Consider the following 69,979-nt stretch of genomic DNA (forward strand, 5'->3'; position numbering starts at 1 on the left):
GGTCGCTGCGCTCGTGTAAACAAGGCTGGCGCGCTGCAGCCGCCACACTCCACTTCCTCCTGACAGCACAGCAGCGCTTAGCCGGGGTTCTGCCGGACACGGTAAGGCTGCTTTTACATTCTCTCTTCGCGATCCAGAACCAGCCTTGATGAGGCTCGGGACGTGGTCTCCTCGTGGGGAAAACGCTGCTGCGCTCCTTGGGCTTTTTCTTAGGAGTTGGCTCATGCTGGGAGGAGATTTGTGGCACAAGAGCCGCGGCAGCCCTCCTCGGCCGCCAATCCCCTGTGTGGACACACGGCGGAGGTGAAACGGCGGCGGCTTGAACTTGCTGTCTGCTGGGGAAAGCAAACTGTCACAGCCTGGGCAACTCGTGGTTCTCCAGCTGCTCTCCGGTGTCACCAGCAGGCACAGCGGCTTTCTTTTGCCTGATTTCTCGGGGGTTATCTTTTCCTTTAAACTCCTACTTGAGCAACTTGCAAATCTGCTTTTTCTAACCACAAAAATGACAAAAAGCAACACCCAAATGTTCTCTACCCACTGCCTAACTTTGTGCCCTCCAGGGCAATTTGAGTTGCAACAGTAGGAAATGAATACTAGTCAGGAGGACAAAAAGAGTAAGGTTGCTTGGACTTGTTAATGAGAATCCTAAGGCAGCCTGAAGTCCTAATTCAGACTGCAGGCAGTGGTCTGGATTAAAACTCGACTTACTTCACAGACTGAAGCTTTAAAACTGCACTTTGTCCAAGGTGGGTTGCTGATGGGCAGCTGGGCTCAGGTGGGAGCCCAGCAGAGCAGCACAGATGCAGTGTGGTGCTCAGAGGCAGGATTTATAGTGGCTGAATCTGCCATCTCTTGTAGTGAATCAAAAGGGAACAGCAGCAGAGCTGAGGCAGTGTGTCAGATCTGCCTTGCTGCAGACTTCTGCAGGAGAGGGCTTCAGCAGCAGGAGGTGGGCAGTAGGAGGGTGGGTTTTGTTCCAGGGCTTGGTTGCCGGTGCCAAGTGAAAGCCTTGGGACCTTGGCTCCGGTGTCAACATCACCATGCCATGGGAATGGCATCCATGCTGGCAGTCCACCTCACAAGTGCTGCAGTGAGGCTGCTGGTGTCTTCCCACACATGCTGATCTGCTGCTTCAGCTGTCTGAGCCACAGAAGCAAAAACCAGGCTGGTGTTGCAAAATGAAAGCATAAAGCATCTTATCACAGCACATCAGGCTACACAGACCTGGTTTTGGTGTTGGGTTTGTGTATGTGTGTGTGTAAGAGGAAAAGCAGAAGCAGCACCCTTAACTGTAGAACTTTCCACTTCTGACTACAGAGGTTTCATCCCCAGGGCAAGTACAATAATGTGAGACACTGGAGGCCATGCCAGCAGGGCAGAGTGTAGAGGCACTCAGGCCTTAATCAGATCATAGGCTCATCGCCTGCATGGAGAAGACCTTAAGGTCATCAAGTCCAACCATGACCTAACATCTCCCTGTACACAACTGTCAGACCAGCTCCTCACCCAAATGTCTTTTAAACCAATGAGCCTGGCTGCTGGTGGGCATGCCAGAAAGAGCCAGGAGTCTGCAGTGAGATGCTGTGTGCCTTCAGGCCTAGCAAGACGGACATCTTTTTCCTAGGACCCAAATGTCCAGCTGCAAATGCACACCTCATGATGTCATTGCAACAGCCTCAGCAATACAAACTCTAATGAAATAGTGGGGGGGAAAAAAGTAGTTAGATAATGCTGGGTTTCTTTACTACCCATTTTGGGGCATTCCACATTCTGAAAGCAATGCTGCAGCGGGAGCTGGCTCCCTGCAATGTGAGCATCAGTTGTTCTACCTGTAAATACCAACAATGAGGGTTACTGGAAGCATTCCCCCCCTAGCATCAGTTATTCAACAGCACTTTCAGTTGAGATCACCCCGGAAGATAGCAAGATGAATTCATGAGAATGTAGTCACACCACTGCCTCTTCCATCCACCACTCAGCCTGAGACTCTTGGGCTTAGAAAAATACCTTAATGGGGAGGGCAAAGAAATCTTGATTAACTCTGACACCTTGTGGACAATTAGCAGATGAAGATGAGGGCCAAAGGGGAACCTCTTTGTGCTGTGGATTTCATCATAGGTTCAGGGTTGGAAGGGACCTTTAAAGGTCATCCAGTCCAACCACCTGTAGTGAGCAGGGACATCTTCAACTAGAGCACGTGGCTCAGAGGCCTGTTCAGCCTGGAATGTTTCCAGGGATAGGACATCTACCACCTCTCTGCACAATGTGTTCCAATGTCTCACCACTCTCAATGTAAACAGTGTCTTCCTTGTCTCTCCCATGGTCTCAGGCATGCTGCAGCCCTTGCAGCCCAGCCCTGCACTCATCTGTGTGCCTGGGCACAGACTGCTGCAACCAGAAAGTGCAGGCTGAATGCTGGTACCAAGCATGTGCATCCAGCATCACCTTCAGGTTACAGCAGACACCTCCTGGGCCCGTTGGTTTGCCCTGACTGGCTCCATTCAGAGGCTGGTTTGAGTCAGCAGCCTGAATTTGATGCTTCTGATTGCTGACAGTGTGGTCTGGTCCTCAACTGTCACATGAAATGTAAATGAGGGCTAACTGTATCTAGGGACTTCAAGAAGCAAACTGACTGCTATGACTCATTTGAAGTCAAGATCATGTGTCTGTGGGCCAGCATGGCAAAACAGGTTCAAATAGGACAATTTGCCAGTGCCCCTAGTCTTCCATGGTTCCAATGGCCATCTAGTGCTTGTGTTTTGGAGGAGCACCAGGCAGTCATGCTAACCTTGGCACCCAAAGGAAACCAGGCAGCAAGGACCTTTAAAAGCAGCTCTTCAGTGGCTTCTTGGCAAAGTGAGAGGTCACCAGAAGGGACAGAAATTGAGTGCAGTGAGCAGTGCTCTTACTGGAGACAAGGGCAGCAGGCAGCATGGCCAGGCAGAGCTGCAGACAAACCAGGTGGAAAGGGAACACAGACCTCCAGAGCAGCAGAAATCCACAGCACTTGGAAGAACCCAAATTTACCTCTCTGAGAAGCAATTTACTGCTCTGAGAAGCCACCCCCTGAGCAGACATCCCAGTGCTCAGCTCCATGTCCTGTCCACTATCTGTCTCAGTATTCTGAAGAGCACCAGAAAGCAGAGAGGCCTCCAACACTGCTTTTCATAGCAGTGGAGATAAGGCCATAGCCAGGAGCATCCTTCCTGCTTGTCTCAAGCAGAGTAATGATTAACAAGCTGAAAAACACCCAAACAGCTCTTTGTGTTCTTTGTCATCTTTGGGAACATGAAAGAAAAAAAAGAGAATCTCAGTACCAGGGTCTGAGTTACTAATATCTACCTACAGAGACACTTCTTCTGCCAAATGCCCCTTGCCAGTGGTGCAGGAAATGAGTCAGAAGGAATGAATCAGCTCCCTCAGTGCCACATGAACTGGGGAGCTGATAGTCAACATTAACTGATCTATTGGGAACCACTGAGATGAGAACTAGAGCCCTATGGGGAAATACCCAACAAACCCAGACTCTCCTGACGCTGTGCTCTTACTGAAGCCAAGTCCCAGCTACAAAAGCTGACCAAAGAGGGCCCAACAGTTCAAGGTGGGACATTTTGCCATCCCTACTCAGCTGAATCAAAGAGAGACAGAAACTGGAAGTAACTCACAATAAAATTATCTGATGGAGACAAGCATTAAACTGAGGCTGGTGAGAAGTGGAAGTTGGTGATCTCCATCATGAGAGTGGTGAGGCACTGGAACTGGTTGCCCAGAGAGGTGGTAGATGTCTCATCCCTGGAGGTGTTCAAGGTCAGGCTGGATGGGGCTCTGGGTAGACTGAACTAGTGGAAGGTGTCCTTTAAGGTCTCTTCTAACCCAAGCCAATCTGTGAGTCTAACTTCCAAACAGCCTCAGGTGGGTCCATGAGGTCCACTGATGGGGTCACCCCTGCAATGCCTAACATACAACTTAGTGGCAGGACCAATTCAGTGGCTGGCCTTTGCTCACATGCAGAAGCTGGGCTGTGTCTCACCTTGCTTCTATGTGTTCCTCCCCTGCTGCCCAGAGGCCAAACCACAGCTGACCTTGAACTGCCAAAAGGACAGGCAGCTTCTCCTGCTCCTTTGTTAGCAGTATGGCACAGCTTCATCTGTGCTTATGGCACTTGAGCAGACCAGCAAGGGGGCTGACACAGCATGAACGATCCCCACCTCTGGGGGGGGTAGTGAGTAGTGGGAGGCCTGTGAAAGGGCAGCTTTGAAGAAGACAGCAGGGTGTTTTATACAGAAGACATTCCCAACCCTCTACTTTGTGCTCAGCAGTCAGACAGGAGACAGAAATGTGGATACCAACAACTCTTGCAGTGCCACTGCCTTTACAACCCCTTTTTGTTCTCTGCAGGGATGACCACCCTGCCCCACACCATGACAAACGCCTCCAGCAACCCAGTCATGGCTCAGAGCAACCAGACATGCTCCAGTTACAACCTGACGTTCAAAAACAGCCTCTATGCAACCATGTACACCCTGATCTTCATCCCTGGCCTGCTGGCCAACAGCACCGCCCTGTGGGTCCTGTGCCGCTTCCTCAGCAAGAAGAACAAAGCCATCATCTTCATGATCAACCTGGCCGTGGCCGACCTGGCTCACGTCCTCTCGCTGCCCCTGCGGATATACTACTACATCAGCTCCACCTGGCCCTTTGGGAGATCCCTTTGCTTGCTGTGCTTCTACCTGAAGTACCTCAACATGTACGCCAGCATCTGCTTCCTCACCTGCATCAGCCTCCAGCGGTACTTCTTCCTGTACCACCCCTTCCGCGCCAAGGACTGGAAGCGGCGGTACGACGCGGCCATCAGCGCCGCCGTCTGGCTCTTCGTGGGCTTGGCCTGCCTGCCCTTCCCCATCATGCGCAGCGAGGGCCTGGCAAAAGGCGCCCACGTCTGCTTTGCAGACCTGCAGGTCTCTCAGATCAGCAGCAAGGTGGCCACGGTGGTAATGCTGGGCACGGCCGAGCTCTTCGCCTTCGTCGGCCCGCTCGTCATCATCTTGTTCTGTACTTGGAAAACCAAAGCCTCCCTGCGGGGCTTCCAGATTCCCCTGCAGAGCAGCAGCGAGCAGCGCAAGGCTTTGAGGATGGTTTCCATGTGTGCCGTCGTCTTCTGTGTCTGCTTTGCACCATACCACATCAACTTCTTCTTCTACATGCTGGTGAAAGAAAATGTCATCACGGATTGCTTCGTGACGACCGTCACGCTCTACACCCAGCCCTTCTGCCTCAGCCTCGCCAGCCTGGACTGCTGCTTGGATCCCATCTTGTATTTCTTTATGACTTCAGAGTTTCAGGACCAGATAACAAGGCACAGCAGCTTGGCCATCAGGAGCCGGCTCATGAGCAAAGAGAGTGGCTCATCAATGAAGGAGTGAGGAGAAACCCAGTTTAAAGACTGAGGATGTGATATCTGGGACTCTTGTGTGACTCTTGATCCCCCAGCTCCACTGGGGAAGACCTTGCAAGTTTATGCAGTGAAATCCTTTGACACACAGAACATAAACCTCTGTTGAAGAGCAATGTGTTGGAAGCTGACGAGCCACAACTGCAGTGCCCACACCTACTGCAGTGCCCGCACCTACAGCTGTGCCATCCATGCCTCACCTAGCTGGACTACAAAATACAGAGGAGGGAGGGACAAACCTTTTGCTAGGAAATGGTGGAAATGGCCCAGGAGCTTTTCTTCTATTTTCCCAACTCCATGGCTCCATGATGAAGCCAAAGACAATCCCACATCCACACACTGACATCTGATGAAGTGTCTTCTCTGCCAAAACCCCCACCACACACACAAGAACCTGCAGAAGGCTGCAGGCACATGAAGGTTGGAAGCTCGCTTCAGCACAGCAGCCCCAGCTTGCCACTCCTGGCTTTGAGTGCATCCCACCGGTCACCACATTTGCCTCTGCCTCACCTTTCCCACACTCCTCCCCTGCTCTCATTATTTCCTCCTCACCCAGTTCTCAGTTTGCTCCTTAACTGCTGACAAATCCCATAACAACTTTGCATCTACAGCTGGTGCAAGACCCTCTGCAAGAGAATAGCTTCTCAAACACTCCAGAGTGGGACCTTCCCTTGCTCCAAGCAACCTTTTTTCCCTTTGAGCTGCCATCATTGGCAAAGGGGACCTCAGGATGGCACCTTTGGACCCTGAGGGCAGGACCACCATTGTTGAGGGCTCAGCTTTGGTGCCAGTCAAGCTGAACATGCTGGTGGTACCATGCAGGTCCTCACTCTTCTCTACTTTGGCTTCTTGGGCCCAGAGGTACCTGCAGGGGATCTGCCTCATGAAACCTTGGCTCAACAGTTTGATTGACACATCTGTTAGGAAAGAGAGGTGTCCTTGCCAAGCTGATTTCACTCACAGTGATGTTCTCTTCCAGTTGCTCCCATGGTCTCACCATGAACAGTTTCATTATCAGCTCTGAGGACATGAAAAGCGGTGACAAGAGAAGATGTCCTTTACCCCTCACTTGAAATTGGTGACAGCTCTTTGGCCAAGTTCAGACACTGTGTGTAACTTCAAGGCTACCCTCATGACACCTGGGGCTGAACACAGGCACTGAACTCTTGCTGTTGGAAACCAGTGGTTTGCCAAAGGAACTTCTACAATTCCCAGAGCACCAGTGACATCAAAACTAGAAGTAGTACCAGAAACACAAAGCAGATTTTCACTCAAACTACTCAGTTCCACTTAATTACCTTTTAACTCAGCCCAAAAGTTTCTGTGTGTTGTGTTTCCCCACTTGGCTATTTTACAACAAAATGGGAGAAGGCAATGGGTTGAAGCTGGAGCAGGGTCCATTAGGAGGAAGCTCTTTACATTGAGGGCAGTGAAATACTGGAACAGGTTGCCTACAGAGGTGATGGAGGCCCCATCCCTGGAGACATTCACGGTCAAACTTGATGGCCCCCTGAGCAATCTGATCTAGTTAAGGTCCCTGCTGACTGCAGGGGGGTTGGACAAGGTGACCTTTGAGGGTCCCATCCAACCCAATGCATCCAATACCAGAAGGGATCCTACAGGAAGGCTGCAGAGGGACTTCTCATAAGGGTGTCTAGGGGACAGGGAGGAATGGTTTGAAGCCAAAGGAGAGCAGGGTTAGACTGGAGCTTAGGGTGAAGTTCCTCAGTACAAGGGTGGTGAGACTCTGCAATAGGCTGCCCAGAGAGGTTATGGAAGCCAACTCACTGGGGGTGTTTAAGGCCAGGTTGGATGAAGCCTTGAGCAGCCAAGTCTAGTTGAGAGGTGTCCTTGCCCATGGCAGGGGAGGTTGAAGTAGATCATCTCAGAGGTCTCTTCCAGCCTAAGCCATTCTGTGATTCTATGAAAAAACACCCAGGCTTAAGTAACCATGGCACTGCAGTTCCTCCAAAAGGCAGTGAAGACAGCAGAATTCAATACAAGCTCCTGTTGTTCTCCTCTCCTGATGATGACTGTGAGCTACAGCATGATGAACTTAATTTTCCATGCAGATAATACCAAAACTGTGTCAATCTGAAGAGCACAACTGTCACAGGGAGGGTTACTGAAGGTTCCTCTGGTGAGGGAGCTGCAGAGAAGGCAAACAGCCCATCACCCACCGAAGCCAGTGGCAATGTTATGCCACTGACACACCTTCACGTTCACACACTGCAGGTAGTGCCTGCCACACGCCAGCAGAGGTTGATGCACACAGTCAAACACACAGAGTGGAACTGCTGAGCATCTAGCAGCTTTCTCATAAGCCAGACACGCTGTAGCAATGCCAGCCAAGGAGGCCTTGGGGGCTGTGGTTGGTTTGGGGATGGTTATGGAGTCCAAAGGTTTCCCTGAAGACTTTCAGACTCCACCTGGATGTGATCTTGGGCAGCCTGCTCTGGATGGCCCTGCTTTAGCAGCAGGGCTGGACTAGATGATCCCCAGATGTCCTTTCCACATCCCTCCCCCATGCTTGGATCCTGGGCTTCTATGTTTTTTATGGACCTTGATCAGCTCACAGCTGACCAGGAGCTGTTTCCTGTGATCTCCCTTTCACACAATTCTGTGTTTCTCAGGTGAGCACAAGTTGAAGACACTGTTATGGTGACTGTGCAGCTCAGCCTACATCTTTCCTTCCAGAAACTGATGCTTAAACCAAAATAAATGCATTTTTCCAACAAAAGCTGAGTTTTGTAGTTATGGCTGAAAAAAAACCCACAAACCAAAACCAAACCAAAGTGGGATCAGCAGCTCCTCCTTGCATCAGAGTCCTAATGATGGGAGTGCAACTTTTAGTATTCTTAATCCCATTGCTTGTTTTGTCTACAGAAAGGTTTCCATCCCCCTCTAACCTGACTGCTGTTTATTTTAGACAACACTTACATTGGATTTAGAGGTATTTGGGGGAAATAAAGGTCCTCCCTGAGGGAAGTGTGGTGTGTGATGGGTGAGGCATGGTTGCTGCTGTCCTTACCTGCAGGCAGGACCACAGAAACCATCTCTCCCCATCACCTGCAATGATCATTTTGCAGCTCTAGATCTGTAAGACTCAGACCATTTAGGCCAAGGTTGGTAAAGCAGAAATTGGTAACTGCAGTCCCCTAACTACTGAAGTTAAAATGTCAGCCTGGTGGGGGAACACCTGCTCCAGCACCCCTGTGTCCCGACAGTGATGATGGCTCTCCCACCCTGAAACTTCAAAATTAATTTGGTGGCTTCTTGAGGGGTAACCTTCCCCATCACCTCGACAGCATTCCCAAGAACCTTGGCTGCTCACACTCATGTCTCTATCTTCCTGCCTCATGCCCTCTGAATTCCCTTACACCCTCCAAAACTGTCCTTTAACTTCTTGCAGCCCCAGCCCACGAGGCAAAGTCACACACTCAACACTTTCTTCTGTCAAGTCAAATCACTTCTATGTGCAGGAGGTTAGAAAACTTGGTCTGATGGTCTCTGCTGGTGTGTGAGAAAGCAGACTGGTTTTATCTGGATCGAGCTAAATCAAGTATGGAGCTTAGCTGCTGGATGGGACAGAGAGTTAGCCAAGGTAGTCAATGATGGTGAGCTAGCCTGGAGAGCAACATCACAGAGCAAAAAGAGATCAAGAAAAGCCTGAAAGCAGGTAGAGAGTCAAAGGACCATCAAATTGGCCTCCACAGACCCTTCCATGAAACTCAAAGCCTTTAGTTCGAGCCCTCCCAAAGCTGAGGAGAAGAGCAGATGAATCCAGCATGACTGCCAGGGAGGACAGTATTTCAGCTGACACAAGAGCTGGGGCTGCAGCTGCTGGCTGTGCCTGCCAGTGCTGTGCTGCTCTCAGAGCAGGCCGTGCCCAGCTCCGCTTCCTGTAATTCACTCCGTTTCCTCTGACCGTAAAGCATGTTTATTCTTTTGACAAGAGGAAATAGAATTTCATGATGTTGCTCCTGGATTATCTCTTCTGCTGGTCCCACTGCCCAGGCTCACTAGTTATGAAGAGAAGGCTTCTTCATTCTACTTGGGCAGACACCCAAAAAGGGATTTCCACAGAGGTGCCCCAGAAAGGCTGAAGTTAACCGAGTCGAGAGGTTGGGCAGAGCTATGCAGGCTTGTGAAGGATGCATCTGAAGGTGCTCCCACTGGTCCTTGCTGCTGGAGCAACACTGTGTAAAGCCTCACCCTGAAGGGAGCTGCTCAAGGTGGAAGCACATTGAGGACTCCAAGCCACCTACAGTGATGGCAGTGACGTCCTCTGACAGCACAGCCCTGGGCAAAGCCACCCCAGGACATATTCTCCTCTAGGACATCAGCCATTCAGTGGGTAGCAAAACAAAATGTGTCTTTGCAGTGCCAGCAAATGGCCACCTCATCTTAGAGAGCACCAGGGGTCTGGTAGTGTCTCTCCAGCATGAGAAAGTGCCCTCCTGTGCCAGACATAGATGTGTTTGGGAAGGAACCCCACACCATTGAATGCCTTCCTGCAGCCTCGGGTCCTGTGCTGCAGGATCATGTGAGTGCCTCAGCTTCATTTTCTTCCCTTGAATGAAATTCCCAGCTCTGCGTGCAGAGCAAGCCCCAGACAAGCTGTAAGTGCTGGATAACAACCAGGAGCCAGCTCAGAAAGATGAAACTCCTTCACTGCACTTCACAGATTCTAGGGCTATAACTGCTGGGTCTGGGGATTACACAAGGGCTTAGTCCAAGGAGGTAGGGAGTGACTGGCAACAATTTACTGTAAAAATAACCCAAAACTTCCTGAAAAGGTTGCCTCTGTAGAGCTCCCCATGGGGTGCTGAGAGGGACAGATGTGCCACAGGGCACCAGGGACCCGCCCAGCCCCATGGGCCACGTGCTGATGGCTCCAGTCAAGCCGCAGCAAATCTCTGCACCGGGGTGAGTTGCTTTGTGTGGCTGAGACCTCCTCCTCTTGAATGGCTCAGTGTTTTTCATACATCCTTCAGGTGCATCCTGTCAGATATTTCCAAATGCTGAGTGCTTAAAGAGATGCTGATCCTATGCATTTGGCCTTCTGCCCACAGGATACCAGGCTAAAGGCGAAGACAGCCTTTATCTGGAGGCCTTAGATAAAGTCTCACAGTTGTTTCAAAGTTCCTTTGTGTCTTCTGCCTTTGAAAGCAGAACATTGCACAGCGTAACAGGCACGTTTAGGATCGGTCCTGAGCCAGAGGAGCAGAAATGCTGCACAAAAAACCGCAGTTGAAAGGAGGACAGAGAGGTTGATTAGTGCCTGTTGAAGGACGAGGCCTGAGGCTTGTCAATCCATCAACCTTTCACGACCATGAAAGGCTGCAACAGTACTCCAAACAGCCACTGAGCAGAGGAAGGACTCAGTGTGATTATGAGCCCTGAGGTGTGAGTGTGGCTCTCGCTGTGGTCTGACACCCACTGACCTCTCCTTCCCCAGCAGCACTGCAGTAAACACATTACCTAAATATAGGGCTCCGAGGCAGCTGCGTAGGGTGCTGGATGTGGGCTGCGGCCACAGAAGTAGGATGTCCTAGGCAGGATATCCTGATAAAACAGCCACTTACTTTGGGATAAACCTTTAACCTCCCTCTGCAGAGGGATGGGGACCAGTGCCAGCCTCTCTTCTGAAAATCTTTGAAGGTTTTGCAACTACACCAGCACTGCTCTTTCTTCCAGCAGTCAGCATCAGCTGCTGAAAATGGTGCACAGAAATAAAACCTGGAATGCTAAGCAGCTCTGGCATCTTCCAAATCACTTTGCTCTCAGCTAAGATGCCAGGCAGGAGGCTTCACAGGTACTTACTACATTTATGTTAGGGAAGTGCTGTAGTCCCCACCCCTGGAGGGATTTAAAAGCAGTGCAGATGTGGTGCTGAGGGAGATGGTTTAGTGGTGACCTGGTTGGTGCTAAGTTAACAGCTGGACCTGATGATCTTAAAGGTCTCTTCCAAACAAAATGATTCCATGATTCCACGGATCAGCAAGTGGTAGAGAAGCTCACAGATATGTCTACAAAGGGTGCTGTAGAAACTGATCTTGCCTTTGCCTTCATGAGGATGTTGCCCAACAGGTTGAGGTACCTGCATCTCCACTGACCGTAGGACGCTTTAGGTCAAGGATCCTCTTTGCTGTTCTCTGTGCTACATGAAATGAAGCACTCAATGGGAGTGCACTGAGAGCCCCATAGGCAGCACTGCTGCCAGCACAGAGAAACCCTGGCAACTGCTGAGCCAGTGGGCTGTGATGCTGTGGGGAAAGATGCATGTTTCATCATATACTCACCTAATCCCAGCATGATGTGGCTTGGAAGGGACCTCCAGAGATCATCTAGTCCAATTCCCTTGCTAAAGCAGGGTCACCCACAGCAGATTGCCAAGGATCATGTCCAGGCAGGTGTGGAATCATTCCAGAGGAGAGTTCACAACCTCTCTGGGCAGCCTGGACCAAGGCTCTGGCAACCTAACAGTAAATAAGTTTCTCCTCATGTTCAACTGGGACCTCCTGGGTTCCAGTTTGAGCCTGCTGCCCCTTGTGCTTTCACTAAGCACCACTGAGAAGAGACTGGCCCCATCCTCTTGAACGCTGCTCCCTTCAGCTATTGATCAACACTGAGCAGATCCCTTCTCAGTCTGCTCTTCTTCAGGCTCAGCAGCCCCAGGGGTCTCAGCCTTTGCTGCTCAGAGAGATGCTCCAGGCCCCTCAGCATCTTTGTAGCTCTTAATGCAGTTAAAGGAGGCAAAAAGGCAAGAAAGAACTGGGGAATGATGCACTTTATGGCTGTTTTTAAACCACAGTATTTGGGGAAAGTCTCCACCTTAAACCATCACATTATGTAAGCAACCAAGTCCCAACCCTCAGCCTATAGCCTCCATTATCTGAGGCTAACCAAGCATCCAAGGCAAGGCAGGAAAATTCCTGCCTTCCACTAACGTACGCTGGACCGCTTTCAGTTTTCCTTCAGCAAGCATTTACTGGAAGGGTTTTGCTTCTGTACTTTGCAGTTTTAGCAAGGAAAGGCTGAGTGGCTGTGGATAAAAGCAGAAGCAGCTCAACCGAGGAGCACCACCACCTCACACACAACTGCTGTGCAGAACAGGAGGGAAGAGATCCGCGCCCGAGGTCTCACTCGGAGGGGCGGCTGGCTCCCACGACGTCATCACCTTCCCAGTTGTTTTAACGTCATTAGCTGCACACATTTTGTGTGGCCAGGGGAAGGCAAATACAGGATTTCCTGTTCTGCAGCCACTCCACTGGGCTGCAGATGCCGGCAGGATTCCAGCGCTCCCAAACCATGTGGAAGTTTAACGAGGAGGCGCTGGGGCTGCTGAGAAAATCCCTCGGAAGGGAAAGCAGAAAGCTCTCCTCTCCTGCTCCCTAGCATGGATGTTACCCCTCCAAAGGATGGCACTCACAGCAAGGTAAGCTCCATCTCTGCTGCCTGCTTTCTTCAGCTTTGAGCAACGTTATCACTTTCTAGTTCTTCTTCAAGAGATCTTATCAGGCAACATCCTCAGCAGCTTCTGACTCTGACTCTGTCTTGCTGGGCTCCAAGGGGTGGGTGAGTGACTCTGGGTGCATGTGAGCAGGCTGCTGTGTGTCAGTGGACAGGAAAACCTGCTTCACCCCAAATACTTTGGTTTTGGTGCTACTGACAGAAGCTGCCATAACTGACCAGCTCTGTTTATGTGTTTCCTGCTAGTGCCTGGATTAAACAAACAAAATGATTGCTTTAAACAGAAGTGTCATAACCTCTGCTGCTCCACCTCAGGAGCTTACTGCAAGCCCAGAGTAGATTTATGTGGGGTTTTATTTTCCCTAGGCTGCTTTTCCCTCCAGCATCCCTGGCTTGAGCAGGGCTGAAGGGAGGCAGCTCTACCCCCGTCCCCCAGCTCTGGGGCTCCTGAAGCCACACCAGGAACACAGCCTCAGCTTGGTTTGTCCAACCAAGCAACCCATGGAAAAGATGAGGGTGAGCTTGCCAGAGAATCTGGGAGTAGTAAGCAGAGTAACCACAGTTTTGTGGGGCTGGGTGGGGTCAGGGTGATTCAGAGCTACCAAGCGATTTCCACCAGTGACAGCCACCTACGCCTCCAGGAGCAGAGGCTGCTGACATGCTGAGAGACAGACACATGGGGGCTTTAATTGCTGCCTTCACCTCCTAACTCATTGCAAAGTTTCTTGGTGTTTAATGAACTGCAGTGCTACATCCACAGCCTGTGGTCTAGCAGTCTCCCCTCTGTAATTTCAGTGGGCAGCTGGATAAAACTCAGCTTTGCCACTGAAAAATGCTCCCCTACCCCATTCCTGCCTAGGATGTGTGGATGAAGTAGGTAAACAATCGAGGAATGGCAGGAAGTGTTTTGTAGAAGCTTTATAAAGTCACTGAACAAAAGCCCTGCCGAAGCCCATGGGAGCAGCCACGGCCCGGTGCCGACACCACCGAGGGCACAACATGGAGGGAGCTGGAGGGGCCTGGGGCAAGCTGCAAGTGGGAGGGAAGGTGAAAACAGTAAGAAACTGAAAAATCTCCCTTTCAAGAAGCGTTGCAGAGATTGAGCACTGCCCTGAACCCAGGCTTGGTAAGGAGCTCCCTGCTGCAATCTTGCCCTGGCAAACGCTGTCACCTAAAACCTGACATACCAGGTGCCAGGAGTGACACCCAGCCCTCCTGATGAGAAACAGGCACTCCTGGGCTCCAAGAGAAAGCCAAAACATGCAGAAGAGCAGCAAAGAGGATCCCCATGGTCATGCCTGCAGGGGGAATGTTTAGGATTTGGGCTGAGACACGTGGCAGGGAGGGAATGGCAGGACAGGGACACCGGGCACTCTATAACCCTCTTCACAAGCCCAGACCAGCAAATGTCACCTCTGCTGCTGGAAGGCTGTGACAAGAGCTGAGAACAGTTGCATGTCCCACTCTCCCTGGCAGTCTTCCCCCTTTATTTGCAGCAGGCATGTGAAGACAAAGTGTCCTGCCACTGTGTTTCCACAGTTAAATAGTCTCAGTGCGAAGGGCACTGGCTGAGAACGGGGTCAGCGCCAAGCACAAACCCGTTGTGGGTTTTCAGGCAGGCGAGGAGCACTTGGGAATGCTGCAGGGATCAAAGGAGTTTGTTTCCCACTGTCCCTTCGTGACAGATGTCCCTGGTCCCCTGCCTTGTCTTGGCTCAGTGGAGAAAACAGAAACCTTCAACTGGAGTGAGTTCAGAGGATGCCACAAAAATGATGCAACAGCTGGAACCCACCCTGTGCTGGGAGGACAGGCTGAGAGCTGGGGTTGTTCAGCCTGGAGAAGAGAAGCCCCCACAGAGACCTTAGTGTGGCCTTTGAGTACTTAAAGTGGGGCTAGAAGAAAGATGAGGACAGACTTTTTAGCAGGGCCTGTTGTGACAGGAGAGATTCACAGACTGCATCAGGTTGGAAGGGACAAGCGGTGATGGCTTTAAACTAAAAGAGGGAAGATTTCCACCACATCTAAGGAAGATATTTTTGATGCTGAGGGTGGTGAGACACCATCCCAGGTTGCCCAGAGATGTGGTAGATGCTCCCCATCCCTCAAACCACTCCAGGTCAGGTTATCTGGGGCTCTGAGCAACCTGCTCTGACTGCAGGGAGTTGGACCAGATGACTTTTAAAGGTCCCTTCCCACCCAAACTGTTCTGTAATTCTATGACCTGAGGCTACCAGCTCAAAGCACAGTCAGCAGCCAAAACTGCACTAATCCAGCAGCCTGGCTGCAGCTGGGGTTTCACTTCAGCCTCAGGCTTTGGGTGTTTTGGTTGGGTTTTTTTTGCAGCCAAAGCCTGGGGAAAGGAAAGAGGAGAAGGCAGTTTGGTTAGGGCTCAGTTTGGAAAGCAAGGTGCTCAGAAAGGGATGCAAGTGCCTCACAGAGGGGCAGGCAGTGGGCAGGCAGCTGAGAAGCTGCTGCCTGTGTTTGATGTATGTGCACAGAGGTGTGTGTATAAGTATGATATATCTGTGTACATAAAGGTATAACCTTCCTCCTGAAACTGAGAATGCGGCAACCCCCCTGAAGAGCTGCCTAGATGAGGAGGAGGGTGGAGGAGCCTTCACCCTGCATCTCAAAGCAATGCCAGGCTCTGTGCAGGAGCAGTCAGCTTTCAGAAACCCATCCCTGTGCCAAACAGCAGGCCCAGGGCTGCGGAAACAGCGCTGCTGGCTGCTGATTAATTAAATACCACTGTTGAGGGGGGCTCAGTGGCAAGAGGTGCTGAGGGCTCTGCCAGAGCAGGCTCTGGTCTCCTGGAAGGGCAGGACGGGCTGCCTGACACCTTGCAGGCAGCTACAGGCTCTGTTTCCAAGGTGAGAGTGGCATTGCTTTGTTGCAGGCGATGCTTTAAGCCCTGTGTTTGCAGCCTGCTGCTGCCAAACTGCCTCTTGCCACAAGAGCAGCAATCTCCCTGCGGGCTCTGCTCACGAGTGGCAAAAATCCATCACCCCTCTGGAGAGCTGCACCAGCGCCTGTGAACTCCCTGTGACCCTCTAATACCCTCCATGCTGGCTGGCTGAGGTGAAATGGCTAAATGGATGAAGAGAATTTCTCCTCTAACTAAAATGCAGATGTATTTATCTCCCTTCACGTCCTGAGCTGTTGCTGGAGGATCATTCCTGTTGCTACAGCACGAAGCCTGCACAATGTGCCTTGAGTGCCGGAATTGAGTTAGCAGGACCAGCAGAGCAACTGGCGTGTGCCTGGCCAGCTAATAGCTTATAAATCCAGCCTTAAATCTGGAGCCAGAGCTCTGATAGATCTGTCTGCACCTCTCCCTCTGGCCTCTGCTCCGCTCAGCTGCCCACCAGCACCACTGTTTGCCGATGTTAATGCTTGCCCCGGCTGCTGATTCCGTGTCAGCTCTCTGCGTGCATCTGACCAGGCAGTGTCTAGACCCATTTGAAGTCCCTATTTATTTACAGTCCCACCCAGATGGCTTGTGGACATATCAGAGAGCACCAATCTGACAGGACTTTGACAGGAAAGTACTTGCAATGAAAGTGGGCCTGAAAACCCCCAGGGAGCTAGAGAAGCTCTCTGGCTTTAGCAATAAAGAGATTAATGCTACAGAGCTGAATTTCAATAGCAGGGTAAGAGAGTCTGCAGAGCTCTGTGGCAGATGCTCAGGACCACTGCCCATGAGAGGCTTTACAACCTTCCCAGCACATAGTCTTGCACATGGACCTGCACACATGCTCTACTCACTCCTACACACAACTTATTCCTCTGTACTGAAGGGTGTTTACTCCACGTGGGGATATAACTGGAGAGGTTTTGGCTTTACAGCTTGTTTTTACTCCCTGCAGGAACCCTCTGCCCACCTTAGCTGCCCCATGAGCGAGGAGCCTCAGCCGAGATGGAGAGCAATGTGTCCTCCGGGAACTGCACCGGCCCCCAGATGTCCTTCCAGTCCACCCTGTACGCCACCACGTACACCCTCATCTTCATCCCCGGCCTGCTGGCCAACAGCGCTGCCCTCTGGGTCCTGTGCCGCTTCATCAGCAAGAAGAACAAAGCCATCATCTTCATGATCAACCTGGCCGTGGCCGACCTGGCTCACGTCCTCTCGCTGCCCCTGCGGATGTATTACTACATAAACCGCACCTGGCCCTTCGGAAGCTTCCTCTGCCAGGTGTGCTTCTACCTGAAGTACCTCAACATGTACGCCAGCATCTGCTTCCTCACCTGCATCAGCATCCAGCGGTACCTCTTCCTCCTCCACCCCTTCCGCGCCAAGGGCTGGAAGCGGCGGTACGACGCGGCCATCAGCGCCGCCGTCTGGCTCTTCGTGGGGGCAGCCTGCCTGCCCCTGCTGGTGGTGAGGAGCCCGGCCCTGTCCAACAGCACCGACGCCTGCTTCTCAGACCTGGGGGTGAAGCAGCTGAGCCCAGGGGCTTCCATCGCTCTGGTGACGGTGGCGGAGCTGTTCGGGTTCGTCCTGCCCTTCGGCATCATCGCCTGCTGCACCTGGAAGATGTGGCAGTCGCTGCGGGAGGGCCCCACGCAGCTGCAGAACGCCAGCGAGAAGCAGAAGGCTCTGCGCATGGTCCTGATGTGCGCGGCCGTCTTCTTCATCTGCTTCACCCCCTACCACATCAACTTCCCTTTCTTCATGATGGTGATCGAGAACATCATCCAGGACTGCGCCGTGCACAGGAGCACGCTGCGCTTCCACCCCATCTCCCTCTGCCTGGCGAGCCTCAACTCCTGCCTGGATCCCGTCCTCTACTACTTCATGACCTCCGAGTTCCAGGACCAGCTGCTGCGGCACAGCTGCGCGGCGCTGCGCGCTCGCTTCCCGCGCCGGGGCAGCAGCCTCTCCGTGGCCGAAATCGGGCACAGCATCCGCATGAAGAGGAGAAACCTTCGGCCCTTCAAGTTCTGGTCCCTTCCCAAGTTCTTCAGCAGAATAAACAGCAGGGAAATCCCTCCCGTGCCACCCGACGAGCTTCTGCTGGAGTCCATCTCCTGAAACCATGCAGGGGCTTCTCCTAGCTGGAGTGAAGATCGTGTTAGGTCGCCAAGTGCATCTTGAGTTACTCTTGTGTGCAGCACATGCCAGGATCTGACCCACAAGGACATTTTGATGCAGAAAGACTTGCTGGTTGTGGTGGTGTTGCTGCTGGGGACTGTTTCCTTTCAGTGTCCTCCATTGTGATACTGGAAATAGTTCTTGCTGACAGCAAAACTGCTCCCATGCTGCACTGCAGATGGGTTGGGGTCCCTCTTCTTTCTGTTGTTTCAGTGCTTCTACAGATTGGCCATTTCCAAAACTCATTCTGGATCCCAAGGTGTAAGCAGGTGGCTCAGCCTCAGCACAGCTCAGGGAGGTAGCACTGTGGGGGTTTCAGCACTGACCCCAGCTACTTGTGGCCCATGGTGACTCAGAGCATCCACTGTGCTTGTGTGAGGCTTTAGACCAGGACAATTCATTATCTCCAAGTCAGCTGAGCTGACTGCAAAGTTCAACCATCCAACCTAATGCTGACTGCAAGACTGTAACCATACCAACCTGTATCAAGCAAAGGTTATTAACCACTAACCACACCAGTGTTAAAAGGAGGGGGTTCAAATGAACTGGGCTCGGCTCACACAGCTCAGAAGCTGACCAAGGAAGTCTTCCTGGCTCAGGGGGGCTCTGGGTTGCTCAGCTCATAATAGGGGATGAATACCAGGAAGAGAGACTGAGACTGGACATGCCACAAGGAAAGGGGAGGAAGGATGGAGGACTTCTCCCAGGGCACATTTGTTCACAGAGACCCAGCATGAGCTGCAGAAGGGAGTTGGTGTTGCTGTCTCTTGTGTTATTAGGAGTCTTGTGTTATTTGGCATTTTGCTAAGGCCTGTGGCTGCAGATTAAGATGTTATCCAAGCCTCTCAGTTTTGCTTGAAAGCCCAGAATAGGTCCTGCTCCTGGCTGGGTACCAAGGAAAGTTTACAAAACTGACTCAAATGTGTTCTTAAAGCTTCAGACTTGGGAGGAAATAAAATTCTCTCAACAAACATTTCAGCATCCTGGGTATTATTTTAAGTGCTTGTCAATAGTCTCATTATGCCCTCTCAGGGCAACCAGACCATCTGCAGAGCTGAAGAGCCCCACTTTGGGGCTCAGAGAGGTCCTGTTGCCAGCACAGCCCCTCACACAGCAGCCAGCATGGGGGCTGAGAGGGTTCCTTCCTTGTGGGCCGAGGCACCGACGACTGCAACGCCATAAACCCCTTGGGGCATTGTACAAGTAAACACAGGCAGAGTGGGGGTGGATAGAAAAGAGCTCTGCTGATGTCTGGATGTGCATTTCCAACCCTGCAGAGATTCTGGGAAGCACAGAGCGGGCTGTGGTTTACCCTCACGTTGTCAAAGACAAGGGGAGATCCAGACAAGCTGGAGGAAGTTGCTTTGGTACTTACAGGGTGCCAAAGACAGGCAGAAAACATTGAGAGAGGCAAAACCCAGACTGCCCTGCAGTGTGCTGTGTCCCAGATCTCCTCCTCCTCTCATATTAAAACACAACACAAACCAAACCCAAACCCCCAGAAGGACATTTTCCTTCCTTGCCTGGGACTGAAAAAAAAGCTGCTCCAGAGGGCAGGAAGCCAGCAGCATGCAGGCAAACAGGAAACCCAAGTGAAACCTCACTGATGCTCTGACTGGCACGAGCCAGCTCCAGCAGGCTCCACAGACAGGACCAGTCACACCACCAGCACCTTAACTGGGAGTGTGGTTTTAGCCTGGCAGTGTCCTTTGGGAACAATACAACTCTGAGTAGCTGAGGTGGACACTCAGGTAGCCCTCAATAACCACAGCCAGGTATTTGTATGTCCTGCTGACTGATCATAAAGCCCATATTGCAGTTTCAAGCTTGCTGGCAGCACCAGCTCCAGGATTCCCAGTAGCTCCAGTCACCACTGGGACTTTGCTCCAGAAACATCCTCCTCAGAGGATAAGAGGCTTCAGGGAGAACAGCAAAGTAGGCAGCTCAGCCAGACCTCCACCAGCACCAATGGCATAGGATCACAGCATGGTTTGAGGGGGAAAGAACCTTTAAAGATTGTCTAGTCCCCGCTCCCTGCTGTCAGCAGGGACATCTTCAACCACAGCACATTGCACAGAGACCCAACCAACCTGACCCCCACCAGGGATGGGGCATCCACCACCTCTCTGAGCAACCTGGGTCAGTGTCTCACCACCCCCAGTGGCAAAACTGTCTTCCTTCTGTCTAGTCTAAATCTCCCTTGTTTAGTTCAAACCCATCACTCCTTGTCCTGTCCCAGCAGGCCCTGCTAAAAAGTCTGTCCCCAGCTCTTCTACAAGCCCCTTCAAGAGCTGGAAGGCCACAAGAAGGTCTCTCTAGAGCCTTCTCTTCTCCAGCCTGAACAACCCCAAGTCTCCAGCCTGTCCTCACAGCAGAAGGGTTCCAGCCCTCAGATCACTGCTGTGGCTTCCTCTGGCCCCACTCCAACATGCCTATGTTTTATAGATGCACACATGCACAGAGAACCCTTACACATGCCCCAAACCAGGCAGCACTTTGGAGCATCCAAGCAGCCACCTCTGTGCACGACACTTTGTAGTGCACCACAAGGAAGGAGGGAAGGTCGCCTTTCTCTTTGCTAAAAATACCTTTTGCCTCCCCCCATGACTGCCAGCTTCCAGCCCAGCCCTGGCAAAGCCACTCTGCCTCTGGAAAACCACTCAGCTCTCTGCAGAGCTCACACCACCAACTCTGTAGCGAGAGTCAGGCTCAGATGATTTCTGGCACAGCACTGACAGCCACCACTGCTGGCAACGAGCTTCTCCCTCCACCCACCTCACACCAAAGAGAGGGGAAAGTGCTGGCAAAGGAACAGACACCAACAGCTCCAGTTCTGAGTGCAGCCCAACTGCACAGAAAGCAAATTCTGCTGCTTTCCACCAAGCCAAGCCAGGAAGCGGTTTTCCAGACAGCCATGATTTCATCAGAGCCAGGGCCAATGTTTTTATCCAGGGGCACAGTCAGAAACACCCTGCAACACCCAAGGCACTGGTGTCCAAGGGGACAGCCCCAGTTTAGGAGACTCAGGGCTGTCCATCAGCCCCTCCTGCACTGCAGGGCCCCGCTCCTGGCATAAGGGAAGAGATCTGGGGATTCTGTGCTGATGCCACAGCCACATTCAGCACTGTAAGGGTTAGCTCTCCTCCAAGAAACTGCCAAAACCTCAACCTTGTAACAGCCAGAAAATCTTCTCCCAGCAGGAGTTGCCACCCCAATCCCTCAGTCCTGCTCCTCTAATGGGAAACTTTTCACCTTTTAAAAGAGCATTTCCCTGCTGTAGGCAGACAGGCCAGGCACCACAGCTAGGGACAAAAGCCCAGGACTTCAGTCCCTGGCTGCTGGTAAAGGCAGAATGGGGGAAGGTGCCTTCCAGTTCCCACCCACACCCCCCCAAGGAGCAGCTGAGCTGCTGCCACCACACAATGACTCCTGGAGGGGACGAGAAATGGGATGGATGCTGGGGGTCATGAAGCTCAGCTGCACTCAGAGCACAGAGCCAGCAAAACAGGATATGGTTGGTTCCACCTCTGAAAGGAAAAAATCTCTAGGTACAGTAGACACACTGCTGCCCCAAGAGCAGGCTGTGCTTTCTGATAAATAGGCTGGCTTCTGCAGAAATGAAAGTGCAAAACTGAGCGAGAAGAGAAGAGAAGAGAAGAGAAGAGAGAGAAGAGAAGAGAAGAGAAGAGAAGAGAAGAGAAGAGAAGAGAAGAGAAGAAGAGAAGAGAAGAGAAGAGAAGAGAAGAGAAGAGAAGAGAAAGAAGAGAAGAGAAGAGAGAGAAGAGAAGAGAAGAGAAGAGAAGAGAGAAGAGAAGAGAAGAGAAGAGAAGAGAAGAGGAAGAAGAAGAGAAGAGAAGAAGAGAAGAGAAGAGAAGAGAAGAGAAGAGAAGAGAAGAGAAGAGAAGAGAGAAGAGAAGAGAAGAGAAGAGAAGAGAAGAGAAGAGAAGAGAAGAGAAGAGAAGAGAAGAGAAGAGAGAGAAGAGAAGAGAAGAGAAGAGAAGAGGTCTACAGAGCCCAGGTTCTGCTGAGCCATGACAGAGCTCATGATGGGTACCACTGCTCTTCTTGAGATTGGCCTCAGTTTTATTGTCCAAGCAGTGTCCAAACCATTCCCTTCAGCCCCACAATCACTTTGAGAGTCAGAAGGGTGCCAGGAAAAGGCTGGAGGGGTAGGAGCAGAGCCTAGGGACTGCCAGGTTTCATATCACAGAATTGTGGGGTGAGGGGAAAAGAAATACAAGGTTTTCTTTAGATCACTCCAGTGAACACACTTTGAAAACCAGATGGCAGAGGCAGCTGCCAGGAGGCAGCAAGCATGGGGAAAGTTTGCAACCCAGATCCCACTGCAATTACAGAAACGCTTCAGGACTAATGTGAACTGAGCTGGCGTCCTCCACAGAGAGCTCAACACAGAGGAGGCTCTGCAGCAGCAACCAGCCCTGTCTGAGCAATAAACCCCAACCCTGCACTTCTGGTCCCAAAGCATCAGCAGAGGAATCCATCCCCGTACTCAAGGGGGACAACTCTTCGGGGAGGATCCCGCAGCGCTGAAAGCTGTGGCTCCCACAAGAGATTAATTAAGGCACATTAAGCAAACAGCAGGCTTCAAAAAGGGCTAAAGCTTTGTTCAGCAGGAGCATTAGCTGCTGAAACAGGCAAGTGCCGCTCTTTTGGGAGGTGTGAGCTGCAATGCCTCAGCAAGGAGCTGTGCCACTGCAGGGATGACAACCCTGGCACGCTGTGAGGCTGTTAAAGGCCACGATGTGCCCAAGAGGTTAATTTCTTATGAACCACAATTAAAAAGTCCATAGAGCTACAAACCCCTGGGACTGTTACATGAGTAAATCAATAATGCTTTGATGTCACTGAGAACCTGGTACCTGCTGCTGTGGTGGGGACACAGCACAGGACCGTCCTACATCCTGGCCTGTATCAGGAACAGTTGGCCAGCAGGAGCAGGGAAGTCATTCTGCCCTATACTCAGCACTGGTTAGGCCACACCTTGAGTCCTGTGTCCAGGTCTGGGCTTCTCAGTTTAAGAAGGACATTGAGACATTTGAACGTGTCCAGAGAAGGGCAACAAAGCTGGGGAGAGGCCTTGAGCACAGCCCTGCGAGGAGAGGCTGAGGGAGCTGGGGTTGCTTAGCCCAGAGAAGAGGAGGTTCAGGGGAGACCTTCTTGCTCTCTCCAACTCCCTGAAGGGAGGCTGTAGCCAGCACCAGAACAAGAGGACACAGTCTCAAGCTGCACCAGGGGAGGTTTAGACTGGATGTTAGGAAGAAATTCATCACAGAAAGAGAGCTTGGCCATTGGAATGTGCTGCCCAGGGAGGTGGTGGAGTCACCATCACTGGAGGTGTTTAGGAAGAGACTGGCTGGGCTGCTTGGTGCCATGGTTTAGTTGATTAGATGGTGTTGGGTCATAGGTTAGACTCAGTGATCTCAAGGGTCTTTTCCAACCTGGTTAATTCTATTCTATTCTAGTCTAGTCTAGTCTAGTCTACCCAGCCCTTGGGCACATCTATGAGCCTTCTGCAGAGCTGTGACTCTCTCCCCAAGTGATGCTGCAAAGTAAGTCCTGTTCTCCTGAGCATCAGACATGCAAAGGGGGAAAAAGGAATAAAGGCAAATGAAAAAGCAGCATTTCAACCTGAAACTATTTGTCATGGAAATGGTTAAAACCCAACCAACTGAATCACCAACCCTCCAACCCTCTTGATCTCGAGTCGACAGATGGACAACTACAGAAGTGCCAGTGAAGTTGCAAGTGAGCAGCCTGTGCCACGGCCACCACTGCCCTCTGCTGATGGCCACTGCCAGCTGAGCAGAGCCAGAGGCCCCAGTGGCTCAGGAATGTGGTGATGAGCATCACCACTTCATGGCACAGCATTCGTCTAGATGAGAAGAGTCTTCAGCTCTTGCCCTGCTTTGTTCCATGCAAGAAATCCACAAGTAAGAAAATGACCATGGAGAGGTTCCTGGTTTATGGAGAAACCCAAACCAGACCCTGCTGATCTTCAGAGTGCCTTTTGGAAGCTCTTCGGAAGCATGAAGGCAAAAACATTAGAGTGAAGCAAAAGCAACCCTGCCCAGAAAGCTGGGGAAGGGAGAAGGAAATAATGGATGAAGCATCTGGCTTCCTCAGACTTGTTAGATTGGTGTCCCTAGCAGTAGGGAGCCTTTCAAACAGGGTCCCACCTATGGGAGCTTGACTGCTTCAGCAGGGTGCTGCCAGGGCATCAACCCACCCAGATCCCCATCGTGGGCAGCTGCCTCGCAGCAAACAGCCACAGCCATGCTGCAGCGGCTTCCAAAACACTCTAAACCCACACAGATACACACAGATACAGAGGTAACCAAAGGAAAAAGGAGACGGGGTCCAGCCCAGCTGGGGCCCAGGGGCAGGCGCAGCAGCACGGAAAGCGGCGCTGGGTGGGGAGGGCCTGACTTTGTTCCCCTCCTGCGCGGGCGCAGGCAGCTGCAGTTGCACTTTTGCTTTGCGTGTGCAGAGGGGTGGGGACACACTGCCAGCACCCACAGGGTCACACCAGAGCAGCCTGCAGAGACAGCAAAGGTAGGACTGGTGTTCTTTTATCCCCACTTATCTTTGGTTTGGGCTGAAATTGGACCTGTTGTCCTTGCAACATAGGACTTGGTAGCGCTTCCTACTTAGGCTGCGAGCGCTGAGAGGGGATGGGGACAGCTCAGTGCGAGCCAGGAGGGTGCAGCGTTAGCCATCCACCCCTGAGGATGAGGAGTGGTGAGGAGATGCAGGCTAAGCCCAGGGCTGGGCAAGGAGCTGATACCTCCATTGATCAGCAGAGTGCTCAGGAGGTGCTCTGTGCATTCAAAGGAGAGGAGGGGGGACAGCTCAAGCCAAACTAGGCAGCCAGGAGAGCCAAGCCCTCTTACTGTTAGGTGAGTGCTGAGCAGCTGTGTTTAAGTGTAACACCAACTGCAGTGGTGTTGAACCCCTGAAAACACCATAGCTGCTTGTAAGCAGACTTGGAGGCCACACAGCCCCATCTCCACAAGCATGGGGATAACTGTTCTGACTTACTCTATGCTCCAGCTCTCATCTGGGTTCCTCTCACTCTGTTTGCCCAGCGGGTTTTCCTAATTGGTCTGTTCCTCCCAAGAGGCAGCCAGAGGAATTTCCACCAGAGATTTTCCACTGGTTTGCCAGACCAGGAGGGAGGAGGCAGGGTTAGCTGTGCCACCACCACCACTGCTCACAGCCTGGCAGGGAGCAGCTTCTCCTTCCTGGGGTGTTTGGGTAGGAAGCACACAGTTTTGGTGCTTGTTACCGTGCACATCTCCCAGGGATGTCAGGGTGTACTGGGAAGGCAGAAGAGGGGTTGAGGGTTAGGTTAATGCACAACATCCCCACTCTGAGTTTATTCTCCCTTTTTAACCAGGATAAATATTAGCAAGGGAGGACAAGAGCTTTTGCAGAGGATTATAAGGCCAAAGCAGTGTATTTCCCATGGCATTAAAGCAGAGGCTTTATTTTGTCCTGCATATTCTTGGAATTTACCCAGCCAAAATCCTCCCTGCTGGCCTGACTCACTGCCCACCAGCACAGCCCAGTCCCTCTTGCCAGGGAGCTCCCCAGGGTGCCAGCCCCACATCTCCTTCCCAACATTTCGGTGCCAGAGTGGGAATATCCCTCGAGCAGACTCCAGCAGCTCCCAGCACGTGCGTGAGCAGAGGGCAGGAAGCAGGGAGGGGGCAGGGGGTGGGAGCAGCACGGAAACACTCTCTCAGCCTAATAACCAGCAAATGAGAAATTAATGGCATAAGAGATAGAAACAAACCTTTGTACCCCACTCTGCCAACACCTCACAGGCCTAACCTGTACAAGCTTGCCTGTTTCACTGCGTTTTTCCCTGGAACAGACATTCACCACCTTTAATGACTCACCTTTCAGGCAACCACAGAAATGGATGGGATGGGATGGGAGGAACAGGCAAGGGCTCTGTGCCCCCCAGCCAAGTCACAATCAAAGTGCTGCTCCCATCCCTGTCCCTTTGTACAACATCAGCAAATGGATGCCAGCAGCTCACAGCACACCTGGCATGTGGTGTAGAACAGATGCTGGGCAAGAGGAGGATACTCTGGAGGCTACTGGTGCCCAGGTTGGGCTGTGCTGCTGGTGGAGCCCCAAGGATGCCCAGGTTAAGGCAAGCAAGGAATGACACAGGGGTTGACCTGGGCAGGTGAAGAGCCTGATTCCTCATGCAGGGTGTGAATCATCGAGTACAAATGAGAAGCCTTCATCCAGTGCCCTGAGATGGCTGACTGGGATCTCCTTGGTAAAACAGGGGCAGGGGTGGCTCAGTGGAAGAAGGAAAGGGAGAGTCTCACACCTACCACTGAAGCCAGCCCCTTGCACTGCAGGGAAGAGTGCACAGAGCACAAGAAACAAAATTTCCTCTTTCTGGAGGGCTTTTTTTAGCATCCTGCTGGTTTGTACACAGCACATTTGTCTGAAGCGTGCAGCCTCACTGCTCAGGAGCCCCAGAGTGTGCTTTCTCACCTTGCTGTGGTTTTACCTCTCCTCTGAGGGCAGCTGCTCTCACAGAGGCATTGATGGGTGCCCTGGGTGAGCACCCTCACTACTCCCTGACTTCAGCTGGGCTTTTTGGGATGCCTCATGCCGCAGGTTTGCAGCCCCAGGGAGAGGCAGAAGGTGCTGCAAGTGCATCCCTGGGGTGGAGGGAGCAGAGGATGGTGTTGCAGGAAAGCTGCTGGTCAGTGAGGATGCAGAAACTCAGACACTGGGAAGGCAGCAGGAAAAATGCTGGTGTGCACGTGTGTGTGTGTGTGTGTGTGGAGTGGGCTGTGGACAGGCAGATGGGCTGGGGCTGCACCTTGTCATTCTATTCATGTGTCTCATGGCCCAGAGATGGAGGTAGGGTGGATTTACCCAGCTGGGAATGCAGCCAGAGGAAAAGGAGCATGATTCAGTCTCCCTGCCTGGGCAAGAGGAGAGACAAGCTGGTTTAGAAAAGTCACTGGAGGAAGAGCTGAGTGACACAGGCTTAGGGCTTTGTCTTAAAAACACCCCTGCACATGGTCCAGGCATAGCTTTGCCCAAGCAGCATTCACAGCAGTGGTGCCAGCTGGGCACATGGGCATCTGCAGGACCAGGACACCTGTATGGGCAGCAAGTGATGTTGCAGGAAAGATGGACACATCTTCACAGGGCCTCAGCATTGCCATGGAAAACCGAGGCAGAAGAGAGCTTCCCTCCCATCCCCCCTAAGTGCCAAAGCTCACCAAGCAGCTCTGGATGTGTTCCCAACACAGCCTGCTCTGCCTGTACCTATACTCAGCATCTTTTGAAGCCCAGCAAGGCAATTTCTGACCACTTGGAAAGGATGTACTGGGTTTTGGCCCACTGGTTTGGCTCAGTCCCAGCACTGAGGAGGAGGGAAGAAGCCTCCCAAAGTGGGTGCCACTGCCAGGAAGCCCCAGAGGGGTTAGCCAGCTGCAGAGGGTGAGCTCTGCAGCCCCAGGGCATGAAAGGTACTGCCAAAGACCAGCCACATCCACACCCTCCTGCCAGTGACTTGTACCAGCCAAGCTCCAGCTTGGAATTGGAAGCCCTCAGCCCTCATGCTATCAACCGGTGACAGCTAAACCCTAACTGAGGAGGTGAGCACCGATTAGTTTCCCTGCATGACAAAGAGATTACTCACATTTTCTAGCCTTGGTTGTGCAGGTTGGTGCCTCAGAAGCGGGGTGGAGAATTAATAAAGGGGTTGGAAAGTCTTTGAACAAGAGGCTCATTAAGTCTGCAGCTTGTTAGTCACTGCTCTGAAGGGTAACGGGGCTCTGTGCCCAGCCACTTGGGGTGCGTTATGCAACGGTGTGCAACAGAAACTGCACAAAGGGACCCAGGAAAGCTGCCCCCGGAACCATTTCCTTCTGTAGAAGATGCTCTGTTTCCACTCAAAGCTACTTCAGAGTTTCACTGCAGTCACCCTGGCCAAGTGGTGAACGTGAGCTCCACATTTTAATGCAGAGGAAGCAGCATCAGGGACAGCAGCAGGGAATCATTGTGCCTCTCACTGTGCCTTGGCATCTCAGGGGGCACCTGCAAACTTTTCCCACTTAAGATCTCTAGGTTAATGCTTCAGACTGAAGCAAAAATAAAACCTGAGAGGACTGAGACACTAGGCTTGTGCAACCTCATGAAATCCAACAAGGGCAAGTGCAGAGCCCTGCTCATGGGGAGGAATAACTGCCTGCACCCGTACAGGTTAGGGACTGACCTGCTGGGAAGCAGCTCTGTGGAGAAGGACCCAGGGGCACTGGTGGACAACAAACTCCCCATGAGCCAGCAACATGTCCTTGTAGCCAAGGAGGCCAATGTTCCCTTGGGGTACATTAAGAAGAGTGTGGCCAGCAGAGTGAGGGAGGTTGTCCTCCCCTTCCACTCTTCCCTGCTGAGACATAACTGGAGTACTGGGTCCACTTCTCGGCTCCACAGCTCAAGAGAGACAAGGAACTACTGGAGAGCATCCACTGGAGGCTACAAAGATGAGGGGATTGGAGCATCCCTGTGAGGAGAAAAGGCTGAGAGACCTGGGGCTGTTCAGCTTGGAGAAGACTGAGAAGGGATCTTCTCAATGCTGCTCAGTATCTAAAGGGCAGGAAGCAAGAGAACAGGGCCAGACTCTTTCCAGTGCTAGGAAGAAGGACAATGGGGAACCCAGGAGGTTACATTTCAACATGAGGACAAACTTCTTTCCTATGAGGGTGCTGCAGCTCTGGAGCAGGCTGCCCAGAGAGGTTGTGGAGTTTCCTTGTCTGGAGAGATTCCAAACCCACCTGGACATTGTGACCCTGGGCAAGCTGCAAGTATAGTTTATAATCTATTTATGAAAGATAACTGAAGAAGTTGACCTCAATTCAGTGAAAGCCACCAGCCTGGGACCTTCATTCTGTGCTGCAGCAGCAGTGGAAAATGTTCCCTTCTGAGGTGTGTGTCAGGCTCATTTACATAAGGAGCAGATTTGGTGCTGTCCTCCTGGCTGTCTATAGCTGTGGCGTGGGTGGGATGTTTCTGAAGGGCTCTTCTGGGAAGACCAAGGGAGAATTAAACTCCTGAGTGCTATGTGAGGCAAGAGTGTCCCTCTGCCCACAGCTCAGAGGTAAGGAGGGATGCAGGCACAGTGCTGATTGGAGCATCTCTGTGCCTGCCATGCAGCTGGGCATGAGAAGACCAATGCAAGCAGATGGAAAAGCTGGAGCCAGGAAGGTGCAGGTGCAGAAAGCTGGCAGCAAGTTAAGTACACCCTGTGATCAGGGGTGGCCTCTGCTTGGTGGCACAGCATGGGAGGCTGGTTGGTAGCAGCAGTTAAATACATTTTCTACTTACTCCTCAGTGGGTTTGCAGCTCGCTTCACTGGGCAGGGCATGGCCCTTGTGAGGCAGAAGAGCTGATCACCACAGATACCACTAGCTAGAGGGTTCTGCTGGAGAGGTGTTACCACACTCTCAAGCTTTCCCATACTCTCTGCTTTGTAAGACCTGTCTCTCCCAGCAGTGATCTAACTTTGCTTTCTGGCTGCAGGGTCACCTCACTTGTCAAAGTCCTGCCTTGACAGAAGTGGCTGAAATGCCACCAAGGAAGTGACAGAGGTGAAGCTCCAGTGAAGAACTTGACCACTTCAGCACAGAACGATGCATCTCTCGGTGTGGATGCCCTCCCTGCCACCCCTGCAAGCAGCCAGAGTAAGGTCAGCTAGCTTCTGACAAGGAGCATGAGCAGAGCACACGAGCAGGACTTGACTTAACCGGGCCCACAATGAAGCTGCTCCCCAGAGTGGCCATGATGATTGGGTAACAAAGCCTCACACACCGAAGCCAGAGCTGAACCTTTTCATCTGAGCATCGACAGCCTGAGGGCACCTGGCTGCAGGAGCCGAGTGAAGAACACGGACTCCATGATCTCCAGAGGCGCCTGGGTCTGTGACTCTGGGGTATCATGCCTGGGCTGAGCACAGGTCTGGAACACAACCATGACCAACAACTCGACCTGCACCGAACCAGACCTCAAGCCCTACTACGCCATCACCTACACCTGCATCCTGGTGCCCGGGCTGATAGGAAACACCTTGGCTCTGTGGGTCTTCTACGGCTACATGAAAGAGACCAAGAGGGCTGTGATATTTATGATCAACTTAGCCGTCGCTGACTTAGCGCAGGTCTTGTCCTTGCCCCTCAGGATCTTCTACTACTTGACGGGGACGTGGGAGTTCGGAGGAGGTCTCTGCATGCTTTGCTTCTACCTGAAGTATGTCAACATGTACGCCAGCATCTACTTCCTGGTGTGCATCAGCGTGCGGCGCTGCCTGTTCCTGATGCACCCCTTCAGGGCCAGCAGCTGCAAGCGCCTCTGCGACATCTACGTCAGCCTGGCCGGCTGGGTGGTGGTCTGCGTGGGCTGCTTGCCTTTCCCCCTCCTCAGGCTTCACACTGCCGGTGCCACAAACACGTGTTTCGTGGACCTCCCCGTGCAGCAGGTCGACCTTTCCGTCTCCGTGGTGATGATGTCGGCGGGAGAGCTGGTGGGCTTCGTGACGCCGCTCCTCATCATCCTCTACTGCTCCTGGAAGACTGTCGTATCACTGAAAGAACACAACGCTGCTTCCCATGACCTTGGGGAGAAAAAGAAGGCTTTGAAGATGATTCTCACCTGTGCTCTGGTGTTCCTGATCTGCTTCGCGCCCTACCACATCAGCTTCCCCTTGGATTTCTTTGTCAAAACCAAGATGATCACAAACCAGTGTGTCCAGAAGGTGATCTCGGTGTTCCACGCTGTGGCTTTGTGCCTGGCCAGCCTGAACTCCTGTGTGGACCCTGTCATCTACTACTTCACTACAGATGAGTTCAGGAGACGCCTTTCCAGGCAGGACTTGCAAGACAGCATTCAGCTCCACAGCCTTGCTTACGTGAGGAAGAACTCCAGGGATGTGCTCAGGAAGGAGGCCATGGACTGCTAGCAGTGGCCTTCCCTAAGCTGTGGCCATTACTCCAAAGGGTCACTAGATTTTGGAGGTTGGCCTAACTGGTTTTTTTTTCCCCCTCCCAGGACTTTGAGAGTGCTGACTCAGACAAGCTTCTGCTGATTTCAGTGAGGGTTGGAGAAAAACAAACAAAACTTTCCCCCCCAGCACCCAACCCTGACCAAAAGTGTCTTGATTTAATGGGCTGGTTGCAAGTGTTCCCTGCAATTCCCACTGGTCCCATTTCTAAGCTGGGCAGCCAGCAGGCCGTAGGAGGAAGATGTGGACATCTGGTGAGAGATGATGCTGATGCTAGGCCATGTCCTGGCCACCCACTGTGGTTTCACCAAGAGGCATCAAAGCCTTTAGGGTCTTGATATGCAGAAAGAATCTGATGGTGACACTGTATTAAATATTTCTGAAGCAAAAGACAATCCATCAGTGACTCCTTCCTGTGAAGAGCACCAAGAGCCCACCATAAACCACTGACCACAGAGAGAGGAGCATAAGGTGGCTCCAAAGGACTTTCCATTCAAATGATCAAGCAACCCTCCATTTTGGAGTGTAGCAAGGGACATACCTCCACATCACACAGTCACTGAAGCACCCAGACACTATTTCTCTGCCATCAGCTTCCACTTCTGGCTCAAAAGCCCTCTGGCTGGAAGTCATATTGCTGCCTTGGAGAAGCTTCAACTCCTGATGGGTTAGACACCCATCAAACCTTCCAGGTCCTCTTTTCCACCAAGAATGGGGCAAATTCAGATTGCAGTGGGCTGAAAGAGACTCTCAAAAGGTCATCTTGTCCAACCCCCCTGCAGTCAGCAGGGACACCTCCAACTAGATCAGGCCACATGAAGTCTGATCTTGACTGTCTCCAGAGATGGGGCCTCAACCTTTTCATGGATAACTGACCCTGCCCCATCACATCACTTCATTAACAGTACCATGATCAAAACAAAGTCAGAGGCACCAAACCTTCCAGTTTGGTTGACTCTAAGCAGAGTCATAGGTGCCACCAACAGGCTACAAGAGATTTAAGAAAGGCTCAGCTGTGGATGTACTTAAATAGTATTTTGGGGTTTATAAATCAAAGAAGAGAGGCTTTGGGCTTGACTGGTGTTTCATTTGCACCTTTGTGTACAGCTCCTCTCTCTGTGAGCATCTGAAAGGTCACATTTGGAACTGTTAAAAATACTGTGAAGATATTTGGGTCTATTTAATGGAAATGTTGTTTTATACATTTAATTTATGACAACCCCCTCCCTGTACTTTGTAGAAAAGTCAATGTGACTCCCACAGAGTGCTGGAACACAAAGACTTAGTTTTGTGTTTTCTATGTAGTAACCTAAATGTTTTTTTCCCCCATGTAATAAAGCAAAAGTTCACCACCTCATGCCTACAGGGGTCTCAGCCAGTGAGTTGGCTAAATAAGCCTTGCTAATCACAGAATCAAAAGGAACCTTTAAAGGCCATCTAAGACAGGCTCCTGGACTTGGCAAGGACATCTTCCATCTTGTCTGAATCACCCCCCCCTTTGAGTCTCAAACCATCACCCCTTGCACTGTCACAACAGGCCCTGCTACAAAGGGAGACTCTGCAGGTGCTGAGGGGCCTGGAGCATCTCTCTGATGAGAAAAGACAGAGAGACCTGGAGCTGTTTAGCCTGGAGAAGAGCAGCCTGAGAGGGGATCTGATCAATGCTCATCAATACCACAACAGCAAGGAGCAAGAGGATGGGGCCCAGACACTTCTCATTGGTGCCCAGCAACAGGACAAGGGGCAATGGACACAAACTGGAACCCAGAAGGTTCCATCTGAACATAAGGAGAAACTTCTTTTCTGCAAGGGTGATATAACCCTTTGCCCAGGTTGCCCAGAGAGGTTGTGGAGTCTCCTTCTCCAGACAGATCCCAAACCTGCCTGGAGTTGATCCTGAGAACCTGCTGCAGGTGATGCTGCTTTAGCAGGGATGTTAGACTAGATGACCCCAGGAGGGGTTCTAAGTTCCACCATGCTGGGATTCTTAGGGATTTTAAGCTGTTCAGAAGCAGCATTGTGAGGGTATTTTTTCCCCCCAAGGTCCTCATACATGAAACAAGACAAATGAGGCTGAGACAGCTCTGGGTAGAAGCAGAGCCCTTGGTGTGTTTCCAGACATCACAGCCCCCCCATTTCCATGGCCTCCCACACAGCAGCTCGGCTCCAAGCCCACGCGCTGTGGAAAGCACAAGGGGTGGGGGCAGCAGCTGCAGCCTATTTCATCACACTTCTCAGAGCTTCCTTTGTCACAGTCACCAAGAGAAGAGGCTTGGTGGTTTTGTTTGGTGTTGCACAGTGAGGCTTGAAGCTCTACTTGCAAGCAAAGCCTGCTCTGGAGGAGGGAGGGCACATGCCTGCCCATCTTCACATTCTCCTCTTTACTCCTTCAGGAGATGGTTGTGTTGAGCCAGAGCAGAGACCACCAAAGGTGCTGTTGATGGTGGGCTTGGGGAAGAGCACTGAGACACTGGGCTGTAGGCAGCAACCCTGCTTGGGGGGTTTCCTGCAGCTGCACCAAAGGCATCATTCTCCAGAGCCACAAAAAGCTCTTTTCCAAGCTGCTTAACCAACACACACCTGAGTGCAGCAACCCCTTCAGTCTGGACATGACTGTAGAATCACAGAATTGTTTTGGTTGGAAGAGAACTTTGAGATCATCAACTCCAACCACAAACCAAGCACTGCCAGGTCACCACTAAGCCATGTCCCACAGCACCACATCTGCACAGCTTTTAAACCCCTCCAGAGATGGGGACTTCTACCACTTCCTCGGGCAGCCTGTTCCAAGGCTTGACAACCTTTTCAGGGACAGTATTTCTCCTAATGTCCAGCACAGACCTCCCCTGGGTCAACCTGAGGCCATTTCCTCTTGCCCTATCACTTGTTACTTGTGCATGCACAACACTAGGTGCACTGCTGAAAACTCACTGCTGTAGCTTCGAGACAGTCACCTGACAACATCTTTCCACGTCCCTTCCTCTCGCACCGCAAGCGAGCGGTTCCCTTTTCACCTCCTCCACAGACTCATGACTCAGTGTAGGTGAGGTCTCGCCTCTGCTCAAGACTCCCAGCCACCTTCTGCCCCCACAGCTGCACCCTGAATGGGAGCAGGGCCATGTGCTGATGGCCACAGACCGAGTCCTCTAATGTGTCTGACCTCCTCTGCCATCCCCAGCCATCGCCCAGGAGCTATCCACCTGATGCAGATCTCCTTTCTCTGGGAAGAGGATCACAGAGTTGGTCCAGCAGGATGGGGATTGGAAGAGACCTCTGGGAATCCACCCATCTGGCTCCAACCTCCTTTCAGGGAGCTGAAGAGAGAAATAAGGTTCCTTTTCTCCAGAGCCTGAACTCCACACAGACTGCTGCTGGTAATAGCACTGAATGAGCCTGCTAGGAACACCACCACTCACCTTCCCAGGAAGAAGTGGGGATGGACATCACCACCTTTTCAGATTAACTCAAGTGATGTCAGGGGGTCACCTTGGTGCAATCTCCTGAAGGCTCTGCTCCACCAAAGTCACTGCAACCAGAGGACAGAAGCACCAAAAGTGCTGTTTCTAATTCCCATCATGGTTCCAGTAGCCAGAAGGAGAATGACCACGTGGCTTCTTCACCTAAAAAAGCTCCTCAAGCTTGCACTGCTTCTAGGAATTATCTCCAGATACAAGAGGCTGCTTGGGGCATCAATCTATCTGCTTCTAGAGTTGTCATGATCCTTCTCTTCATCAGAGAGCAAACCTGAGTCAACAGCAGGAAATGCTTGGCCCAGGGTCAGGCAACTCCATCTGCTACACTAAAGGCTAGATTTAATGGAGAACTGGGGTTTCTAACACTTCAGCCTCACCTGAATCTCTCTGGGAGGGTCCTAAAGCACAAGCTTGTCACTGTCCCTTCCTGTAGGTATAGTTCTTGCCTAAGAAGGAAGGAAAATGGTTAAAACTTCTCAACTGAAGAGATTTCCCTGCTTGCCTTTGGGTGCTCTGTATGAGGACAGTCTCTGCTCCTCCCTCAGTGGGAAAACAAGAAAAGATCACAGCCCAGTACACAGGTCCTGGGCACAGGGAACAGGCATGAGTGTGACTTTTGGTGGTTACTGCTGCCTCCTCAATGGGGAAGACCTGGGTGCTTGTTCCTGCTTCCAGCCCTATTTCTGTAGCTTGCGTCAATGCCCCGTGGGCTCCAGGCTGCAAACATCCCCAGCTGCCGGCGGGCCTCGGGGGGGCTTTTGGGTGGCAGTTAGGGCTCCATTTAAAGGAATCTCCATCCTGCCCATGTGTGGGTGGCCACCTCTAAGAAAGCAGGTCTGGCAAGGAGCCCAGAGCCTGTTTCAGCACAAGTTAGACCTCAAATGAAGAAAGCCTTGTCCCACTCAGCAGCAATGCTCTGTCTGGGCACACGCAGAGCTGCCAACAGAGTCACATGGAGAGGCAAAACGAAGCCTCTCAGAGGTGAGAGCTTACCTCTGAGTTCATTTGTCCCTAGCTGGCCCATCCCAGTGGTCTCCCATGAGATGTCAAACTCTGATGGCCAATTTGGGCAAGGGTCACCAGCAAAGGAGATATTTAACCTCCAGCCTGCCATTCTCCCAGGCTGCATCAAGAGGAACGTGGCCAGCAGGACAAGAGAGGGGACTCTGCCCCTTGACTCTGCTCTGCTGAGACCCCCAGCTAGAATACTGCCTCCAGTTCTGGTGTCCTCAGCATAAGGACAACACAGAGCTGTCAGAGTGAGTTCAGAGGACCACAAAGGTGACCCAAGGTCTGGAGCACCTCTGCTACGAGAATAGGCTAAGGCAGCTAGGGCTGTTCAGCCTGGAAAACAGAAGACTCTGGGGGACCTCAGAGCTGCCTGCCAGTAGCTGAAGGGATCCTACAGAAAGGCTGCAGAGGGACTTTTCCCAAGGGTGTCTAGAGACAGGCCAAGGGGGAATGGTTTGAAGCTGAGGGAGAGCAGAGTTAGACTGGAGCTGAGGAAGAACTTCTTCAGTCTGAGGGTGGTGAGACTCTGGAAAAGGTTGCAGATGCTTCTTCCTTGGGGGTGTCCAAGGCCAGGATGGATGAGGCCTTGAGCAGCCAAGTCTAGTTGAGAGCCACCCCTGCCTGTAGTGGGGAGGTTGGAGTAGATGATCTCTGAGGTCCCTTCTAACCTAGGACCATCCTATGAACTCCTCCCAATGGCAGTGCTCCGTTGTAGATCCCAGCTCTGCAGAGAGGCTCCAACTTTGCAGCACTGGAAGTTTTTGGCAAGTGGTTTTTTATTTGGTTGGTTTTATTCCAAAATAAACCAAAACAAAACACAGAAGAAGAAACCCAAAGGTGCTGAGAAAGCAGGAAGAGAGGAGTTTTGGAGCTGGAAACCATCAGCTCCATTGAGAAACAACAAATATTGGGAGCCTGCAAATGACTGCACCCAGTCAGGCTATCTGCAAATAGAGTATTTACAGAAGAAGCAGAAAAGTTGTGGAGAGCTGCAGCTTGCTCCTTTTACACTCAAGGCTCTCTGCCAGAAACTTTGTTTCCCCCCTAGTATGAGTCATTTCCCTACTAAAAATCAAGGGTCTCAATCTACACTTAAAACAAGGCCTTAGAAATACAGCAGCAGTCAGCAGCTCTAGGTGCAAGCTCTCCTCCACCCATAGACACATCTTCCAGCCACCTCCACCCAAGCAAACTTTCAGGCAGGCAGTAGCAGGAGGAAACTCAGTCTTTGGAGCATCATTTCTGCTTTTCAGCCACTCAGATACCCACCTGGTTCAGTGGGGGCAGGAGACTTGTCAAGAGCAGGAAGAACTGGGACATGAAGGAGAGCAGCTTGCACTGCAGCACAGATGTCCCAGATAAGCAGAAATGTTTTCATGTCTTCTCAGTCTACAAACTTAGATGAAAAGGCAGCAGTTACAGCTCAGCTCACAGCCACAGCAGCACTGCTGTTGACCTGGTGTGAAAGTCTGATCTGCCCTCACCAGGATGTGAGGAGACAAAGCCATGACTGCTCCCAGCTTCACACGGGGCACACCACTAAGGGGAGGGCAGCCTGAACAGTGGCTTCTACATCCCTCTTATGTTCCTAAGCCTCAAGGATTAACAAGTGAAAGAAGCTGGGAATGTGAGATGTCAAAGCAGCTCTGACCACGAAGTGCAGAGAAACCAAGGCCATTGGTTGGGAGTGCAGCCACCACTGGCAGCACCACCCCACAGGACCAACATCCCCAAGCATCCCCCATCTCCTAAGGGATTCTTTTGGTCACCAAGTGGAAACTGGGGGTTTATCTATCCCTGGGTCTACTCCTGATGAATCCCACAGGCTGGCACTCTTGCTCCAGAACAAAAGCAGCTGGTTCCACTCCAACAAGGGATTAGGTTTGATGGAGGGAAGTTCCTCGTTCCAGAATCAGATGTCCATACACAGCCTCAACCCAGAACAGCTTCAAACATCAACAAGGCCTAAAATGGAAGGGCTGATGAGAACCTCAACAGACACACAGTGTCCATATCCACTGGGATCCCTTTCATGTGGGATTTGGAGGTGTCACAGCACAAAAGGAGAGAAACCACACTTGAACAGAATAGTTGAACTGCAAGAAATCATTTCCTCTGGAGGTGGAGTGCTGGGTGGAGAGTCTTTAATTACTCTCAGGCCAGGCAATACACCCATCCCTATTGCCTAGGTAGTATCACAACTATACACACCTCATGAAGAAAGAGCTCTAATGAAATGACTCATTAGATATATCATAGTTATTTTGGCTGCATCAATGCAAGCTCCAATCAATGGCAGCCTTTGGGCTCTGTGCCACAGCTGGCAGCCAAGCCATCCCCCACACAGCTCAAAACTAGGACAGCCAAAGCAGCTCTAATCCTTCCCAGCCTGACCTCGAGCTTGGTCTTCCCGGTGTGGTAGCTCAGCCACACACTACCCATTGTGCTGAGGCTTTGGGGACTGCACAGCTTTTTGCTGGCCCTACAAACATCCTCCTCTCTCCTAGGGTTTGTTTTTCAGTGTGGGGCATGGCAGGAGAACACAAGATGCAATGCAACAGAAGAGGGAAGTGGCAGGGTGGAGGAAGCTGTCTGCTGTGAGGCATCATCACTGTCATCTTTCTTTCTAGCCTGCAAGTGCTTCAGGGAAGATCAAGAAAGCAAGCACCAACCTACAAGGTCTGGAGCTGGCAGCTGCTTGATGATTATCCAGGGGATTGTCCCAGTTCAGCCCACCCTGCTGCAAAGCAGCACTGAAGCAGCTGGGGAAGGACAAATCCCAGACAGAGAAGGAGAATTTAAAAACAGGGAGGCCGAGTTTTGCTTGGGGAAATCCCGAGCTGATTTCAGCACACTGACATCTCTGCCATCGCACACCAGGAACTCTGGGGGACAGGTCTGCACTCCCAGGGGCCTTCCTTGCAATGCCAAGAGCTGATGAAGTCCCCAGAAGTCACTCCAGTCTTTCTGAAGCCCTTAGCAGGCTTTCCATTCTGCAGGCATCCACATCACGACTTCCACTGTGGGAGCGAGGTGAGAGCTCGCCACTGCCGCACTAAGCATGGCTGTGCTGCTGCAGCCCATGGCACACAGCTGCTCTGCTGTGAAAAACACCTCACCAGGATACTGAGTCTGAGACACTGAAGTTCAATTCCATATCAGCTTGGGGTCTCAGTATTTCACTCACCAACAGTGCCCCCCTTTTTAGTTCCCTGCATCCTCACCTCAAGGTATTTACACAGGCAAGCAACAGTTCCATTCCTGTGAGTTTTTGCAAAGCCTGGCTGGAGGAAACTGAAGTTCCAGGATAAACCAGCACCTACTCTCGTGGGACACAAACCACCAGCAGCCCACAGCTTATCAGTCACCCTCAGACAGAAAGCCATCAGGCTGCTACAAAGGTCAACAGCACCTCCTTCAAGTCACAAAGTTCATTGTTAACTGATTATTCAGAGACTCCCAGCAGAGGGGGGGTTGGAGGGGACAGGTAGAGATCCAAGCCCTCTGCTACAGCAGCAGCACCCAAGGCAGGTTCCCCAGGATCACAGCATCCAGGTGGGTTTGGAATCTCCCCAAAGAATGACTCCACCACCTCTCTGACAGCCTGCTCCAGGGCTCTGGCACCCTCACAGCAAAGACATTTTCCCTCATGTTCAAATGGAACACCCTAGGTCACAGTTTGTGCCTGTTGCCCCCTGCCCTTCAGCTATTGATAGCATAGAGAGTATCTCCTCACAAACTGGTTTTCTCCAGACTAAACAGCCCCAGGCCTCTCAGTCTTTCCCCATCACAGAGATGCTCCAGTCCCCTCAGTACCTTTATAGCCTCTGCTGGGCTCTCTCCAGTAGTTCCCTGTCACTCTTGACCTGGGGACCCCAGAAGTGGGCCCAGCACTCCAGATGTGGCCTTGCTAGGGCAGAGGGGTAAGTGTGTCTGATTTCTCACATCTTTGTTTACTTAAACATGAAAAGCCTCACCTGTAGCACTGGAAGAGGAACCATCCAAAACACCATTACCATTCCTAAAGGTATTTTAAACCTACATCTAAATATACTGTGTCAAGAAAGTAACCTAGAGATAGCTTGTCAGCAAGTGCAGATAAACTGATGATGGGCCTGTGGACACTGGTTGCTTTTGCAGTGAGCACGCCTGTAAACAGAAGCCACTGTGGTAGGTAAGTTTGCATTTGCATCTTGGTAAGGTTACCACTTGAGTCACCACACCCAGGCTGGAAGCAGAGAGATCTGAAAGGGGTTTTACACAGGTCACAGCTGTATCACAGAAAGGTGCTTTAATACAGATAGAAACTCAAAGACACTAAACACCACCTAGAGGAAGCTTTCACCAAAACATGTGTTGGTCTAACTGTGACAAACCCCCCAGAGATCTGTATATTAGGATGGATAGCTCAAGTTTTTAGCAGCTGCATACCCAAGGACATGCCACCTGTGCCATCTACTGGTGCAGAGGACTTGCACCCTCTCCTGCTTCTGCCAGGCCAGCTGAGCACAGGAGCTGATCAAGCTGAAAAAAGCCCAGCATTAGGAGACCCTAAGAACACTGAAACAGCTTCAAAACTGCAGGGCTTTGGCTTGAGTGCTCGCCCTCAGCATAAACTGATTAGGGGCAGATCAGGAGGCCAGCACGCAGCACACCCGCCCAGAGCTTTCTCAGCACAAGAGCATCAAGCAGGTAAGAACAATCTGTTCCTTTGTGTGTCCTGGCTTACTGCCTAGAACATTTAATAAGCTCATAAAGAACTGACTTCATTTCTGCTCTATAATCTTTACCAGACAAGAGAAAGCATTTCAGCCTCTCTGGAGGCATGTCCAGCATCCCTGCTATGTGTCTGATGGCAGGCAGTGGGTTAATGGCTCATCCAGCCAGAGCCTGCCACTCAGAGCTGGAGGGAAGAATGGCTACTTTCTGCTTTCAAAAACATCAAACCTCTGCAAGCAGATGCTTCTTGCTCTCTGCAGCTCACGTTTCCAAATGCTTCCACTCAAGATTCCCAGAACTGAGTCAGCCAACCCACCCTTGTTGTCCTCTCAGACAATCCAGGAGGAGATCACCATGACAGTAACTCGCCCAAGCACATAGCAAGGCTGCAGCAGGAACCTGTCAGTGCAGCTGCTTTCCCAGTACCACAGACCTGCCATACCAGCTCCCAGGGACAGCAATTAGAGCTGTCCACACACAGAAGCAAATACTCCCCCTACACTTGGTATTTGGGAGCCAAGCAGACCACAGCTCATTTCAGAGTGTGTCCTTTACATGGCCACACGCCTCAGGAAGAGAGCTGCTTCGGTTGCCAAGATAAGGCAGCAGAATTCCTGCTGTGTTCTGCTCCTTGCCTCTGCAGTTTCATAAACAATGACTGAGAGCAGCTACTCCTACAGTCATCCTCTAGCTCCCAGCACAGAAAACCTGCTCACTATTTTACTTCCAGCTGTACAATTCAAGGCACTTTCCAGGAATGCCAGGAGGGTTGAACACTTCAGCTCTTTCAGCAACCAGTCACACAGATCTCACAGCAGTGCACTCATAGCTCTGAGCTAAAAGCACAGCAAAGCTCATGGGTACATGCTGAAAGGTGTTATAACAAGCTGTTGATTAACCTGCTGCTGCCTTCACAGAATCCCAGCAGGGTGGGAGTTGGGAGGGATCTCTGGAGATCATCCAATCCAACTCTGCTAAAGCAAGGTCACCCACAGCAGGCTGCCCAAGATCACATCCAGGCAGATTTGGAACCTCTCCAGAGGAGACTCCCACAGCTTCTCTGGGCAGCCTTGACCAGGGCTCTGGCACCCTTCACAGCTAAGAAGTTTCCCTCATGTTTAGGTGGAACCTCCCACATTCCAGCTCCTGGCCACTGCCTCGTCCTATCACTACTGAAAACAGCTTGCCCCCATCCTCTTAATGCCCACTTTGGATACTGACAAGCCTTGAGAAGATCCCCTTGGATCAATAGAGGCCCCTTGGGCAATTCCAATATGCTAAAAAGGGTTCTCATCAACACTGACACACATTCACACACACCCCTCCCCCCCTTAATCAGCAGCCTCATCAAGACAGATATCAAGTGTCTGAATTACAGCAGACATCCTTCCTGTGCTGCACCACAGCTGCCAGTTGACACCGGTACACCAGGGCTGTGCTGGGCAGGTTGGGTTTACAGCACCACACCCCCGAGGCACTGCCTGCCCAGGCATCAGCTTTGGAGCGAGGTGTCTCCTCTTCCCTCTGTTCCAAGTCGGGTTTGCACCATGTAACACCAGGCAGAGGGAACTGGGCTTTGCAAGCTGAAAACAGAGGTAAGAGAGGCGAGAAGGAAGAGCACCGCCTGGCCCACGGCACTCACTCCACCCACGTGAGCCGCACACCGGCACCCTGCGCTCTTGCTCCTGGGCACCATGAACTCACACAAAACACCAAAGTCTTAGAGAAACATTTATTACAGGGTTGCAGAAGTTATGCCAATATAAAGTCCCTTAATAAAACTCTTGAGTTCATCCACTGCAGGAAACTTAACTCTGTTATCTTTAGACTGCAGCTCTCAAAGGAAAAGGAACAACGCTCTGACTGCTACTTGCTCATAAAAAGTCGACCTAAAAAGTTTATAGAAGCCAGAGTAGGTTTTGAAGTTTACAACTACAGTTCACATTCACAAGTGAGCTCTACCAGAAGAAGATTCTCGAAACAAGAAGTTACAGGATAAACCAATTCCTAACTGAAAAACACCGACAAGCTTTAGGAGCAACTCTATTGGCACCTAACAACTAAATCCCACAAACCCCAAACCAAGGAAGAAGAATGAAACTAAGCTGGGGGGAAGGTTCCAAATATACATACGAAGTCAATACAGTAATTGCACAAAAAAAAGTCAAACAGGCTAGTGTTAAAGGTGGGTGATCACTGAGGTTGGGTTTTTACATGCTTCACACATGGTAGTTGAAGTAAACCTTTCGTGATGCTCGTTAGAAGGGTTGGGTTGGTTTCTGTTTAGCTAGGATACGGAGTGCAGAGCTATCCTACAAGAGCTACACAAGATGTGCAAACCACAGATTAGCCATGTTAATCATCCTGTGAAAGTTAAGGTGAAACAGAATTGGTTCCAGCTAAGGAATTGGTTAACATTTTATCTTTTTATAGATATATATTTTCCTGCCATTCCCAGATTACACTAAAATCAAACACATTCAAGGTAGAAACTGATATTAACCTCCTAAAACAAAACCAACCTTACTCTGATTTAAGTTTTACATGAGACAACTAAAAAAGTTATACCAGTAACCAAAGAAAGCTGAAATGGTGACTTTTGTCTGTTGAAATACAAGCAATACACAGAAAATGCATAAGGCTTTTGATTATCACTGCACGTTTTAATTCCAGAAGTCGCTGTCTAACGCTCAGACTTCTCAATAAAGGTGTGAACTAGTCACTTCCCCTCCCCCCCAACACCTTTCACTTCTGACAAATCTTTGTTTCAACAACAAAAGAGTTTTCAAAGTGTCTGATTGAATGGCAGTTCTCCACTGAACGTTTCTGCAGACCTGGGGAGGAGAGAAGATGAGAGAGCCTCAGTAAAGCAGATCTAGAACCCAGCAGCAAGTACTCACAAGTTTGATACCATTCTAAACAGCAGGGAGACACATCAATGCAGTACAAAGTTTCTTCAGCCATGAATTGACATCAGGTTGATCTCTGCCAGAAAGCTTCTCTCATTTTCAGAATGGTAACAGGGGGCAGCCCACATACAACAGAGGGAACAAAGCAAGCAAGCAAGCACACACACTTATTTCTGGTGCCCTGCACTATTGTTAGTGACAGAAGAAACACTGAACAGATCACTTATGGCAGAGTCTCTTATAGCCCTTCCTAAACACAAAGAAAAGGCAAAGCATAGACTGAAGTTAGAAGGAAAGGGTTTAAAAACTCAAAGGGTGTAGAAATCCCATCTTCTCCCTGGCTCATTACTAGCACTTCCCTCCACCCAGTATGCATTACCACAGCATGTGCTTCTCCAGAGCAGTCTTCACCTTGAAGAGAGCCCTGGGAGGATTTGCCACACAGCTGATGGTATCACTGAAGTTTTTCCTAACACTGTTGCAGTGATTTTCCCTATTTTGAGCCATGACAGCATTGGATCTGACACAGACAGTTTACATGCATTAGCTACGAATCTTTGCTAGGAGGCGAGAATATAGCAGTCCTGCCAGCAGGGACAAGCTGTTCAACTAGAGCTCTTCAATAAATGACAGAGAGAGCAAAGATTTATAGATCAATAAACAGCAAATTGTTTCAAGCAAGCAAAGCTATCCATCCAAAACCTGAGGTCAGTGTGATCCAAGTGATGAACCCATGAACTCTACCAACTCAAAGCCAGTGCAACACCAGCCCAATGAGAAAGCCTCTCCATAGTAGTTTATCCCTTGTAGCCTACTGGCACACACACAGCTGGTACATGCTAGAAACCTGATGTAGAAGGCAAGACAAGCTTGCCCCTGGACAATTTTCCCCCTCAGCAGCAGTCTTCAATCTGCCTACCTTTCTCACCTCTCCTTCCCTTCAAGAGCAAACAAGGTCACCTACAGACCAGAAACTGCACCAAAGCGCACTGTTCCTTTAGTAGAAGTCTTTGGAGCAAGTATTCTGAAGAAGTCTTTTACAATGGTAGAGCAGGGTGAGTTAAAGAAACATCAGAAACTCTTCACAGCACTGTCTGTAGACCAGTCCTTCCATCACAGCAGCAGGCAGTTTAGACTTACAAAAGCATCCTCAACAGCCAAGAGACACTCGCCTCTCCCTCCCATAAAGGCAACATTTGCTGTTTCTTCACATGCCCTCTACTGTCAGCCACACAGGACCAGTTTTATGTTCCCCTGTGCAGGGCCTTTCATCCAGGAACAGCAAACAGCAGATGTGGCTCCTGATGCTGCAAGTTCTAACTGGACTGAGGAAACCTTTGGCTGAAAGCTTGGCAGGGAAAGCAGAGCAGAGAGTCCTGACAAACCAAACGTTTGTGCTCTGAAAGGCTGGAACTGATAAAGGATCAGTTTCCGGTGTCTGGGGAGAGCAGCAAACTATGAAAGGTTTGGAGAGTGTGGAAGCACATTCACAGCATCAGGTTTCTGCACTCCAGGTCTCCTTTCAGTGTGTCAAACCACTGGCACCTCAAATCCAGTCCCTTTCATGCAACAGCAGGGTGCGGCACAAGGGGAGAGGCGAAGAAACAGAGCTTGGAAGTTCCTGTGAAGCATTCTTCCTCTTTCAGAGAGGAACTCTGGGCTGTCCAGAGCTAGCTGTTCAATTTTACCTTTTCCCAGAGCAAGTGAAGCAGAAGATAATGCTTTTACTTGGTGGTCCTGTGACCTGCTTTTAGACAGGACTGTGACAGAGGAAGCTATACCTACAGAGACTTACATTATCAGATGGATTGCAGGAATTCTGGGGCCACATTAACTTACAATTTCAACTAAAAGATGGAACAGAAACAGACTTAAGTTCAAATTTGGTTTGGACATATAACCTCTGATTGTGTAACTGAAACTCTCCTCACCACATTCAAATGAAGGCTCAGAGACAGACTGGAAAGCAGGGGAAAACACAAGCTGAGGCTGTTCACAGAACTGATGAGTGTTCACCAGACTGCCAAATCTAAACACTCCAAAGGTTTAAGTACTTACCCCTTCCCTACTCCAGCAACAGATCTCCTGTGCCTGAGGGGAACTTACCCGCTATCTGGTCTCTGCGCTGAAGCCTGAAGGTCTCCTTTCCAACACAGAGTTGGTAGATGAAGATACCCAAGTCAGACACATTATCTATTTCCTCTGTAACCACCATCTCTTCACGGACTAGGTAGGTCTGAGGCAAGTAAGAGCCAGTCTGAAACAGAAAAATCCTTCAGACGCCATTCTGCTAACAATGGACAAACATCACCACATTTCACGCTGTGCTTTGGAAGGGCTTCCAGCACCAGCTCTCCATCTTTGTAATACCTCAGTGCTAGTCCTGAGCAGATGCACACCAGAGAAGTTAAAAACTAACAGCTTCAAATAGTTACAGTTACATCCCAACAAAGTGCAGTTAACCTTAACACTGCTGGCCTCAAATAAAGCAACCAGAGCCTCAAATGTATTAGTACACAACACAACATTTGAGGCAGCATTTCTAACACAGTAAAAGCAGCGTGACCTACAAAAGTTACCAACACCACAAGATCACAGCAGTACTGAAACAACTTCCACTCCTCTTGACCAACTTCTAGAGGTGTGGGCAACAGGAGACACAGAGCTTGTCTTTATGAAGCTGAACATAATGAAACAAGTTAAGCCTCTAGCACTAGGTGATTTGGAGAGCTGGGTGAAGGGGAACCTCATGAAGTTCAACAAAACAAGGGTGGGGCCCTTCATGTGGGAAGGAATAAACTCTGCTGTGGGTGACTCTGCTTTAACAGGGGGCATTGGACTAGATCTCCAGAGGTCTCTTTCAACCCCCACAACACCGGGATTCTGTCATGTTTTTGACCAGCCCATTTGACATGGGCTAGCTCAGTACTGCATTAAATTTGCCAGCAGCAGCAAGCTCTATAAACTTCACCCATAAGAGGAGTTGTCTTGGAAAAATACCAACTGCAGTCACTGAAGAGTGAAAGCAGCCACGGTGAGCTCACAGCTAGAGTGCCAACAACAGAGGGAAAAGCTGGCATTGTTCTTTTCATTAAAGCTCTCACAGGGCAAGCAAGCTTTCCTGTAGTAACTTTCATGTGTAGGCTTCCAGTGATATTTGGAGCTCTATCAAATTCCTTTAGAATAGCTAAATTTAACCTTACTTGCTGGCTGCTTTCAGCTTTCATAAAGTAAGGTATTAATAAGAGCATTAAGCATGAATCTACTCAACATAATACACACTGACAGCTGGCCCTAGCTTCAGTACAGTGCCTGAGCCAGGGGGATTATGTACTTCGATGGCAAGAGGACTGTTCCAGCAAGAGACTGCAGTCCAGGAGAAGCAAACATCCAGCATTCTTAGCAGCAGTGACCTTGTCAGCACAACTACACAATGAAGTCTCCACCTACCGCCAGTTTGGCAAAGAGATCCATCAGGTTTCTTGGTGGCATGACTATGGACGTGTTGAGGGGAATCACGTAGCAGTTACCCAGTTGCAGGTCAAGGTAGGCTGTCAAAAGCTGTGTTGAAAACAAGTTTCATTAAGCATGGCCTTTGATTATTAGAACACGGTTCCACAAGGACTAAGGAAGCTGGAGGTGATGCACAGCTGGAATCATTGTGCTGCATTCAGGAACTGCCCAGTACAAGACCTTTGCTATTGGCACTTTGTGGCTCCAGCAAGGCTTCTGTACCAAGGGAGAGCTGACTGTAAGAACTGCCCATCGTAATTCTAAACAAGCAGAGTTGGTATTAAAACAGAGAAAGCATTTGGGAGTATGCTGCCATAACTGTCCAATTAAGCCCAGTGCAAGCAAAAGGTATCCAAGTGCTAATAAGCAATTACTCCCTCAGCAAAAAAAATATTAGTCTCCAGAAAAAAAACTCACACCAGCAGCACCAGTGAGTGCAAGAACTGCAGGGACTACAATCACGCTGTTATGACTCTGCACAGCACCTTGCCAGCATCAACTGAAGTTCAGTTGCCTGAATCCTTTAAGTTACAGCCAAGATTCTGTCAAGACAAGGCAGATAAAAGCTGCACATACTGTGAACGCAGCTCAGCTGTGTGGCATTCCACACTGCTGGTGAGGGCAGCAGGTACAGAATCAGTTCCAGGCTCTTTACCACGAGTCTATCTGCACTGCCAGGGTTTGATTTACAAACAGCCCACAAGAGCTTTTACAGCTGACTAAAGCTAACTGAGTATAATCAACAACTTTAATACAGAAGTCAAATTAAGGCCATCCTCTCCTCTTTGTTTTAGATAAGCTACATGCACCTAACTAACTGCATTTTCAAGTTCTGGAAGTGATTTTTCCATTCCCTTACCCAAGGTCCACACTTATCTGCAATTCCACATTTTGCTGTGCCAGTCTGGCACAATCTTGGGACCAAATCCTCTGGCACAATCTTGGACCAAATCCTCAGGTGCCTTGTCTCAATTCACATTTACAGTATTCTCACTTTCTTTTATATGGGATTCTTGATCAAATAGCAAGTGTCACTTCCTGATAGCCAGTGGTCAAAGTCAGTCACCAAGATCCTCTAACTCTGAGAAATGACTCAGTCTCCGTGAGGATGAACTCCTCTAATGTTGCTGTAACACTCCTCCCCTGCAAAAGTTAAGTCTCCTTATCCCACACTTAAGCCCATCCCCAAAGAGAAGCTTGCATTGACAATAAGCTTTAGAAGGTCTCAAGGGTGAAAATCCTGGAGCTGTTATGATTACCACCCAGAGCAGAGTGCCTCAGCAAGCACCAGGGCTCGTTATCTGCTGCCGCCTCCCGTGCACTCACCCTGTCGAAGTCATGGACGATCGCTGCCGGATCGCTGTCCGAGAACTTGGGCACAGGCACATCAATGATGGCTATGTTGTCATCCTCTCGAATGTCAGCTTCCTCAGCAATGGGGAGGAAATAAGGTTCCACTGCACGGTCACGGTTCTCATTCTCAAAGTAGCACATTTCGCCACGGTACACCTTGTGCTGGGAGGCAAGGCAAGGCAAGGCAAGGCTGGTCATTTTCACAGGGAATACTGCACAGGGGGAATGGGAAGGGAACCTCTGGAGATCATCCACTGCAGGTTGCCCAGGATCACAACGTCCAGGCAAGTTTGGAATCTCTCCAGACAAGGAGAATCCATAACCCCCCTGGGAAAGCCTGGTTCTGGGCTCTGGCACCCTCACAGGGAAGTTTTTCCCTTCATGTTTAGGTGACATTTCCTGCATTCCCCTCTGTATCCATTACCACTTGTCCTATCCCAGGGCATCACTGAATAGAATCTTGCCCCCATCTTAGTAAGCACTGAGAAAAATCCCCTCTCAGTCTACTCTTCTCCAGGCCAAAGAGCCCCAGGTCTTTCAACCTTTACTCCTCTGAAAGATTCTCCAGCCCCCTCAGCATCTTTGCAGCCTCTGCTGGACTCTCTCCAGTAGCTCTCTCTCTTCTTGGTGCTTTAAAACTGTATTTCTAACACTTATGCTATGACAAAGCACAGGACTGTCACACCTGGAGCTCGTACAAAGGACACCACAGCCTTCATCAGCAATTTACTGAAGGTTTTCTATTCTGGCAGCAATTCATTTATAATTACACTTTTAAAATTTAAAGATGCAATAAAAAAACCCCAAAAACCTTTCACATTACCTTAGGCATGAAATACTTGTAGATGCAGGCTCCACCGACGACGACTCCTGCCAAGATGAATGCTAGGCCTAGCAGAGTCAGCAGGCATCTTCCAGATGAATTTTCACCTCCATGTGTGGCAATTTCTGGATCCTTTTAAATACAGGGGAATGACAACTTAGGAAGTGCAGCCACTCTGAATTTAAGCTAGCCTGTTATCTACTGCTTCACCTTGAGCTACAATCCTCTATTCCTTCTAGATGTGCAGTAAGAGTTAAGTCAAGAATCACCTAATAGGGAAAACTCCTGCATCATGTCAAGATCAGTTTCAAACAGCACTTAAAGAAGCTATTTTCTTAGAGGATGCTCCATTCAAGATGCAAAAAACCTAAATCACTCCAACAAAAGATGCAATGCTGCAGCTGACACAGTACAAAGAAAGCAGGATCTATGCAGCAAGGTCATTTTAAGATAAATAATGTTTTCAGGCCTCTTCCCAAAAGCCTACTTCCTTTCCTCCTCTTGTTATCTTAAGGTAGCATTACTTGTCCTTACAAAGCTGGACTAACAGAAAAAGCTAGAATGCAACTTTGTCTGTGAACAGACATCTGATATCAGCCAAGCAAGCAAGCTTTAGAACATGTACCATGCACAAATCCACTGTGAAAGAATAGACTACTTAGCTCAAATGCAGCTTCAAATCATGCTAAATAAAACCAAGTCCCTGTGGCACATCCTACCTTGCAGCTTCAAAATACTTTCTTCCAGCCAAGTCTAAAGGAAGTTTTGTTTCCAGCAGCCTTACAATTATCTCTATTTCAGTGACCTATCTCTGCATCTAAAGGTGCTTACTGTCATCATTACTGTCCCTCGGTTTAGGAAGGCATTGAGACACTTGAACATGTCCAGAGAAGGACAACAAGGCTGGGGAGAGGCCTTGAGCACAGCCCTGTGAGGAGAGGCTGAGGGAGCTGGGGTTGCTTAGCCTGGAGAAGAGGAGGCTCAGGGGAGACCTCATTGCCCTCTACAACTACCTGAAAGGTGGTTGTAGCCAGGAAGGGGTTGGTCTCTTCTCTCTAGCAACCAGCACCAGACCAAGGGGACACAGTCTCAAGCTGTGCCAGGGGAGGTTTAGGCTGGAGGTGAGGAGAAAGTTCTTCACGGAGAGAGTCATTTGTCATTGGGATGTGCTGCCCAGGGAGGTGGTGGAGTCTCCATCCCTAGAGGTGTTCAAAAGGGGACTGGATGTGGCACTTGGTGCCATGGTTCAGTCATGAGGTCTGTGGTGACAGGTTGGACTCGATCTTTGAGGTCTCTTCTGACCTTGGTGATGCTGTGAGACTGTGATCATCACGTACGTGGCAAAGAGTTGTGTAACAACTGTGAAGTTCGTGGCAGTGTCTGAACAGCAAGTTTAACACTCACTGACTCCCTGGACTTCCAGGCCAAAGGCTTGCACAAGCCAAGCTGAGAGACCACCAGAACTACTGTCAAATACTAAGCAACCCCAAGAGACATTCCCTTTGGGCAAGCACCCAGAGGTTTGGGGTCTTTCAAAGCAACCAAGCCCCAAACGTTTAGATAACCTATATATCTGATCAAGTATCTTCCTTTAATGATTCATGGCTCTGGTATTTAGCAACTCGCTTTCCAGACCTGCTCTTTGCACTAGTCAGGAAGAAAAGTTGGATTTCACAGCCTAAGAGCTTTCCCTCTGTGTTGTTCCTAGGGCTAGATTTAGCACAGCAGCTTCCAAGGCTTTTCTTTATTTGGGTCCCACGATTGGCACTCCTGTAGAAAATAGTACACTTAACACAAAAAGCCCATGGTATTGTTACAAAGGCTGCACATATTTTCATGCTCAGCAAGATACTGCAGTGTAAAAGTCAAAACACATCAGCTATGCAAGCCCTGAAACAAAAAAGCAAGCTGTTTTGCAAAAGTCAATACTCCTACATTCCTCTCTCGCATCCTCCAAACAGAAAAATGTTGGTTCAGCAAGACCTAAGCTGCTGCAATTGGCCAGTTAAGCCTTCCCCAAAACAAACCCCTTGGGTTCAAGTCAGAATGATGCCACATTTATATGTCATTATGTGAATAACACCCTCCAGAGTTAACTGCCTTTTAAGATGAAGATTAATTCTGGGCTCTTCATATTCTGCCACCTTCATCTACACCTCTCAGTGACTTACTCATCCAGCCTCTCATTACTTGAGCTCAACAGTCCACGGCTGGTTTTGGCAATTAAGAGGTCCCAGGGTTTCATATTAATAGCTACATTTGCACTACACGTCTGACAAACAAAGCAAAGGGGTTTATCATGTTAAGCAGCAATGTTGGCAGCCTGAATCCAAGAAGAAAAAGTTGACAGAGCTGGTAAGAGAGCACAATACTAAGACTTTGCTCCAGTAGATTACAAAGCCTCTGCTCAAAAATAACAGGAGTTATAGCACATGCAGTTCTAAGCTGTAAGCAAACCGAGCCAGGTGTAAAGAGAAGAAGAAACATCCCATCCCTAGCTAGCTCATGAGACACTGTTGACACAGTAAGCTTCATACAACCTGCAGTGAGAGTATTCTGCAGGCTCAAGTGTTTGGTGCAGACCTTCTAGGGGCCTTTTATTGTGTATTTTCAGCCAACATTAGCCATTAAGCTTGTTTGCTCTGCACAAATATCCCAGCCAAAAGGAGACATTAACAAGCACTAGAACAAGTTTGTCTTGGAGTACAATTGTGAACTTGATGTTTACATGGAGCTCAAAAGCCCTGAAGTCAGAGTGAGGGGGTGTTACAAGCCCATGCAGACACGTGCAAACACAGATAATATTGTGACAGGTTTAACACAACAGCATGAGTGGCTGCTGAGAACAGCAGGTATCACAGGAAGAGAAGAGAAGCTAAGGGTTTGTTAGAACTATTATGGTTCAGAACTTGTGGAGGGCCAATTGAGAAAAAACAAACAAACAACATACACACAACAAGTTGCCTGAGGAGAAGCTGAGGCATTCCTCCTACAGAAACCAGCTAGACTATTTTTCCAGCCCTGAAATTACTGTTTTATCTACAGTTTGATCTCCCCCTCCTCTTGATCCAGTAATTCAGTGCTACTGCATTGTCAGTGCACACACACACACACACAACTCCTACAGCTTGAGTCCACTGAGCAGCAGTAACACCAACCCCTTCCCCCTTTAAAGAGAGGCTATTTCAGGTGAGGCAGGTGCTCTGTAGGCTGGAAGACAAGCTGCTTTCCTGATTACAGCTTAGGGGGGAATAAAAAAAATTAGGACGACACTGGAGCCCCAGTCCACAGGAGAGGTTTTTATTTTTCCAATAGTCCCTCTCCTTGATCAGAAATCAACTCAATCCAGCACATATTCCTCCTCTACAACTACTGATGTATTTACCCAGAGGCTGATCACCTCTATCTGACTGAAAAAAAGGAAAAAGTCGGCAGCGAGGCAAAACACCTTCAGAATAGGCTCCCACAGATTTGGAAAGTTCACTTCAAGTCAGCGACACGGCAACTCGCTAGGAAGGAAAAGCCAACCACAGAGTGTTCGCCTGGGTTTCTATTTAAAACCCTTTATGGCAGGTTTCTTATTTGGAGCTAGACATGGCAGCAGCCCAGACACCGCACCGCCGCTCTCCAACGAGGGATTCAGAGCAGCAGCGAGCGCAGAATAAGCCCTAACCCACTTAGCCTGCCTGCAAGCCTGCCCTTTCCTGTGTGGACACACACACAGCACACGCACACACCCACCCCAGCCCGCTGGGGAGCCCACGACACTTCCCCCGTGCCCTTCCCCCGGGCTGGCTGCAGCGCTGGGCCGGAGCCGAGCCCCGGAGCGCCGCAGGGCGGGGGAAGGACCGCCTGCGAGCCACGGAGGTTTAAAACCCCGTCAGGAAGCAGGGCCCTGGCACGGGCCCAGCTGCGAGATAAACAGCCGGGCCTGCCCTCTGCGTGCGGGCCCCGAGCGCTCCCGGCTATGTCACGGCACCGCCCGGGGCGCCCCGGCCGGCAGCGGCGCTGGGAACACAGCTGTGGGGTGGGAACCGCAACCCCCTGCGGCACCGCAGCGCGCTCCGGCCCCCTGCAACCCGCACGGCTCGCGGCCCCTCACGGCGGCGGCCCCGAGGGGTGCGAGCCCCCGCGCTCCCCGTCCCGAGGGCGGCCCCCACTCCGCACTGGGAAGCGGCCCCAGCGAGCTTCGACGGGCGCGGCAGGGCAGCCGCCAGGAGCGCCGGGGGGCTGTCGGCTGCCTTCCCCCGGCCCGCAGCCGCTGCGAGAAGATGGCGGCGGCGTCCAGCTCCTCCTGCTCCCCCCCCCGCCGCCGTCCCTCCGCCTCGCTCCTCCCGTCGCGACTAGGCAAAGGAGATCCCCCTGCTCCCCGCACCTTATCGGCCACCAACGCCTCGGCCGCCTCCTTCTTGGGCTCATCCTTCTGGGCGAAGGGGGAGTTAAAGGCGATCTTCACCATGGCTGCGCTCCTGCGCTCCGCCGCCTCCCCGCAGAAGAGCTCCGGGAGGCGGGGCGGGGCGCGAGGAGATGGGCACGCCCCAGCCCCGCCCCACCGGGCCCCGCCCCTCCGGGCCCCGCTGCACGGGCCGGGCCGGGCCGAGCGCGCCCCCTGCAGGCCGGGCGCCTCGTAATGGCCCAAGAGGGTAAGAGTGCCGACAGCGTCCTGGCCTGCATCAGCAATAGCGGTGCCGGCAGGACCGGGGCGGGGAGTGTCCCCCTGTGTGCAGAGCTGCACCATGATTACTGCGTTCAGTTCCACGCCCCTCACTACAAGAACAACATTGAGGCACTGGAGAGGGCTCTAGAGCACAAGTCTTATGAGGAGTGGCTGAGGGAACTGGGGTTGTTTAGCCTTCAGAAAAGGAGGCTGAAGGGAGACCTTCTTGCTGCCTACAACTCCCTGAAAGGAGCACCCTGGAGCAGGGTGGGAGTCTGTCTCTTTTCCAAGGAGCAAGTGGTAGGACAAGAGAAAATGGCCACAAACTGTACCAGGGAAGATTTAGATGGTACGTGAGGATCAAATTCTTCCCCAAAAGGGTCATCAAGCCCTGGAACAGGCTGCCCATGGAAGTGGTGGAGTCCCCATCCCTGGAGGGATTTAAAAAGCTCTGTAGAGTTGATATTCACTTTTACACTAGGAGCACAGAGCTGCTCAAAAGCAGGCATCTGCTGGCCACGTTCAGCATGGCACAGGAATGGGGATATCTTTTATTAAGCTGCCTGCCTTCTCTCCTGGAATACAGCCTGAGGGATTTTTAAACAGCCAGACAAGGCATCACCATTCGTTTAATGTCTCCAAAGAGTGAGAAGAAGAAAAGGCTTCATGTATTAGACTGTCTGAAAGGATCTTCTCCTTCATATGGATGAAAATCTGTGTCCATCTCAAGGACTTTATGGCTCTAGAAAGAAATCTGGTTTGAATCTGGTGTCTCCACCATTGAACTCCTCCCGCAGACAGCTGTAATTAAACAGAAGTCAGCACTATGCAAATATTGCACTAAGTAATTCTTCTAAGCATAAACAACATGCAGCATGTATTCCCGCATTCAAAGCATGTTCCTGTTAATCTAGAGGTGCCACACCACTGTTATTTCCTTTCAAGATCATAGGTTTGATATTGTTCCCTTTCATGTTAATAAGAATTGTGACTTTGACTTCAGTCAGGAGGAGAACAAAGTCTTTTACGTCTCTGCAACTCGACTTTGTCTAGCAGCAGAAAACATTTTACCAAGAAAGCAGAGAAAAATTAATGCTCATACTTCCTAGCATTGGCATGCTAGGAATAAGTTAAGCCATGCTCTCACCAGAGTCCCTGAAACACATGTAAAAATAGATTAAGTTTCCTCTATGGCAAACCAGTATCTGTACTCTGAAACCCAGCAGTTTATGAATCATATTAATTTTCAGTATCTTAATCACGCTTGAACATATCAACTCTATCTTCCAATTACCCAGTGCTTTCACTTGAGTGATAAGACAAATGAAACTGAGGGATTGGACGTGGCACTTGGTGCCATGGTTTAGTAGTCATGAGGTCTTGGGTGACAGGTTGGACTTGATGATCTTTGAGGTCTTTTCCAACCTTACTGATTCGATGATTCTCTGAAATAGACCCTTGTGATTTATCAAGACCGGTGGCCTGCTCACTGTCTGTGTTCTGTGATCTGCTGCAAGGGATGGATGCACTTTGAGAGACGATGCCCAGATGAAAATTTAAAGATACAGTTTTAACTTGGACATTTGTCTGGCTGTGTTTTGTAGAGCAGCTTTAATCTGAAGTACCAGATCTGGGAGGATGAATTCCATCCTGAGTTGCACTGACATAAGAAAATTCAGGTTGTTTTATCATCCTGAAATGATCAGGGTGTTTGACTGAATAAAGATGGATGGACTCCATGGGTGACTCGATGGATGGGCTCCATGGGTGACTCCATGGATGACTCCACCACTTCACCTCTAAAACCTTTTGCATCAGCCTCTTGGTACTGGCCCAGTTTTATTCCAGACTTTTTCCACCTTGGCTGCAGTTTAGGCCTGGAAATACCAAGACATCTAAAGAAGGAACATCCCTTATTCTTTTGAATTCCACACTATTTCTGATTTTCCTTTATACTAAAACACCCTGGGTTTAGTTTACTGGTATTATATTCTGAGATCATCTTTATCACCTTGAAAGGCGAGAGATTATCCCTTTATCCTTAATTACCCTCTTAATCCTTCTGGTGTTTGTAATGTTAAAGCAACAATGCTTAAAAATGTGACAAATAGGCAGACTGGATTGTCTCAGAGAGAATCTGGCTTAAAAGAAGGGTGAGCTGGAACAGCAGCAATGATTCTGTCACCTTTCAGCTTACTCACAAACAGAAGCAACCTGTATTGCTCAAGTGACATGAACCACTGACACCTCCCTTCTTCAGTGAAAGTGACAGCCCAGACAGTTTAAGAATATTAAAGAGCAAGGTTTGTCATTTAAGGCAGCATCTCTTATTGGACCTAGCATTGCTTCAGCAGATACTGCCCCTTAAAGCATCTGTCTAAGCAATCCTGTGTTGCACTAAAACTGATTTGCACTCTGTAGGACTTCTTTAACTTTTCTAATGTGCTTTTCAAAACCCCAGACTTCAAAATACATTCACATTTCTTCTCCCTCCTCCTTTTGTGTATGCCAGGAGAATGCTTCCTTCCCTTTGGGACAATATGACATAACATTTGTCCTAGTTTACTAAGTACTCCCAGACTTTGAAGTTGCTACGTGTGGGCATAACTTTCCACCCTGTGCATTGTTGCAATTCAAAACAAAGCTTGGATCAGGGCGGGCTGCAGTCTGGGAAGATGCTTTACATTTCAGTGGTCACTCACAGCTGAATGTTAAGCATCTATTTAAGGTTGATGTTAGACCTGGTTCCATCTCACAGTTCAATATTGAAACTGAACACACCTAGCATGAGCTTCCTACTCTCACGCTGCTCAAGGACACAGAGTTCTGTCCCCTGTGCAGAGTATTTAGCACAGCTGAGCCCCAGCACACAGAAAGAAACAATAATTCATGCATGCAACTAATAGCAACTTTAAATATACACCGTATGAACCAACTGACTTGTTTGTGTTTTTTTCTGACCAGCATAATTACTGAAGGGAGGGCAGCAAAAAATAGAAGTATGTCACTGTCAGAAATGAAAGTGAAACTACCAACTTTCTCCTTCATGAAAGGAGATGTTCTCCAGGTTTGACCTTTTGTGTTTACCCACATGTCTGAGGTTGGGCTCTTTGCCTCCAGTACTTTTCCAACTCTCTGGCTAAGAATTCCTCCCTCACCACCTTCTCAACCCGTTTTCCCTCACTCTCTATCTCTGGAATTCACTGTCTCCACTTCCTCTCTAATCAGTGACCCCTTTTGACATGTCTACCTCACTCTGTGAGGCTGTTGGTAAGGAATCTGCCTACATTTCAGCATCGTGCTGAGAGCTGCCAATATAAAGTTTTGCAGAGGAGAGTTTTTTTCCCTGCTAGATTAAGATTAATTTGGGCCCTTGACTGAGGGTCTCTGGCTCTGGTTTATTCCACTGGCTTCCCTCACTGCCTGGCTTGCCTTTCTTCACTGCAGCAGTACTTGATGAATATCTGTGGCCAAGTAAGCATGCATTACTCACTCCTACTGACTGCCTTGTTACAAAATACTCTAACAGGAATATCAGTCAAATGCAAAATAGCCTATTTCCATTCAGAGGAACGTCACAAGTGCATATTCTCTGTAATGACAAACTATGGAAGTGATGGGCAGGGAAATCAGCCTGAAGGAGACAAAGAGGTGGTTACTGATTAAATAACATCATCACCAGCACGTCCTCTAAATGCTGTACTCAGCCTGGTGCTGAAGAGGAATCACAGAATCACAGAATTAACTAGGCTGGAAAAGACCCTCGAGAGCATCAAGTCCAACCTATTACCCAACACCATCTAATCAACTAAACCATGGCTCTAGGGACCCTGACTCCACCACCTCACTGGGCAGCCCATCCCAATGGCCAACCACTCTGTGAAGGATTTCTTACTAAAATCCAGCCTAAACTTCCCCTGGTGCAGCTTGAGACTGTGTCCTCCCCTTCTGTTTTCATTAAGTACAGCTACAATTCAGAGTCACTGTTGAAGGCATAGTGTCAATAAGGCAGCAGATTTAGGAGACAGGTCTTCAATCTGCTCCTCCTGGCACTGGTAACTGCTGAAAAGCAAAGTTCAAATCATACCATTGCAATAAACTGGTTTTACATAATTTATGTGAAGTCAGAATCAGCTAATGGATGCTTGGAGATGCTTTCTTTGCAGGTTACTGACAGTGGCAGTGGCCTCGCTGCCCACACAGCCATCGCCTCACGGAACAGAATTCCACAAGAAATTCCAGTCCTTCAGAAAATCTACCCAGCAAGCAGCACGCCCAGGGCCACCAGCACCCCCCAGCTGTTAAAGGGCCAAACTCTCCTGTGGTGTAACTGCAGTGAGGCAAGCAAAGTTACACCAGAGATACACTGGGAACCCAGAGTGTTGGCAGGGCTGAAAAACAAAAGGCATTGCAAAACACTGCCATTAGAGGCAAAGCAATGAGCACTCAAAGCTCAAACTGCCTTCTGCTGCACTGACCAAATACATGGGTTTGGACACAGAGGAATGTTTACCTTGGCACTGAGGGGTGTCATCTCGGGCTCTCCCTTTTCCCTTTCAGGCACACGTGCCCCTAAACCCACCCTCAGGGATGGCATGCCCAGCAGTCCTCCCTCGGGCAAGGTGGGCTGGCTGAGGCTCTGCTGAACCAGGCTGCACTGAGCTGTGAGCTCCCCTGCCTGGGGCTGCTCTGGGCAAGGACCCTCAGGCTGATCAGGAACTGTGAGCTGATCAAGGGCTATGACATTTTAGACACCCTAAATGGGAACAGGCTGGGGTAAACCCCACCCCTCCCACCCTGGCATTTTCTCTGCATCTTCAACTCTGCTGGCTAGTAAGAGTTGTGGGGTGGTGTTACAGCCAGCCTGCTAGAATGCAGATCCCACACCTACACCCAAGGCTCAGCAGATAATGCTGCCATGGCCAGCCTCTTAGCAGCAGCAGCAAAACAACCCCATGTTGACCACGTAGATGTAGCTTGAGTTTAGTTTAACGGTGCCCATGGACACATCTTTTATCAGCCGTGCCGTCCCATGCTGTGCTGAACTCCACATGTCCTTGGCTACAAAAGCAGTTAAATCCAAGCTGAAGGTACACTGCAGCTGTGTGAAGATGTTCCCAGATCTCCAGAGCTGTGCTGGCAGCCAGCCCTACAGTGCTGTCAAGGCTGTGCATGGACCGGTGCAGCTTGTCTGACTCGTTACTGTGGGTTTGCTCTGCGGCCTGTTGATATGGCTGAGCACACAGCAGCTCCATTATGGCTTAATGGAAATGGCACCTGGGAGATGTCACTCCTGAGCCATGCAGGGATTGCTGGGAGGGCATTTGACCAGTTCAGCAACAATTAAGGCTTCCAGGGAGAACACAGCTCTGAGGAAAGCCAAGCAAACAAGAATCATAGAATGGCTCAGGGTGGAAGGGACCTCAGAGGTCATCACCTCCAACCTCCCCACCATGGGCAGGGAGACCTCTCAACTAGACTCAGCTGCTCAAGGCCTCGTCCAACCTGACCTTGAATACCCTCAGGAAAGATGCAGCCACATCCTCCCTGGACAGCCTATGCCAGAGTCTCACCACCTTCATACTGAAGAACTTCTTCCTCAGCTCCAGTCTACACCTGCTCTCCCTCAGCTTCAAACCATTCCCTTATCCTCTCTCTAGACATGAAAAGTCCCTCTGCAGTCCTCCTGTGGCATCCCTTCAGCTATTGGAAGGCAGCTCTAAGGATCCCCTGGAGTCTTCTCTTCTCTGGGCTGAACAACCCCAGCTCCCTCAGCCTATCCTCAGAGCAGAGGATGAATGTTCAATATCATAGCATTGTAAGCAATTTATAAGAACTTTAAAGCACAAAATATGTCATTGTATGTCCCTACCTACTGAATGTCAGCTCATCAATGCTGACTGGACTCATCCTGTAACACAGAATCGTAGAATTATAGAATCAACAAGGTTGGAAAAGACCTCAGAGTTCATCAAGTCCAACCTGCCACCCTACACCTCATGACTAACTAAACCATGGCTCCAAGTGCCACGTCCAACCCCCTCTTGAACACCTCCAGGGATGGTGACTCCACCACCTCCCTGGGCAGCACATTCCAATGGCCAACAACTCTTTCTGTGAAGAACTTTCTCCTCACCTCCAGCCTAAACTTCCTCTGGCACAGCTTGAGACTGTGTCCTCTTGTTCTGGTGCTGGTTGCCTGGGAGAAGAGACCAATCCCCACCTGGCTACAACCTCCCTTCAGGGAGCTGTAGAGAGCAAGAAGGTCTCCCCTGAGCCTCCTCTTCTCCAGGCTAAGCAAGCCCAGCTCCCTCAGCCTCTCCTCCCAGGGCTGTGCTCGAGGCCTCTCCCCAGCGTGCCTTGGAGTAAAAAAGTAGTACTGATTTTTACAGCCAGCTCCACTCTCCTTTTGCTTTCTTTTACCTCATGAAATAATATCAACTATCCATAGAGATGCATTGGTAGAAAAGGAACCTGTCTTCACCCCCTCTGACTCCTCTGGGTGGTTTTTTTTAGCATACAGGTGTCCCTTTTCATCTCCCGGTGCTGTCAAAAACAGACATGACCACAGCACACCTGCCCCAACAGCTGGGAGCGCAAATCTTGTCAGTTAAAGAGATTTCTGCCTCTTATCTTCCTGCAGGTTGCTGGGGAAGCTGTGCAGAGGGGTGCAGATTTTCTGTTAAGGAGCAGAGGGGGTGACAGTGGTGTCCTGCTGCAGCACCTATCTGTGAGCAAGGGGCCCGGCAGCTCCGAGAGGCAGAGCTGCGGTGTCTGCCCCTGGGTGAAGATGAAAGCTGGAGCTGTAAGGTGCAGGCTGACGAGCCCAGCTTGTGCTTCCTCTGTGCAAGGCAGAGAGGAAGAAGCCTGTGATGGTCCAGAGGCACATGCACACACGAGTTTCCTCTTTACAGGGCAGGAAGGAAGAAACATGATCGCACACCAGCGCAAAGTTTAATCCTGGATGAGCTATTATGTTGTCAAACCAAGCAACCCTAACAGAACTGTTAACTCTTTGTTCTCATGGCTCAGCTTTGGGAAGAGGAGTTTCAGTTTGAAGGGAAAGCATGTCTACTGCCTGTTCTACAGGCTGCAGGTTGTACTGCAGAAGGTGTTTTCTGTTCATGGGCTTGATATTTGTAGTTTTGTACTTTCCTGCTCAAAATCTGTAAGTCGATTTTGAAGGCATAGCCTAAAACCACCACACCACATCATGACACAGGAAATAACTTGTGGCACTTTATTTTCCTGTCCCAAGAAATCTCTTCACATCGAGGAGACACCTGGGGATGTCAGAAGTCTGTGATGGGACCACCTGTGATGCTGTTTTTGGACGTGGTGGCTCTCCAGCAGACAGTGCAGTGGATGGCATTCGGGTCTGGAGAGTGTGGAATTAGCAAATCCCTAAAAATGGTCACTGTCTCCTACTCTCCTTCTGTGTGAAGCACCCTAGGTCGAAAAAGAAGCCTTTTTAAGGAAAGCAATTCAGGACATATTGGTATCTCAGCAAGTTAATGTTAGAGACATGGGCATTGGCCTGAATTTAAGATCACAGGATGGGAATGTTTATTGGAAGGAAATTCTGTTGGCTCTTTAATCCAACCTCCTGCTCAAAGGACTATCACCAACATCAGACCAGGTCTTGTGTAGATGAATCTTGTACAAACACTGAAGATGGAGACTCCCCAACCTGCCTGGGGAACTTAGTCCAGTGCTCCACTATTTTTCTACTGATTTTTTTCCCCCTGATGTCCAACCTGTGTCTCACAAGCCACGATCTGTGGCCCTTGCACCTTGTTTCTATCTGCTGGCACTGCTGACAGGAGTTTGAGTCTGACATTTCTGCAACTGCCTTTCACATGACTGTTGGCAGCTCTTAGGTCACCCTTTGGCCTCTTCTTTGTCAGGCTGACAAGTCCAGCTCCACTAGCCTCTCTCCCCCTCTAGGTCAGGTATTTTGGGCCCCTAACCATTTCATTCTCTCTTCACTGGGTCCTTTCCACTATCTCTATATCCCTCTTGAGCTGCAGGAAGGCCCAACACCTGTTGCACTAAAGCTGAAGCAGCCTCCTGGTGTCACCAAGCAGAAGAGGGTCATAGTTTCCCTCATCCTAAGGTAGCCCAGTATGTGGTTTGTTTTACTGAAAACAAAAGCAGGCTGTTGGCTCACAGACAGCTTGTCCTCTGCTGGAATCCCCAGATCCTTTCCAGCAGGGCTGCTCCTCACTCAGCAGCTTCCCAGCCCATACCAGGGCAGGCTTTTTTCTTGACCTGACGCTTTTCCTGGCTGTACCTCAGGGATTTCTGCTGGCCCAGAGGTTACCCACATCTCTCTGGCCTGAGGTTGTGCTGCTCTTCACTTCCACCATGCTACCAGGCCACCAGTACATGGTGTAATTTCTGCTCCCCCTCACTGGATCATGCCTGTCCTCAGCTGTGACATTTATTCGGCTCATCAACAGCAGTCCTCTCCGTTTTTGACCCTTTGCCAAGGTTATTTAGGTGTTAAATATTAATGCAATGCATGTTTTGGTCAGACCAGTTACTTAATAATGAGGTGAACAAGCAGGAATATTCAATTCACTCCTTGGCACCATTTCCATTCCTTCCATATCTTCAGATCTCTTAACAATAAAGCTGGGAAGGAGGTCATGTTCTCACCACCCCATTTCTAACTCTTGGCTCTTCCTCTGCTGTGCAACTGAGTGTGTAGGATAAAGGTGGAAGTCCCATCCATGGAGGGATTAAAAACCACGTGGGCATGGTGCTGAGGGACATGGTTTAGTGGTACCCTGCCAGTCTTGGGTAAGCAGTTGAGTTCAATGTCCTTGAAGGTCTCTTCCAACCAAAATGATTGTGTGACTCTAAGGATTTCAGGAATGTGACCTTTTTTTTGGTGCAAGTGAGCACATTTCTATTCTTCTGAAGTGTAGAACCTCTTAGAATTTCAGTAGCTCTTCCAAGCATCACATGTTCAGTGCTCAGACCCATCTCCTCCGAAAGGAAGAACTGCCCCAAGGCAGCAGTGTGTTGACTTCCACTTCTCTAAGGATTGCATCACAGGGAAGCACAATTCTCCACACTTATGGTGCAATGTTCCATCTTTTGGTAAGGCTCAGATAAATGGAGAACCAAATTGCATCCCAGCTTCGTGCAGTCATCATCTTGAAATCCCTGTGCTGGGAATTCACATGGGACTGGTAGCCCAAAGGGCCCAAGTCTGCTCACAGACTCTTCTCTTGGGATTTCTAGCGTTGTCCAAAGAAATCAGAGCTGCTTCCACTATTCACAGCCTGCTGCTCTTCCTGCCATGTGAAATGGCATCCACATGCCTGTCAGGCTCAGCAGGAAAATTAGTTCAGTCTCAGCACAACTTGAGGTTCCCATGGGGCTGTCAGGAGAGTGATGACCTTGTTTCTAGGTTATTTTCTTCTACTTCTTCCCAAGTGGATATTTCCACTAATGAAGGACGTGATCTCCCCTACTGTGCCCCCCTTACTCTGTGGCATATGCTGGATGCCATCTCCAAGCCAAGTGTAACCCTGTGCCAGACCTTCATCCCTATTCTCCTGAAATTCAGCAGCTTTCATTCAGCAGAGTCAAATGGGGTTTGCTGACAGGAAAAGATGCCACTGAAATTAATAACAGCAGCAGAAATTCTTCCACTTATGTCCTGTATAACCTCCTGGGAATAATAAACACACAGACTGTAACAGATAGATGTGTCTTTGGTATTGCTTGCTGGGAGCACTGCTTCAGTGAGCTGCTTTTTCACCTTAATTAGCAGATCTGTGTCTGGTTCATTTCCAGGCTTATTGGAAATTAATATTGGCTGAGGTCAGTTTCTGCTCACTTACTGCACTGAAGGGATAAGGTGCAGCCTCAGAGCTGGTTTCTCTCACACAGACATTGGATGTGGTCATTCCACCAGAGATGTTGCACAGACTGTTGTTTTCATAAGGAGGTTGCTCACCATGTTTTAATCAGTCTGAATGGCAAGACAGGAGGGGCTGGGAAAGTGCTGGGCATCAGAAAGAGCTGAGGAGGCAAGAGCGAGTGGCATGGTTGGGTTTGGGCCAGCCTCTTCTCAGTGGAGCCCAGTGACAGGATGTAGGACAACAATGGGCACAATCTGGAACCTGGGAGGCTCTATCTGAACAGGATGAACCTCTTTGCTGTGAAGGTGTTATAGGACTGGAGCAGACTGCCCAGAGAGCTTGTGGAGTCTCCTTCTCTGGAGAGGTTCCAAACCTGCCTGCACATTGTGACCCTGGGCAAGCTGCTGTGGGTGACCCTGCTTTAGCAGGGGGGTTGGACTAAGTGATCCCCAGAGGTCCCTTCCAACTTATGTGAAAGTGGTGCAAGGCAGCAGTAGGGGAAGGGGGTAGAGGGAAGGAAGTCTTGCTGTAATGTAAAATCCAGTGCTCTTTAAACATGCTTTTCAGATGCCAGTTCTGAGCCTCTGCACAAGTTAGCACAACCATGTGGCAGCATGGGGCTGAGGGCAGCTTCAGGGATGCGTTTCTGCTGGAGAAGTGTATCCTTAGTGTCTGCTTGAGTCTCAGGTTTGCAGAGGAAGCACTGACATTTGCAACTAGAAAACAAAGGGAAGAAATCTTTTACGATGCTTGAGAGCGGAGGCTTGGGCTCAGGTACAACTGAGTCACCATTTACAACTATTTTCTATGTAAAAAAGGAGCTCTACAAGGAACCACAGAAAAGGGTGTTGGCTTTTTTATCTAAAAGACCTCTTGGAGGGTGGAGCTCCCAGCAGAGGGATTGATTGCCCAACTCCTGGGCCTGCGCAGGGCGGCAGAGCTGCCTGTGGGAAGCCTGTCTGATCCTGCAGCAGGGTGTCCGTTTACTTCCAGCCTCTCACAACACAAGCAGGTTCCTCAGCTTGTCTTCTGGCTGGCAGGGCACCAGGGGGTTATTCCCCACAAAATAACAGGCAGCCAAATTTTCTTGCTCCTTGGCAGGGCAGCAGGCAGTGGTCATCCAACAGTTCAGTTGGAGGAATGTCAGCAGGCTGAGCTGCAGAGTTCTGGGGAGTTTGAGGTGCTGAAACCCAATATCACATTGACCTTGGCAATGGAGGTGCTGCTCCAGCACCTCATTCTTTCTACCTAGGCCATAGCAGGCAGCTGGGGCTCAGACCTTTGCTGTTTTGCTCTGATTTACAGACAATGTGATGCTCAGGGTGAAATTCAGGAGGGGATGGTTGATGCATGAGCTGAACCACTCATTTGGAATCCATGCACACAGGAGGCCAGAGAGATGGGGATGCCAAGAAGCCCACAAACATGTTTAGGATGTCCTCTACTGCCTGGAGTCTTTTGGATGAGCTCTCTGAGACTGTGGGCAGCTGTGCCTTGATCCTGCTCACCTTACCCAGGAGGACAAGCTGTGCCAGGGGAAGTTTAGGCTTGAGGTGAGGAGAAAGTTCTTCACTGAGAGAGTCATTTGTCATTGGAATGTGCTGCCCAGGGAGGTAGTGGAGTCACCATCCCTGGAGCTGTTCAAGAGGAGATTGGATGTGGCACTTGGTGCCATGGTCTAGTCATGGGTCTGTGGTGACAGGTTGGACTTGATGATCCTCGAGGTCTCTTCCAACCTTGGCAATACTGTGATGCTGTGATACTGTGACACAACAGGCAGCACCACTCTCATACAGTGAGCCAGGCACACCTGGGCTCCCAGGGAGGCCCTGAGCAGGAGAGTTAATCAGCTTATTATCTGCTCTACAGCAGTTGTCATCTGCCTTGCCCTCAGTGAATTTTGGCATGTCCTTGTCACTCCCCAGCACAAAAAGGCAAAGAGCACAGGAAGCCTTATCGGCCCCCAGCCTTCTGCTAAACTCAGAGCTGGATTCAAACTTTGCCTCTTTCCCCTCCAACTCTTCTCCTTGCTGGCCAAGTCCCTGCAGGGGTGGGGACTTGCTGGAGCCTTGCAACTATTGCTCTCATAAGTGAAGCCCAAATACAGAAGTTTGGGTTTGGTTTTTTTCCTCTCTGAAACCCACTTTAGAGACTTTTCCTGGGCTCAGATGCCCTCAGAGAAAAATCCAAACCTCATTTCTTTTCCCAGCTTTTCTACAATAACTTCAACTAGCAAAAAAACAACTCCCCAGAAATGCACAAACCAAAAAGGCTTGAGGGGAAGTGAAAACAAAAGAGAAATGAAATTTATACATACAGGCATTAGATCTGAGGGAAGTGCCTGCTGGCAAAGGTCAGAGAGGAAGATGCTGTTGGGACAACAGCTTGTCTGAAATTCTGCTGCTGACATTGATGACTTTCTATCTTCCTTCAGACATTTGCTGTGGGAAATATAAAACTAGGGGACTTTCAGAGACAGAAAATTGAATCAGAAGGTAAAAGACAGAAAGCCCCAAGCCTGCTGCCCCCTCAATATCTTCCTTTTGTCCCCATTTATGCCTCAGCTTTTGCACAACATCATCTTTCTTCTACCATTTCACAGGATGGCTCAGTTCAGAAGGGACCTCAGAGATCATCTACTCCAACCTCCCTGCCCTGGGCAGGGACACCTCTTAACTAGACTGAGATGCTCAAGGCCTCATCCAACCTGCCCTTGAACACCCACAGGGAGGAGGCATCCACAGCCTCCCTGGGCAGCCTATTCCAGAGTCTCACCACCCTCATACTGAAGAGATTCTTCCTAAGCTCCAGTCTAACCCTGTTCTCCCTCAGCTTCAAACCATTCCCTTGTCCTGTCTCTAGACATCCTTAGGAAAAGTCCCTCTGCAGCCTCCCTGTGGGATCCCTTCAGGTAGGAAGGCAGCTCTAAGGATCCCCTGGAGTCCTCTCTTCTCTAGGCTGAACACCCCCAGCTCCCTCAACCTATCCTCAGAGCAGAGGTCTTCCAGACCTTTCACCTCTTCCCAGAAGGTATTGGGGGTATCCTCCCAGGTATTGGAGGGTGATTTCTTAACACAGAAGAAAAACTGCCCTGTTCACCATCTTCCTCTACCAAGCCATGCCAGAGCGGCACCTATTTTGGCAGAGTCTTCCTCATTCCCTCATAGCTCACTAATAAGAGATGATGCAAAATATGATTCAGTAAGAAAGCACCGATAATCATCTGAGAAAATGACTGGCGAATCTGTGAAGGTGGCTCAGCCTCCTCCAACAAGCGCCAGACCTCCAGCAAATGCTTTAATGTCAAGGCTCCATCTCGTGGCAACGAGAAGCAAAGTCACTTACTGTGAAATCAGTTTTTCTGCCCTTCCTTCACTTCCACCAATTCCTCTGTAATAACCTCACGAATGTTGTAGATGGATGTGCCAAGCCTAATCCAGGTGGGAACAGAAGGAAAGGTGGTGCCTGGCAGGTTTCTTGCTGGCTGAGTAATATTAAAGATGATTTGAGAAGTCTGAAGAGGGATCTTAATAGAATGGTTTGGGCTGGAAAGGACCTCAAAGATCATCTAGTTCCAACCCTTCCACCAGTGTCTGTAAATTAGAATAGAATAGAATAGAATAGAATAGAATAGAATAGAATAGAGTAGAGTAGAATAGAATAGAATAGAATAGAATAGAATAGAATAGAATAGAATAGAATAGAATAGAATAGAATAGAATAGAATAGAATAGAATAGAATAGAATAGAATAAACCAGACCAGACCGGAGATCATCGGGTCCAAGTATCTGCGGGGTGGGTGTCAAGAGGAAAGGGAAAGGCTCTTTTTGGTGGCACCCAGTAATAGGACAAGGAGTAATGGCTATAGGCTAGAACACAGGGGGTTTCACCTCAGCATGAGGAGAAACTTCTTTACTGTGAGGCTGACAGAGCCCTGGAGCAGGCTGCCCAGAGAGGATGTGGAGTCTCCTCCTCTGGAGAGTTTCAAAGCCAGGCTGGATGTATTCCTGTGTGGCCTGCCCTACATGATCCTGCTTTGGCATTTGGGTTGGTCCAATGATCTCTAGAGGTCCCTTCCAACCCCTAACATTCAATGATTCAAAACTCCAACCAATATTATATCGTTACATTAGGCAGGTGCATTTCCCAACCAGCTCCCATTATCAGTGATGGAAACAGTGGCTGCTGGCTGATGTGCAGGATCAGTTGGATATATAACAGCCTCAAAAGCCTAGAGCAGAAGGCAGAGCTGTGATAGGCACAAAATACCCTGCACACCCTGACCTTCTGAGCACCTGTGCCTTTGTGTGAAAACTCTGTTGCAGGGACACCTCACACTACAGCAGGTTGCTCACAGCCACCTCCAGCCTGGCTGCAAACACCTCCAGGGATGAGGCTTCCACCACCTCCCTGGGCAACCTGTGCCAGGCTCTCACCACCCTCCTGGGGAGGAACTTCTTCCTGACATCCAATCTCAATCTACCCATTTCTAATATTTTTTTTCACTCCCCCCACTCCTATCACTCCCTGACACCCTAAACATCCCTCACCTGACCCATTTCTCCCCTTTTTCCTCTCAAACCCACAGCACCTGGGCTCTGTTGGAGCCTCCTCCCACCCCAGGTGTGGCCACTTTGCCCTCCCCACCCACTCCCCTATTTAATCTCGCCCAGGAAAGGCAGTAGCCCCAAGCTGAGCCCTTCTGGGCTGGAGGATCCTCCTCTGATCTCAGGTGAGTGCCCCTGGTGCACACTGGGTGATGGTGGTGGTGACTACAAAGGCCGGGGGGCCTGGTGGCCCCCCGGTTGTTAGGGCTATGATTGATGACTGCTCCAACATCATCCACGGGTGCTGGCTGGGGCTGAGCTCCTCTGGGTGGGATCTTGGCTGGTTGAGGATCTTGCCCCTGGCTCTGGGATAGCTTCAAAAAGGGTGGTGGTGGAGCAGGAGCTGTTAGGTCATATGACATTATGTGTCTCTTCCAACCTGGTTAATTCTATGTTAGTCTATTCTAATTACACTGTACCTGGAGGCCCCTTGAGTCTGCTCTCATCATTTGATAGGTCTCTGCTGTTGTGCCTCTCTCACAGACCATTTCTTCCCCCTCACTGATTCTTTTTCAGAAATAAGAAAGGAAAGGAGGAAAAAAAGCAACAAAACATCTCTGGAAAATGTATTCACTTAGCAATCAACTCTGAAGAGGAAGCCTTCAGGAAGAGGGGTGGGTTGGGAAGGGAGAATCACTTCTTATGAATCATGAGGCAAAGGTCATAAAGAACAGACAGGAAAAGACTGCCTCTGCTCCTTTGTGGTTGTGTTTCATGGTGGTAAGTGCAGAGGGAAAAGAAGTTCAAGCTGGCTTGGAAATGTTGGTCACACTTCTCTACAGAAACAATCACTGAGAAAGGGACACTGTGAGAAGTGAATCCCCACCCTTCATACAGAGATACAGAATTGACCAGGCTGGAAAAGACCTTCAAGATCATCAAGTCTAACCTATCACCCCAACACCATCTAATCAACTCAACCATGGCACCAAGCACCCCATTCAGGCTCTTCCTAAACACCTCCAGTGAGGGTGACTCCACCCCCCTGGGCAGCACATTGCAATCCAATCTCTCTTTCTGGGAAGAACTTCTTCCTAACATTCAGCCTAAACTTCCCCTGGCACAGCTTGAGACTGTGTCCTCTTGTTCTGGTGCTGGTTGCCTGGGAGAAGAGACCAACCCTAGCTACAACCTCCCTTCAGGTAGTTGCAGACAGCAAGAAGGTCTCCCCTGAGCCTCCTCTTCTCCAGGCTAAGCAACCCCAGCTCCCTCAGCCTCTCCTCACAGGGCTGTGCTCCAGACCCCTCCCCAGCTTTGTTGCCCTTCTCTGGACACCTTCCAGCACCTCAACATCTTTCCTAAACTGAGGGGCCCAGAACTGGACACAGGACTCAAGGTGTGCCCTTAAGCTTAACTGCTGCATTATGCCTTGCGAAGGCTGTGGGCAGGGCTGTGCCCCCTGAGCCGGGAGCAGGAGCTGGGCAGCCCTGTCTTCAGCAGATAAAGGCTTTCTGCTGAGTGGCCAGCAGGAAGGAGCACAGCTGCTGCCTTATCTTCCTTCCTCCAGCCCCCTGCACACTGCGTCAGCTTGCTTTCTTTGGGGCTAAATATAAAGTAAGGCTGGGTTTTACCATACGGGAACTGGCAAGCTTCCCAGAGCAAGCCTGGGCATGTGTGTCCCCATCCCAGAGGACCTTCTGGCTGTGCTGCCTGGCAGGTGAAGGTGCAGCTCCTGCCCTGAGCCATCCTGGCTGCCTAATTCCCTTTCATAATGCAGGGAGAAGGGCCTCATCTTCCAAGTTGTATCTTGCATATCCACGTGGGATACCTTGTCAGTGACAGCTTTGGGCTTGGTTATGAGCAGAGTCCAAACTCTCAGCCCCTCCTTCCTTCCTGTGCCCAGCTGAAAAGGTATCAGGGAGAGCACAGGCAGCAGCAGCAGCTGCCTTCACTAAACATTACACTTTGGCGGGGGGGGGGGTATCATTGTCCTGCTTCAGAAGCTTTTAACACACCAA

The 69,979-nt window shown here is 50.2% G+C and overlaps 4 protein-coding genes across 4 annotated transcripts in view; 3 read left to right on the plus strand and 1 right to left on the minus strand.

The window, feature by feature from the left end:
- The window catches only part of P2RY10 (P2Y receptor family member 10), an 8,578-nt gene extending 396 nt beyond the window's left edge, over positions 1-8,182 (plus strand). Inside the window, exons 1-2 of the mRNA XM_068157637.1 lie at positions 1-101; positions 4,399-8,182. The exon at positions 1-101 is cut by the window's left edge and continues 396 nt beyond it. Of these exons, the coding sequence (XP_068013738.1) occupies positions 4,401-5,423 (1,023 nt within the window). The 5' untranslated portion in view covers positions 1-101; positions 4,399-4,400 and the 3' untranslated portion in view covers positions 5,424-8,182. The remainder of the gene's footprint in view (positions 102-4,398) is intronic.
- Positions 8,183-12,155: 3,973 nt separating this feature from the next.
- LOC137450753 (putative P2Y purinoceptor 10) lies at positions 12,156-18,979 on the plus strand. The gene is made up of 2 exons (XM_068157638.1): positions 12,156-12,893; positions 16,795-18,979. The coding sequence occupies exon 2, from the start codon at positions 16,845-16,847 to the stop codon at positions 17,958-17,960; it is 1,116 nt and encodes a 371-aa protein (XP_068013739.1). The 5' UTR covers positions 12,156-12,893; positions 16,795-16,844; the 3' UTR covers positions 17,961-18,979.
- A 5,530-nt stretch (positions 18,980-24,509) lies between these two features.
- GPR174 (G protein-coupled receptor 174) lies at positions 24,510-32,702 on the plus strand. Its single transcript, XM_068157639.1, has 2 exons — positions 24,510-24,593; positions 29,604-32,702. The coding sequence occupies exon 2, from the start codon at positions 30,052-30,054 to the stop codon at positions 31,033-31,035; it is 984 nt and encodes a 327-aa protein (XP_068013740.1). The 5' UTR covers positions 24,510-24,593; positions 29,604-30,051; the 3' UTR covers positions 31,036-32,702.
- A 9,296-nt stretch (positions 32,703-41,998) lies between these two features.
- Positions 41,999-53,388, minus strand: ITM2A (integral membrane protein 2A). The gene is made up of 6 exons (XM_068157641.1): positions 53,254-53,388; positions 48,879-49,010; positions 48,029-48,217; positions 46,640-46,750; positions 45,296-45,446; positions 41,999-43,114 (listed from the first exon to the last, which is right to left on the minus strand). The coding sequence occupies exons 1-6, from the start codon at positions 53,335-53,337 to the stop codon at positions 43,026-43,028; spliced, it is 756 nt and encodes a 251-aa protein (XP_068013742.1). The 5' UTR covers positions 53,338-53,388; the 3' UTR covers positions 41,999-43,025.
- Between the last annotated feature and the right edge of the window lie 16,591 nt (positions 53,389-69,979).

Source organism: Melanerpes formicivorus, unplaced genomic scaffold, assembly GCF_026170545.1.
Source record: "Melanerpes formicivorus ecotype bairdi unplaced genomic scaffold, bMelFor1.0.p_v2 SCAF_37, whole genome shotgun sequence".
Classification (NCBI taxonomy): Eukaryota; Metazoa; Chordata; class Aves; order Piciformes; family Picidae; genus Melanerpes; species Melanerpes formicivorus.

Bases quoted from the DNA above. Each gene is read 5' to 3' on its own strand.
- LOC137450753 (XM_068157638.1), top strand. From the start codon at position 16,845: ATGGAGAGCAATGTGTCCTCCGGGAACTGCACCGGCCCCCAGATGTCC.
- GPR174 (XM_068157639.1), top strand. From the start codon at position 30,052: ATGACCAACAACTCGACCTGCACCGAACCAGACCTCAAGCCCTACTAC.
- ITM2A (XM_068157641.1), bottom strand. From the start codon at position 53,337: ATGGTGAAGATCGCCTTTAACTCCCCCTTCGCCCAGAAGGATGAGCCC. The intron at 46,751-48,028 runs GTGAGTGCACGG...TTTTCAACACAG, and splicing joins TCGTCCATGACTTCGACAGG to CTTTTGACAGCCTACCTTGA. The intron at 45,447-46,639 runs GTAGGTGGAGAC...TTTCTGTTTCAG, and splicing joins ATCTCTTTGCCAAACTGGCG to ACTGGCTCTTACTTGCCTCA.